Genomic DNA, 72,089 nt, shown 5'->3' on the forward strand with positions numbered 1-72,089 from the left:
TCCCACCTTGCCAGTAGTCCTCCTGCTACTGTTAAGTTCCTTCTTTTCTCATTGTCTGTTTCTAAATTGCACAGCAGTCCAGCTGTGCCAGATTGTGTCAAGGTGCTGAGGGCACCAGCAGGATCTGCAGCCTCATCACCTTCCTGGCAGCTGGTCAGCTTAATTGTAAGAGCTCTGACAGGTTCTTCTGTGGCCTCCCTGTCCTGGGAGCTGCTCTGATCCTTCCCTTTACTGTCTGGCAGACTTCCCCTTGCTGACATGGCCCAGGACATGCCTGGAGATCTGGGCTGTTCCTGGGGTGGGCAGAACCAGACCTGCTCTTCTTTTCTTGCTGGGGTATCTTGGAGCTGCATCCCATCCCATCCAGACAAAGGCACTGCCTTGCCAGCTATGCTCCCAGCTTCCCAAACCCTGCACTATCTATCAATCTCCTACTCTAAATCTTGGGGCCAGGGAGCTGATGTGCCACACTTACAGGGTCTCTAGGTTTGTTTCCTCTTTTCTCACTTTCCCCACACCTCTGATGCAAAGGACAAAGGCTGCTGGACCTGCATCATTTTTAACATGCTCATACTACCAAATGGCCTTGTCATACACAAATCAGACATTTTAAAAATGGAAGCATTTCAAGTGAACCAGATTATTTTGGAAGTATATAATGAAATTGAAGATTATTTTACCTGTTTTCACATTTGTTTAGTATTTACTGTGATAAAGATTTGTTTTATTTAGGTGCTTAATATCTATAATAGTAATCTACTGTGCTCTGGCTAAAAAAAAAGTTTCCTTTTTTTTGTTTTGGGGTTTTTTTGTTTGTGTTTTTTCTGTTTGTTTTTTGGTCTGGTTTTTTTGCTTTGTTTATTTTGTTGGTTTGGGTTTTTTTTATGCCCTCTCCTTTGTAACTTCAGCATTCAAACCACTTTGCTATTGTAAACTTTTTATCAGGGAAAGAATCAGAATTTATTGACAAATATGTATAAATTTTTTCCTGGCTAAATAGTTGGAAAATCTAGACACAAGCATTGGTAAGCATTACTAAGGGAGTATGAAATAAAAAAATTCTCTTTTGACAACTTGGCATATCACTTAGCTTCCTTTGGCTTGAATATCTAATGCTGTTGCACAGTGATAAAAACTTGTTTAACAAAACATAGCCACTGCTATCTTTCTTTGATTTGGAAAAAAAGTTTGTATAATCATTTTCTATTTACACAAAAAAAACCCAACCCAAAACACTTCCACATCAGGTGGAGCTTTTAACAGAGAATTGAAATCAGAGGATAATATGATATTTCTAAACTGTGAGTAAGAGCTTCTAAAATGGCATACAATTTCATCAATGCAATATAAATGATCCTGGCCTAAAACAGGCTGGCATCATAACAGGAAGCTGCTTTTTGCACCAGCAGGTCTGAGTTTCACTGGAGAACTCCCAAAACACCGGCAAAGAGCCACTGTTTCGGTGACTTTGGTGGGGCCAGCATTGTACCATTTTATTTTGTCAGGATGCTTTATAATACAAAGAGCTTCCTACATTATAAGCAAGCAAGCTTCTTCTGCTTAGCTTTAGCAAAGCTTTATTAACATGTACTATTTCTCTCTTCATCTCTAGGAAACTTACCAGTGTGTTGACAAGGTTAATGTACTTTTTTCCACTGAAGCAGATTCAGGAATATGCTGCAGATGACATAAGGACAAAGGTGTGGAGTCTTGCACTGCATTTTTTTTTCAGTACATCAATCCTTACCTACCATTCCAGAAATACTCCCCCAGACTCATATTTCAAATGTCCAAATGTGAAAAAGTATTATTAGACTTATTTTGTTTCCCTGGTTGACATGACAGAAATCTTTGTTGTTAAAATCAGTGTAATTTCATATCTGCATTTAGAGAATTTTCCTAAATTTTAGCCAAATTGTATACATAAGGGTATCTAATTAAAGAGAAATATTTATTCTAGCTTTGGCTATTGTCCCTTCCCACTGAATATTTAGCAAATGTTTTCTGAAAATTATCTCACAGATTATATCCAAACGAAAACAGTATCTGGATAGGCTTTAGATAGAGATTTGACATGTTTTCATATTGGTTCAAGTTGTTCTTTAGCTAAAGTAGAAGACAATTCGGATGTAACTGGGATTCTTATTGATCTTATTAAAAGGTCTTATTAAATCATTACTCTCTTTTTGTTACACCTTCTGAAGCTTCAGAGATTTTCACTGAAAAAATTGGCCAAGTTTTCCCAATGGTGACTACCATTTTTCCAGAAATATAGAGCTTGTGTCAGAATTTTTTAAGTTAGGAATAACACATTCTCATTTTAGTTTAGGCTACCTAAATACATTCAGAGCTTGACTGGATATATATATGAGAACTGCAACTTTATATGGTCACATATAACTAAGTATTCTCCAAAGAGTAATCACATCTGAAGCAGTGAAGGACACCTCTGCAGCATTAAATGCAGAAAACCATTCCAGTAACAACAGTTCATTCCTAAAACTTTGTGGGCAATCCTGGAGTACAAATAGATGAAGTGACCAGTTACATAGCTCAGGTACAAGAAAAGAGCTCTCTCCTATTTTCAGTATAAAAGATAATGGCACAATTAAGTAAAAACCAAACAAACTTCTGATAAAATTGCCAAAAAAAAAAAAAAGTTTTAGCTTGTTACATTTGTTAAGAGTTATGTTTGAAGAATACTGTTTGTTTTCTGGCTGGATTTTTTACCAAAAAATCAATTTCAAATTAGGAATCATTTAAATTAAACACATTTTTCAATGACTGCTAGCTCTTATTTCCAAATGTCACATTCAAAATCCAAAGTTGAGGACAGAAGACTCTTGCCTACAGAATGATTTTTCATGTGTATTTCCAATTAAATTTAAGAGAAACCACTGAACATGTAGATTGTTTAGAGATTGACAAAAATAGACATGTTGTTCACACTTGAGTACTCAAACTATTTCTTCTAAATATCAAAAGAATTATGCATTTATTTATTTTGCTTATAAACAATGTTTAATTCTCAGTTGCAGTTGAAAGGGAAATTAAAATGTAAGGTATACGTGTACTGCTGCCAGCAGATTTCTGAATCTGGTGAAATGGATTGCTTCTGCTAACAGTCAGTTAAAAGGAACATAAATCTAAATTTACAGTGGCTGACACCTCAGTCTTGGTGAGAGATTCAATTTATATATACTCACCATACATTTTATTACCATAAACTCCCTTTTAAAAAGACCTCACCAAGCAAAAGGCAATACTTTCTCTCTGACTTAGTAAAAAGCCACACCAAACTCCTCGTTTCACTAGCACTGGCCAGGCCCATGGAAATTGTTATTTTCAATGTAATCATTGGCTCATGTTAAAAATCCATGCTTCTTTGTGATAATGCTTCTTGCAATTAAGCCATGCAATATGACAGGATGTGTGTCATCTTGCCTCAGGTGGCCTATTAGGTTTAGAGCTGAAGGCCAAGTGACACAGCCATCTGTGCATTGGTACTGTTTCTGTCTGATACCTTCCCTCAAGCCTCTACTCCAAGGACTTATCTTGGTTACCAAATGTCCTTGAATAATAGATATATAATTAAAAATAAAATGGAGAGTGATGTATTAAACTTACTAAAGCAGCGCTCAGTTTTAACAGACCTGATGCCTATGCACAAACATGCAGTCTTCTTCAATTATGTGGATTTTTAAGGCCTTCAGACCCTAAATGCAAACTTTAACATTTAATACATAGATAATACAAACTGTAGCATCGGATTAATCATTTCCATAATATGCTCAATAGCAGCAAAGGATAATTACAAATATCATTGTGTTTTTTCACACATTGCAGGTGTTTTCTGCATATATAAGTATAGTTCTGCTTTTTTGAGAAGAGGATAGATGATAGAGGATAGATGGATAAGACAAAAACCAAAATACTCCTAGTTACTCCTTTTACCCATAATTACACATTCTTATTTGCAAAATAAACCACAAGCACAGAGTACATCAAAAGCAGGGACAAATAAAGAAAATTCATCAGGGGCAAGCATAAACTTCCTGTGATTGAACCCCAATAATTTTCCTCCTACTAAAAATATGTCATGCATGCAACATGATGTGTATCATTACTCCAAGCAAGAATAAAAACCTACAAGAAGCATCCATCCACCCATTGGATTTACATTTAATATATAGCCTGATGTCTAAAAAAGTCAAGCAAATGCTTTTTCAAATCTCTTTGGGAGAATGAGAGAAATGAAAGTGAATCTTCTACAGATCATACTGATCACAGGGCTACTGTACAAAGAAACAGAGAACTGTCTGCTTCAGTTCTGAAACTTGAAACTACATCTTGGTCTTTCACAAGTACAAGTTGAAAAGTTGAAGTTCCCCTGATCCAGACATTGGGGAAATGTCAAAACTTTTTTTTGTCATACTTATCTTGAGCTGTGTCATCCTCTGAGGTAAAACTAAAATCCTACTCATCACACCATGATCTTGTTCCTGTGTCTACTTAGTCTATGAAAAATCTGTGTATTTGCCTTGTACCTAGTAAGGGGAAAAATAACCCAACTTTACTGTGCAGGTGAACATGTTAAAAGCACTTAATCAGCTTTCCATGGTACATCAGTTATTATTAGGGTAAGTGAGGCCACTTAATTTTGGCCAGCCAGGTTTCAAGATTAGTACAATGAGCACAGGACAATCTTTTCGGGATTTTTGGCCCTTACAGCACAAGGGGAGCTGCAAAGTCTGGGACACTTCCTACTTAGCAGTCCTTTGAGTGGTCACACTTTTCCTTTTTAACTTTGATTATTTAGACTTAATTACTTAGTTTAGACTAAAAGTAATTTATCAGGACTTTTTTATAAAAATTGTGCTTCTTAGTACAGGATATACATTTAATTTGAAGACCAGATGTCTTTTTATGTTGAGGCAGTTTTTTTTTTTTTTACTACTTTCAGTCTTTATCTCTAGCTCTTTGTCCATCGTGTTCTCTATGGAAAATGTAGTTAGAATTAAAAAAGAAAAAAAAAAAAGTTTTTAAAAGTATATGGTGCAATGCTTATTTTTAAAAATTTTAGTAATCTCAGTAGTCTGTTGGGATTCTGTGCACTTCAGTCATAAGCATTGACAAGAACAGTATTTAAATATCCCTTAGAACAGAGAGCTGCTCCCATGGATGCTTCCCTAACATATTTCTTTTTTTTCCTGGTAGAAATGGCACTCAATCTTAAGTCAAATATAATGACAAAATGTCATACATGAAGCTGTAAAAACTTAGCCAAAGGGACATTTTTCTTTGAAAAATGTCAGAAATGAAACACTATAGCCTCAAACCTGATTTTCCATTCAGACCACCTGTCTTGTTCCACTGACAAAAAGTTCCCTAGCTAACAGAAACACCATGAAACTTTTTTTGTGTGTGTGGTTTTGGAATAAACGACTGGTAAAGACAGATAGAAAGAGCTAATATCTTCAACATTTTATTCAGGACTCCAAGGAATAGTTTCTGAACCCCTTGCTGTTTTGTTTGTTGGAGAGAAATGGAGTAAGGTGCAAAATGTTACCTGCTAAGGTTCCTTCCTTGTGGCAGATCTCCCCAGGTATCAGAGAACCTGTGCTGAGAAGAACAAATCCTAAGCTTTGGTGTTTGCCACCAGGAAGAATAGTGCTGCAAATGACAGACACAGTGTCTTTTCTCTGCCTTGACCACATACCTCAAAGAAGGAACCTGAAAAAGAACTGGAATGCTTGTTTTGAAGAGATCTACCTTAAGAAATAGTCTGTAAAAAGAAACAGTAAGTCTCCCAAAAGACAGAAGCAGTAAATGAATACATCAGAAGTGAGAACTGTTTGAAATGAACACACTAAGAAAACCTGCACTCCCACAGCAGAAGTGGCACAGACCCCCCAATACCACTCTAAAGAGAACAGAATTTCAGCAATCATAAAAGAACAATTTAGGGAACAAAATAAATAAGGCCTTATTGATGTCATAAAAGGTAACAAAAGTTGTAGGTTGCAGGAAGGCAATACCATGTAGACATAAATAATTTTATTTGAGTAGGTTATACATCCATCTTGCAGAAGAAGTAAGATAAATTTTGGAATACCTGTTTTTTTATCCACTCACTGCATTCATATTGTGGATGTAGTCTGCACATTTAGTTTTTGTATTTTACTCTTTCCAGACCACTCATGTCATAGCCTCATGTCATATTCTCAGTTCCCACTGCTACATAACTTCATAGCTACATTGTCAGGTGATGTAAAGACCTTCATAGCTACATCTGCAGATATAGGGGGAAGTCTCCTATTCTTTGCCTCTTTCCCCATACTCCTTTTTTTCTAAATAATATTTCCTTGGTCTTCAGTGGAAAAATCTTTCTGACTTTCCATACTTCTGCCTCTTTGGAAAACATAGTGTGAGCATTTTTATAGACCTGATATTATTTCTATTCTAATACATCTTTTCCTCTTGGGGAAAATAGAAAATGGTCTGAGCAGCTTCAGAAAATCAGTTGAAAATTTTGGAGAAAAATAATCCATATCTTTTCTTCATGAATAGTGTTCGAAGGAATATCTGTCAATTGAGTTTTCAAAACAGACGTCATAAGATCTACAGAGAAAAAACTCATGAGATCAGTCACCACAGTATTATAATTTGCACTTTGCAAAAGTCCATTACAATCAAATCAGGAAACAATTCAGTTCTGCCTTTCAGTGGCCCTCAATGGTATTTCTCCACTGACCTTTAGGGAGGCATTCATCTCACTTAAATTTAGCTATGTTAATGTTTTAAGCATTTAAAATGTTTTAAACATCTCTCTTTATTGTGTATTTTAAACTAGGTGTGGATTATTTGTATCATCTTCTGATGTTTGATACTTCCAGTCAGCCAAAAATAATAATTGCACACAGAAAAATAGAAATGGAGACTTTCTGATGGCTTAATTTAGGATAAAAGCTGATAGTTTTTCATGGATAGGGTAGGAAGTGTCATGGGCATGTGAATCATGGACAATGTATGATTGAGGAGAGCTTTCTGAGTCACAGGTAAATGCAACATGGAGGTGTTTGTAGGATTACTGTTGACATGTGGGTAGATCTCTAAGGATTACTTCAAAATTAATTCTAATGGTCTGTCCCGTGATGTCTCAAGAGGACTAAAAGAAAATGACAACAGGGTAACTCCAAAGATTTGTAGTGCAATTGTAGTGTAATCTATATTACATTCATTTCCCCTTTCTCAGTGAATGAGAAGATTGGAAAATGGGGAAATAGTTCAAAATAAGTTTGCTTTTGGAGACCAAAATAAGCTCTAACGCTTCACAGTGTGATGATAAAAAATATCACCAGCAACTTATCCCTACAATACATCTGTATCTTGATTCACTAAGGAACATTACATTACAAAGTTTTACTTTATCAGATCTTAATTTTGATATCCAAACAATATTATTTGTGTACCTTGCTAGTCCACCTTTGGTCTTTGCTTTCTGCGTTACTTACAACTCAAGCAGCAAAACTAAAAATAATGTATTTCGAAAAATTGGATCTCTGAGTCACTCAAGATACCAAAGAAAATTAAATGAAAATTGGAAGAGCTAGTTTTTTTTTTTCACATGAGTGAATAGTTTCTTACAGAATAAATACAAGGTTGTTTGAGTGGAAAAAAATGCTGATTGCCAAAAGACAGGAGGAAAGCTGTTCTATTTTACATATAAATGAAACAAAGTAAATTTGGAAAAAAACCCTAAAAAAACCCCAAAAACCAAAATAACAAAAAACATGTATTTAAATCACAGAGACACATTGAACTTTGGTTTTCAAAAATACAAACATACCCACTAAAAGCCTTAAAAGCAAGTTCTGGTCTAATTAACCTCTCTCCTGTTCAGTTTGTTACAGCGAAGGATTCAGTAAAAAGGCAATTTACTGGGACTCTGATCTAATGTCCTCTGAAATCAATGGAAAGTTTCCCGGTTTCTCTTGTTTTGTGGCTAAGCTTTTTTCTTGTTTGGCAGAGGCCTTATTCAAACTTTGCTAAAGAGAGTAAAAATCTGCTTTATATGCCTAATTTTTTAAATCACATTTTCCAAAATACTGAGGGGATCTAAAACAAATAGGAAAAGTTACATTTCTGAATGTCATCTTATGTGTTTTATCTATGATATATAGTTCAGTCCTACCTGAATGCTTTTTTTTTTTTTTTTTTTTTTTGCTTTTTTTTTTTTTTATGATTGAGATCTTATGTTCACAATGTTTTATAAGTTTTCATGCTTTGAGCCCCCAACCTTATCAAACAGTTGTACCTAATCTGTTACATCATGCTGCCATTTTCCCAAGACCTGTGCATTTGTCTCATGGCTTCTTTGCTACAGCTCTGTGTTTCTTTTGATCCATAACAGCAGTGTTAGGAACATTCAGGTATGTGACTGTATTTGTGTAGATCAGTGTTGTGAAACTGTTGTGAAACAGAGCTAGGTGCCTCTCTTTTACATTCCTATCTTTTTTTGTGTTAATGTCATGCTGACTTTTTGTGATTATCATTATGCTATCAGTATAGTGTAATTCTTCAGTGATTTAAAAAGTTAGAAATGAAGAAATTCATTTAGAAAGAAAAAGAAGAAGGTGGTCTATTACCCCCCAGACAGAGCAGTAGTTCTAGTGTTTTGGGTTTTTTTTCCTTTCCAAATTTCTACCATGCTTTCTTCCATATCCTTTTACATTTTGTTTTGTTGAATTATGCTACACATATACCAAGTCATATCACATAAAATACAAGCTAATGTGACAAGAAGTTGGATAGAAGGATGAAACTTGCCCAAGTTCTAAATGATTTTTCTTCTACTTCTGTGCTTTTGCAAAACAAAGTTTTGTTGAAACCACCTTGCAATAGTCTGGGTCTGATTAAAATTTAAACTTTTCACAAAAATGGCAAAGTTGCCTTTACCAACTCTTATTAGATTCCCCATTAGAATTTTATACTCTTTCAGAGGCTGAGGAATTTGTAAGATATTTACCTTTCATTCAAAAGTATAAATTGAAGATGTAATCTCCCAGTTTTAAAGCTACACTGCAGAAGCCATTTCCTCATTCTGCCTCTTAGTGCTGTCTATCAGAACTTGTATTTTGATTCAACAACCAGTGAAATTAATCCAGAACTCAAATCTCTGATTTCAGAGATGCTGAACACACTCACCATCTCTAAAGAGCATTTCTTATTTTAGCTTCTATGATTTGTGGGGACAAGTTTTCATTTCATCTATCCTTTCTTTTAGAAGTGTCTTTGGGTTTTACAAGCAAATGATATGGAGAAGTTCTGGTATCAGAAATTTATTTCCGTCTTCATAACCGGCACGGAGAATATTTGCATTTTAGTGAGCCTGTAGCCATCAATATGAGTGCATAGTGGAAGGGAATATTTCATCTACCCTTAAGGGTAGTGTACAGAACTGTAGGGTCTTAAGTTCATGAAGTGACATGAAGCCTCCAAATTTTAAATCTTTTTGCTTAGGCTTTCAATCTTGGAAAAAAATTACAGCATTCTGTAACTCATTGTAGCCAGGCAGGTAAACCAAACCCTTTCATGCAGCTGTGTTGTCAAAAGGCACAAACGCATTTAATTCAGGGATACTGAAATCATGGAATTATAGAATCGTAGTATGATTTGGGTTGGAAGGCACCTTAACCACCATCTAGTACCACCTGTCCCGCATGGGAAGGAGATGGAGGAGAGCAACCTGTGATCGAAATGTAAATACATTTCACTCCAACCTCACAGAGGGTCCAAAATGCTTTGGCATCTCCTAAATTCCTACAGAGAAAGTTTTTTTATGTAACAACTATAGATTTGTCTCACTTCTCAGCTAGAAGGTAGTATTTTTTTTTTCCTGGAATAGCTGATATACTGTTCTTCCTGGACATACAAATTCCTGCTCAGATAACTTTGGTTATAATTACCAAGAATATAGCAGCCAAAATAAATTAAAGAGACCTAACCTGATTTATTGCATTTTTAAAAACCTGTAAAGATGGGGAAAGGTTTATGACAAAAATGAAAGCTAAAGTGCTGCTTGAAGCATAATGAATGAGAACAAATTGGAAGTCTGTTGTTCCTCAGGCTTGTTCAGATAAGGTGTCTGAAATTTCTTTCACAACCCAATATATTTTAGGAGGGATAGAATGGTACAGATTTTATGCAGATCATTTATGATTGTAAATTTACGTTTGCCAAAATATTCTAGTCGATATTTTTACTATCAGTAGCTCCTCTCAATTCAGATCATACCCAGTCCAAAATGAGATAATAATGGCAACAGCAAAATCAGTAGAGCCTCAATTCATAGAATCACAGAATGGTTTAGGCTGGAAGGAACCTTAAAGATCATCTAGTTACAACCCCCTTGACATGGGCATGACCTCACAATTGGCCTTACTGAACTTCATGCAGTTTTTATGAGCCCACTTCTCAAGCTTGCCAAGATCCTTCTGGATGAACTCCCTTCCCTCTATTTTGTCAACCAGACCACAAAGCTTGGTGTCATCAGCAAGCTTCATAAGGGTGCACTAAATACCATTGTCCATGAATGTGACCATTCAGCCAATTTGTTATTAATAGAGTGGTCAATACTATTGAATCCATGTCTCTCCAGTTTAGAGACCAAGCTGTTGTGTGGGATAGTTTTGAATTTGCAAGATTCCAGACAGATGACATCAGTTGCTCTTGCCTTATCCACTGATGCTTTAGCTCGACCATAAGAGGCCACCAAATTTGGAGTGGGCATGATGTGCACTTGGTGAAGCCATGCTGGTAGGGACCAATCACCTCCATATTTTCCATGTGCCTTAGAAGAGCTTTCAGGAGAATCTACTAGATGATGTTGCAGGGCACAGAGATTGACTGACTTGTAGTTCCCTGGGTCTTCCTTTTTTTCTCTTTTTGGGAGTTACATTTGTCCTTTACCAGTCAGTAGGAACTTCAACAGATTCTCACAACTTTTCAGTTATGATGCAAACAGTTTTGCAACTTCATCCACCAGTTCCCTCAGGACCTGGAGATGAATCTCATTAGGTCTCATTGACTTATGAACTTTCAGCTTCTTTAGATAGTCTTGAACCTACTCTTCTCCTGCAGTGGACAGATCTTACCTCTACCAGCCCCTGCCTTTGAATTCTACATCCTGGATGTTGTGGCCAGAGCTCTTGGCAGTGAAGAGTGAGACAAAACAGTCATTGAGTACCTCAGCCTTATCCATATCCTGTGTGATCATGTCTCCTGCTTCCTTCTAGATGTACCTGTAGAAGCTTTTTCTTGTTAACCCTGATATCCCTGGCCAGATTTAATTCTATCTGAGCTTTAGCTTTCCTAGCCTGATCCCTGGATGCTCAGGTGATTTCTTTGTACTCTTCCCAGGCTACCTGTCCCTGCTTCCAGACTCTGTAGACTTTCTTCTTACATCTAAGTGTGTCCAGGAGCTCCTTGTTCATCCATGAAGGCCTCTTGGCATTCTTATCTTCCTTCCTCTCTGTTGGGATGCATTGCTCTTGGGCTTGGAGGACATGATCCTTGGAAAATGAACACCCTTTTGGACTTCCCTTCCCTCCAGGGCTTTATCCCATGGTGTCCTACCAAGCAGATCCCTGAAGAGGTCAAAGTTTGCTCTCCTGAAGTCCACAGTAGTGAATTTGCTTTGCACCTTCTTTGTTGTCCTAAGGATCTTGATTTCCACAGTTCTGTGGTTACTGCAGCCAAAACTAACCTTTAGTTTCAATTCCCTTCAGTTAATCAGAACAGTAAATATCAGTGGATTGTCAACATACTCAAAATATTTGTCAATCACTAAAAATAAGAGCAAAAAAAACCCCCAGAGCTTGCATTCCCCCTTATTTTAGATTCTTCAGTGAGCTACATTACACTATGTTCAAAATAAAGTCCAGATGTCTCCATGCTGCTGGTGCTTGAGTTATACAGTCTTCAAAGCTCCTTTCCTGTGAGATCAAACATGCTTGTTTTTCATTCCTAAAAAGACATAGAGCTGAAACCTATTGCATTTTGAAACAACAGAAAATAATTCAGTTTCTGTCTAAAGTGGTTTGATTAACTGTAGCAATGGATAGGAAGAAGGGAGTCTGGGTGAGGTGATAAAGATGGCTAAGCAGGGACAGGTTGGGCTCTTGGACCATAAACCTTGAAAAAATCCAATTTTTCAGTTCACGTATTCCCCATTATTCAAAGGTCTCCAAACTTTGCCATCTCTTTGGTTCATAGTCCAGTGAGACCATCTTAAACTAAAAAATGCATAAACCGGAACCCAAGACAGGAGTTACAGAAATGGTTTATGAAAGAGTTTAAAAGGATCCTGTGTTCTCAGACATTGATTTGGATTGCACTCCTCTTCAGTAGTTTTAGTCTGTAATCTGCAGGGACATATTAGGTCATATTAGTGAAAATACCATATTGAAATACATCGTGTATCTTCATATGGTTCTGAAGCCAACCGTTACAAACGCATGTATTAGGTTTCTTTTCCCTGTTTTTCAAGCATGAATGTAGGAACATGCAATACAGCAAAGTTAAGAAAACCCAGGGTTGGTTATGTAAATTAATAAGTGCCCCAGGTTTAGTTACTGGTATTGCTCCCTGCATAGCTGTTTTTCCAGTATGATATTGAGACCAAACCTGCTTTAAAACGCTCCCATAAATAGGTGAAAAAGACAGACAGAAAAGCCTCCATAATTGAATTACAGGTGGGATATTGCTGCACAGAGTTGACTCTTCACAGCATACAGATGCTTGTATAAATTTTCTGATTAGGGTCTTTAATATGCTATGAGACCTGATTGCTCTGCATTGAAATCAGCTGAAATATTACTAATGATTCCACTGGAGAGGGGTCAAGCTCATGCATAGTTCGTGCTCCAAATCCTAGAGAAGTGGCAGTTAGCAGCAAGAGAGGACAAGAAGATTTTCAGAGCTTACAGATAGAGATCAAATGGGTTTGCCCCAGTAACATTATATTTTCTACAAGTGAATTATTCTAAATATCTGACATTCAGCTCTAGGGTAAATAATAGTACCTTCTTAACTTTCTAATAATAATGAATTTTCGAATAATGGCAATATTGCCTGTGATATGTGCTCACAATTAGTGTTCTCTTTTCTTTGGCAAGAAAAAACAATTCTTCAATATACTTCGATTTAACCTTACTGACTTGCTTAGTTTTAGTGAGATTTTAAAACTCTATAGAATTTAAGGAGTAAGGCTATTAGTGACTTCTAAAGGTATTTACAGGCCTATATAAATTGTTTGTTTGTTTGTTTGTTTTTTAAAAAGTTTCTCTTTAGATTTCTGTATTCCACTTCCAGGAAGTGATGGTAATCCCATGAGCTCAAACAAGAGTAATGATGCTCTTCGAAAAAATTTCAGAAGTTCTTTCTGTGACATAAATATTTTCAGATTAATAAACTGTCTGCTTTAACTGGGATTTGCAAGGGATATGTAAATGTCTTGAGAAGCCTTGATCTTAGCACTATCATGATTACTAGGCTTGCAGGTGACCTCTCTGTTAGCGTGTGTGTAGCTTTAAGTGCACAGGGGTAATTTAAGAGGCAAAGAATTTTAAAATGTGAGTTCTTATCAAGTGGGCTGGCAGAGCTGCTCCATTAGCACATCTGGTAGAGATGCTGCTTTGAGATGTGACATGGAGATGGATGAGCTCCAGGGTAACCACACTTCCCACAGGCTGTAGAAGCCAGCAGGACTGCCTGCCAAGCCCACTAGGTTCATTAAGCTCAGTAGAACCCTGCAGGAAACAAACAATTTTTAAAATAGCTTTGAAAGGCTCCCTGGGTTTAAAAGTTCTGGATTCTTTTCCACCCTACCATGCGGAGAAATCTTTACTTCTAAAGCACTGTTTACGTTCCCTGAATAAAGAGAGAGAGAAAGAAAAATCTTTTTGGCCTGCTTGATGCACATGCATTAGCAAATTTTTTTTTTTTTTTTTTGGAAGTATTTTATCATAATAATCAGCTTTGCTCATCTAATTTTTGAGTCACTTATAAGTGACCAAAAGGTAGTCACTTTGCTGAAAAAATCTGCTTCTCTCTGCCCCTTCAGAAGTGCTTAAAACCACATCTTGAAGTGCTAGGCTGGATTTCCAGGTTCTTATTTTTTCAACACCATGTTTTTTGGAGATGTTGAGAGCTCAGGCTTTTACTGGTTTTGCTGTTGTTGGGGTGGGGAGTGGAAAGGGGTTATCAGCCTGTTGCCAGTGCAGGAACTAGAGGAAAATAATCTCTTCAAATTCACAAAATGTGGCATCTGAGGTACATACACCTTTTCTCTATTTTTACTATATTATTAATATTAGCTACTATTTCTTTTCTTTCTCCTACTGCATTAAGATGTGGTAAATATTTAGACATTTCATAGACTGAGTATAAGTATGGATGTGATCTTTTTGTGTTGACTACCCTTTTAGTTTTTCTTGAAAGGATGATACAGCTCTATAAATTGCCCAGCTCCTTCACAGCAAAGAAAAATTTCATTGCACACCTCAGGTAATGAAAGATTAAAATCTTATTAATAGTTCTAGACCTCACACTCAATTCTACAGTGATAATCTTTGTGCCATATGAATTGTTCATGTGTATCAGACAGACTATGGCTGAAATTTTTCAAATGTACAGGCACTGATAAAATTCAGTCACTGGAACACCAGCTGCCTTATGCATGAAAAGTTTAATACTGGGGGTGTTGCATAGAGGCACTGTATAGTAGCTAGAATTTTCACAGCTGTTACAAATTCCTCTATTTCCAAGATGCAAGATATTTCCTTTTACTTATGTCTCTTTTGACTCCATTTCATTCTATCATGGTCTCCTGATGATACTGGTAGCCCAAGCCAGTTGACAAAACCTTAACCCATCTAATACTATCTATATGTTGGGATTTAAACATGGCAAAAGAGGAAGACCTGCCTATGCCCTTTGGAGACTTTCAAGTTGTTATCCACAACCAAAATACATGCTTTTTAATGAATTTTGGTGAAAAAATATATGCCTGCCAAATGAAACAAACATCACATATCTGACTTTGATAGGTGTTTTTGCTAGTTTGTTTGTTTGTTTGTAGAAGAAATATTTTATATGAAATAAACCTTCCAAGAAATGGAAATGTCAGATTGAGATGACCTGTTGTACAGCTCTTGTATGAAATCATACCTGGTGATCCTTAGATTGTTAAATAAAAGTCCTCTGTGGCAATATTGAACCTTACCACCAGACAGGAGACCTTGGGTTTATTGACCTTAAGAGTAGCAAAAAACAGTTGTTTACCAGAAGTACCATACACAGAGCTTTGAAAATTACACACTTTTTATGACCAGCCATGAACAACTGTGAGTGAAGAGCTTGGTGTCCTTAAAGTAAATTTGGTTGTAGAAGAAAGAAGAAAAAGAAAACAAAAAAGAAAGAAAACAAAAGCATAATGAACTGCTTTTAGACAAGTAAAAATCCATTAAAAGCCTTAAGTTATAGAGAAAAAAGCAGGAGCATAATTAAAACAACTCACTCATGGAAACTCTGACTCTCAAAATTTAAAGCACTACTGGAAGACGCTGAGATGTTATAATGATGACAGTGCCACAGTGAAACTGTAGAGCACGGAACAGGATGAATCTTCAAATCTGTGTGAGGGAAATGAGTCACATGATGCCCATTAGTGTCACTGAGAATTTTTCAGTGAAAATCCCATGCATTTTTGAAAGTATACTTTTAAATGTTTAATACAACATGTACAAGAAAAAATTAGCACAGGCACAGGGAATCTATGCTAATTCTTTCCATCATCACTTTCTTTATTATGCGTTTTTTTTTTTTGTAGGCTGAGGCCTCTGTACCAGGCCAGACCTTTTGTCTCACCATGCTTGGTTTAGTTTGATGGATTTTTAATATAGCATATATGGGTTGAATGACAGAACAAGTGTGTGCTAGCAAAGATACCATTTAAGCTTCTGCTTAAATATTTAATTTTTAAAAAACATTCCTGTCTCATGAAAAAATTTGACAGCTGTCAGGTCAGACACTGAGTGTGAGGAGTGAAACCGAAGACATCTTCCTGCTCTTCCTTTCTCCGCAGTTTTTGTCTGGGTAAATACTCTACTCTACACACAAGAAGGTACTAGCGTAGCACGTATTTTTAGCCAAACTAAGAGAAAGAAAAATTAGATCTTCAAAATTCTCAGTTTTGTGCTATAAGTAAAATCCCACTTCTTAGCTCAGTGTGATGTGAAGGATAATGTAATCTTAACTAAGTGTATACAGCACAAGTCTTCACAAAGCTCCGTGCAAGCTGGTGCTTCTGTCTGTGAGACTTTGGATTCAGCCTTCCTTCTTAAGGATGACTTGATTTTCTCTTATGCTGCAACTTGCAGGATTAGAGTCTGTTTATGGGTAAAAGATACAGAATGGGATATATTCCTCTTTATTGATAGGAAAGCAAGTGCTTAAGCAGACTGGTATGATTAGCATGTAGGTGGCTCACAATGGTTGAATTAATTTACTTGTCTTACCTAGAAATTATAAAGGAGAAAAAAATAGACACAAACATCAGAAAGAAATTTCAAAAGATGTGAGAGAATGGGCTACCTCCCAGATTTGGAGAATGGGGGTGATGTAGGAAGAAAAGAAATCGTCAAGGGCCTATCATGAAATAGGTAAACGCAACATTGACTCGGTTGTAAAGACCAAGGAAGATAAAAGACTAAAGGACTGAAATTCTGTTAAAGGAATTAATATTATGATTTCTCACGTGAGATTCCCTGGGGCTGCCAGCAACATGCCTGGGAGAAGATACTGGTGACAAGTAATACATTTTCCACTGTCTGCCAAAGCAGACAGGCAAGGGAAAATACTTCCACTTGTGGAACTGTAGAGGAAATTTGGGTATTTATGTGAAGCAGCTTTGATGAGAACTAGTGATGAACAGATGGAAAACTCTATGATTCTACACTAGACAGCGGAAGAAGAAAGAATATTTCTGTCAGATTCCTTGGCTCTGAGCAAAAGATTGGAGTGATTACAATCTTACTGACTGTACTTAAATATTCAATAAAAAAACAATTTATTTTTTACCTGCCAGTAGTGGATAACAGGATATATATATTTTTTTTAAAAAAAAGATGTTCATGCTTTTTTTAGAGCCATGATGTTTTGGTTGGAAGAGTATGGCAGTTTGAATAATTTTAATTCAAGTCAGTCAGAAAGGTAAAATACTAAAAAATTATAAAATGTATGAAAAAATTAACACTGTCCATGGAGGTATAGTCAGAAACTAAATATAATGATGACTGTAAGCAGAAAAGCATGCAGTTACAATAATCAGAAAATTTATTGATGAATAGGAAAGTTTGATCAGTCTTTATATTTGTAAAAGCAGTTTTAAAATCTTGAAAGATTAAGAATACCAAAAATTATGCCCAATAATCATTGTCATCCCAGACTACATCCAACAGGAAGTTGGAAAGATGAAGACCTTAAAATTAATAGAACATCATTAATCTATTGAGCAAAAAAGACCACCAGTTTTCTGTCTGCCCAGATGTAGGCAGAAGAATTAATGAAAACAGGCAGGAGTCTTGCATTGTGCATGTCACTGACAACTGAAAGGAACTGAAACAGCCAGGCAAGAGCAGCTCAGAGCCTGAACCACTGTCAGATACCACACGTAATTCCTGTACTGTGTCCATCCACAAAAGAGAAGTGTATGCTTGGCATTTGGAAAAAAAAAAAAAAAAATAAAAAAGAAATAAAGGCTGCAAGAAGCTCCAGGAAGACCGAGTAGGAATTTTCACATGGCAGAAGACTGTGCACAGTATGGAGAAAGGGTTGGTAACAATATGATTAGCACAGGGACATTTTCATGGTATCAGTTGAAAGCTCTACAGAAAAAAAGATGAATGGGCTATTACTCTGGAAACAAATGGAGCATTTATTAATTAAGCAGGAAACAGGTGCAGTGGAAACTATGGTATTCAAAAGCATTATTAGCACTGGCAGAATGGACAGGGAAAATATTTAAGGTACATGGATGGAAGAATGGGTTGCAAGTAGTAAGCTTCTGCCCTAAAAGTAAGCTTATCAGCCAAATGTGATAGTAGTTAATAAATTGGGAAGGAAAGAGGTATGTAAGAGAGGAAATAACTTTCACATGTATTAGAAGGATGAAAAAACCCAAAAATTAATCAAAATGGGCCCGGTCTCTGGACTCATCAGTAAGGGCACTTCAATGAAAGACTGCAGAAAATGTTAGGGGATCTATTCTAGAGGAAAGTCAGGTTCCTGAAAGAGCAGAGAATAGAGCTGAAGAAAACAGTTACTCCAAATTACTCATTTCCTTGGCATTATAGTATAGGAAAAACAGAGATAACAGAAAATGAGCACATGTAATGGCTGGGAGAAAGAAGACATTCGGCCAATGAACCCTCAATATCATTTTCTTTTAGGAAAAAAGGAAGGAGATCAAACTTGTTTATATCACAGAAAAACAGTAAAAAGACATGACCAGAAAATCCAAGCAGTTCTGAGAAGAGCCAGAGATCAAACCCAAAAGTTACAGAAGCTAAAGGAATTGTTTCTGTGTTATCTCAGGAAAACAGGGAGACCACAGAGAATGCAGGGAGTAAGGAATAAAAATATCCATAGAGTGTAGGGTTTTCTGTGGCAACTGATGTCCATCCAAACTGAGGATCTAAATACCTAAATATGCTTCCTAAGAAAACATATGTTTCAAATCTTATTAGAGGCTTTAAAGAACTTCTCTCTTAAAGTAGTTCGTTAAAGAACTTCTCAAGAAACACAGTAGGACTCAAGGACTTCTTGCTGTCTGACAACTGTCCATTCTGAAAACTCCAACACTATTCTAGCTGTTGTTCCTTAAAAGAAACCTATTTTTATCTGGATTATTTCTAAGCACCTGACCTATTACACTACTTTTGATATGGCAGTAGCTTCCATTTAACACATTAGCGATCAAATCCAAATTAAAATTTATATTTTAGTACTACACAGTTTATATTTCTAGTAATGTTCACTCAGAATGGCCCTCGAGATGTGTCAGTAAGCACCTTTTTTCAAAGACAAAATTTTGTATTATTGATTTTTTTAAAATGTGGATATATATTTGTATGTTTGTATAATTATTAAATTGGAAATGAAGAAAAGCTCTATTTGCAGTCAGGTCATAAGACAACTCTGGCAAAATTTGAAAAAGCAGGGAATCTAATGTCATAAAACTGATTTTTAAACTATCATTAAATGAAAGTTTAAACATATCATGATATTTCAGCACATATGTTCTCAAGATTATTTTTATTTGACTTTTTTCATCATTAAGCCCTCTGATTGAGGGGTTATAATTAAGTTTTTTCCACAGAATTAATTAATAGAAATACATTAAAATTATAATATATATTAAATTTTGATATAAAATATATTTTTCATAGTCCGAATCATCCATCCTGAGTCTTCATGATTGGGTCAAAAATTTTTTCTGACAATTTGCAAAGCTGGTTTGATGTTCCTACAAAAAGGAATACCAAGGAATGTGTTAACATCTAGTACAACTCTAAGCATATCTATTGTGAGACTAGATGCTTCCATAAGCTTCAGCAAACTGAAACAGTTGACTTTTGCTGTTTATGTAGTCAACAGAGAGCTTTATTCCCTTCCCTCCTGCCAAACTTGACTGCTAATTGCTTTTTGAACATTTACACATTGTCAGAAGTTCTATCAGACTGAAGATGGAGCAATTATTTTCTGCTGGTTATTTTTAAGGAAACCTTACACAGGAAATGTCATCCATTAAAGCAGCATGGAATTTTTTCCTAGTGCCACAGGGACTGCTAAAATAACACCTGAAGTGCACAAAGTGATGCTTCTCCACATGTCTGGCCCAGGTGCACTCAAGGTTTTGGATAATTTTTATGATGAAACAAAGAAGAAAAATAAAAGACTTTTGATACATTTTGCCCACACAATGGTGAGATAGAGTTACCACAGAAAATGCTGTTTATAAAAGTGTTTGCCATTTCATGAATGAGCTGAGAAAACTGTGTTAAGTTTCAGTAATATGAATATGTAATGAAGTTCCAATAAAGAGTCAATTGCTGTTTTAACAATAATTTATTGTGGCCTCATAATCCATCCTTAATATATTTTGAGCCAGTTAAAATAGCTACCAAAACCTGAACAAGAAAGCATTGGTAGGGATTCATGGGTCAGGAATTCTGAGCCTACACAAGTCACTGCAGTTCCATAATGTGGAGTTCTACAGTCCCCACAATGCACTGGAGGCATTTGCAGGGACAGTTCAGAATAGACTCCATGCAATGTAGTCTGGAAGAAAAACAAGCCCACAGGGTCGAATGAAACACACCTTCAGAACTGTTCTGGAGGAGAAAAACCATTTACCCATATAAAAAGTAGAAATCCAAATAGCTCTACTGTTCCAGGGAACATAGAAAAATTCTCTTTATAGAGAAACCTTTACATAGTCGAAAAGAAAAAGTGGTAATTTTGAGCTAAGCATATTTTTCTGTATATTATTGAGCTATTTATCACATAAAAATCAAATTTTTACTTGTATTTAAAATGAAGACCAGGGACTTGCTTAGATTCTTTTCCAAGAATCTCTTCATATGTAGTATCCAGTCTGCATTTACATCTGAGCCACAACTGTAAAATAAAAGAGCATTCGTGTGCACTTTGTGCATGTATTTTCAAAGGCAATTTCAGTGCTTTATGTGGAAAAGAACTTCTGCAGTTTCACTGGCTTCTTACATTGTGAGCAGAGCAAAATATATTCAAAAGAGATGTGAATCATAACCCCCTGGTGAGTGACATTCAAACACGAGCACCATTTATGAAATGATGACTGTAAGTTTCAATAACTTTTTGACCACAGGTCCCTGGCCTTTATCACTTTTATACCTGTGTCCTACATCCTTACCATTAATACTTCACAGAGAGATTTTTCACTCAAACATATTCATTCTGATTTTGAAGGAAGACAAGTGTTTAAAATTTCAGGCAGTGAAATGAAGCTTAAAATATTTAATCAATCGATCACAAACATTCATTGCTGTGTTTTCAGAATTCTATGACAATTCATTCAGGGAAGAAATTCATGACCTTTCCTTATGATAATGTTTCCAATAGCTGAAAGCATCTTTCATCTTCACTTAGACATTAATTGAAAAAATTGATGGTTCAAGTACAGATGGGCTAGGGAAAGAGGGGCTCAGGATATGAATGAAGAGCATTTATGTGAGGAATTAAAACTAATGGAAAACAACAGAACAGGAAATTGTGTTTTGCATTTCACATCAGCTTACACACTTCACACATGAAGATAATAGATTTTACTTCTGAAAGTTGTTTGGCAGCATGCATCAACTTTACTGGTGGTTCTACTCTCTTTCCTTTGGGGAGTAGCTGCAGCCTACATTAAGAGCATGCACAGACTAGTACTGCTCTGGAAAATCTTGCCCAAAAGTCACAGATAACAAGGAACATTCTTTTTTCAGTTCATAAGGCTGGGACGTGATAGCATATGTCTGGAAGAAGAATGAAGGGGGTTGATGGTGATGCTATTAAGAGAACTGGTGCTCTGTCTCTTTTGTCTTGTCATTTGTAAAATCATGAAGCTTAGCACTATAATAAACAACTTTTCACTTGTCCCAGCTTCACTCTGAAAGATCTGTGGTGGACAGTATTTATACACTAATCTCTTTAAATTTAAATGTCAGTTAAGAGGCTGATGGGATACCAAAATCCTTTTGAACCTGAACAGGAGTTAGATAACTAGCTACCAATGGTTTGGTTTCCAAAGCCCCTTTCTAGAATTCTCTCAAACAATTCCCTTTCTCTAGGTGCTAGTGAGGCTACAGAGGTGTAAATAAAGGTAAAAGAGACAAGAGTTGGTTCACTTCACTATAAATTATGGTGCAGCCTAGCAAGATAATGAAAATGTTATTGTTTCATGAATAACAACCAAATATCCATGATTTAAGGGATGGAGCTGGTTGGGGAAAAGTAGCTTTTTATAATATTAAACTCACGAGAGTTTTTTTCTTGTAAAAGTCATTTCTTCATTAAAACTGTAATTGAAAAGGGACATACTGTTCAACAAGTTCAGTGTTTTATATATGACATAGAAATCCCACGACGTGTCTAAAAATGAAATTCATATTAATCACTGACGTCCTAATCCTCCTGATATAAGATCTATATTCAGGGATATGTTCTCTTCTGAAAAAACAGAATCAAGTCTGAAAATGAGATTTTAGATTAGCTCTTTAGATAGTCTTCTTATAGTCTCATCCATATGACATTTGCTATGTGCTTTCACAGCATCTGGGGATAAAGAGCTTCTCACAGTGCTCGCATTTGTCATACATGGTTAGAAAACTAAGGTACCATTCATACACTTCACTTTGTAGTTCTTCTGAAAACATCAATCACAATCTGCTACTCTTTCCTCCAGTGATTGGACAAGCCACTGTTCTGAACACAGCATAAACCTCAAGGTCATTTTTCCCTAATTATTTTGGTCTACTCTAAAAACTTCATAAAAAGTTGTAAAAAACGCAGGCTTTTGGAGAGAGACATTTTACTATCTGGCATCTTTCCTTTCTCTGCATTGCTCTTTATTTGTTCTTCCAAATGCATTTTGCAGCAAACTGCAGATACCAGTTATAAATCTGCATTAAAATTCCATCAAAGCTGTCATGGATATGTGTTTCACTATAAGCAGTAAAGGTACCAAAGCCTACTTTATTTTCTAACTCCTTTTTCTTTCACTCTACATTTTTTGAAAGGAATGCTTGGTTCAGAATTTCTGCTAACATTTCACAGTGACAATTCAGGTAATAATGTGTAATATAGGAAAAGGCCTTCCACAAAGTAATCTGATGCTGAGGGAACACTTCAAATATACGCAAGAGCCAGTCAAATCAATGAATTGGGTTTCTTTTCCGAAGAACAAGTTAGGCTAGCAAAACATTAATCTTTCAATCCATAAAAAAGAATGAGGTATACTGTATTGGACAGAAAATTCATAGCTTTTGAAACTTCTTAAATTCATGTCAAAATAATTCTATCCAAGATTCACAAAGCAAAAATAGATTAAACATCAAGAGCATTATTTTAGTTTGTTATTTCCATAATAAGTAAATGCTTTTGCACTTTTTGCAAGCAGAGCAGAAACATGAATAATATAATGCAAATGTTCTTCCAAGATATTTTAGCACCTTCAGTATTACATTTGTAAAATCTGTATTGTCTTAATCACTTTATTAGCAGGCTTGCCAAAAGTACAAAGCTCTGTGCTTTCCACAGCTGTAAAAATAGTAATAATATACAAAACCAAACTATGCACTGTAGTGTAACAAGGCAACCAGGTGCCCCTAATTGCCAGGGAGTGGGCATGAGCTTGTGTTAAGCCTACCTGTGCATGAGCAGGACCAGGAGGCCAATAAAAGGTGAGGCCTGAGACACAAGCTCAGCTCAGTCCCAAGCTAGCCAGCAGAGAGGCCAGTTGCTCTTGGAGCACTGTATTACCTTCATTGCGTCATTAGCGCTCATTGCCGTCAGGGTGAGGCTCTGAGGAGTCTCAAACCCGTGGCCTTGGCATTGCAGTACTGTCTTAGCAAGCTGCGCCACCAAAGCCTCACCTTGAGGGCAATGAGCGCTAGTGGCGCAATGAAGGTAATACAGTGCTCCAAGAGCAACTGGCCTCTCTGCTGGCTAGCTCGGGACTGAGCTGAGCTTGTGTCTCAGGCCTCACCTTTTATTGGCCTCCTGGTCCTGCTCATGCACAGGTAGGCTTAACACAAGCTCATGCCCACTCCCTGGCAATTAGGGGCACCTGGTTGCCTTATTACACTACAGTGCACTGTGTGGACACTATCTCGTCTGTAGTTTAAAAGATTAACATTAATAAATTTCAGCCCCCTTTTGGCAGGACTTAGAAGCTAAGTCGCATACACCTTCTTAGAAACTTAATAGTATGTTGCTTTACGGATGTTCAAGGTGAACTGCCAGCACCTAAGAACAAAAAGATTTTTCTTCATTAGATATTATAGAGACCATGTGCAATCCCAAAGTGTTAGAAGTTAAACACATGAGGTAGAAGCCCAGCTTGGCTGAGCAGGGATCTGCTCCTACAAATCAGGTAAAAAAAAGAAAGTGTATGCCCACTGGAAGCTAAGCCAGGTGACATGGGAAAAATACAGCAACTCTGCTGAATACTGTAGGGAGCAAATTTGAGCAGCCAAAGTTCAACTGGCACTGAAGCTGTCCAGAACTGTAGGGGACAATAAGAAAAGTTTTTTCAAATACATTAATGGCAAAAGGGAGTGTAGAAACAACATTGGTCCCTTACAGGAAACAGATGGTCACCTCACCAACAGGAATATAGACAAAGTAGAAGTATTTAATGCATTCTTTGCCTCTGTCTTCAACACTGATGATGGATCAAGGGGGACTCAATACCCAGAACTGGAGGACCATGACTGCAGTGAGGATCAACCTTTAGCTGACTCTGAACTTGTATGGGATCTGCTGCTGCAGTTAGATCCCTGCAAGTCCATGGGGCCTGATGGCATTCATCCAAGAATCCTCAAAGGGCTGTCTGATGTCATCACTAGGCCTCTCTTGATTATTTTTGGGAGGTTCTGGCAATCTGGAAAGATCCCAGTCAACTAGAAGATGACTCATGTTGTACCAACATTCAAAAAAGGATAGAAGGAGGACCCTGGAAACTACAGGCCAGTTAGTCTAACATCAGTGCCTGGTAAAATTATGGAAGAGATTACTCTGAGAGGTATAGAAAAATGCCATGAAGACAACACAATCATTGGCCACAGCCAGCACAGCTTCATGAGGGGAAAGTTCTGCTTGTGAAAAAATATCCTTTTATAACAGGGTAACCTGAAAGCAAAGGGATATACTAATTCTGGATTCCAGGAAAGCTTTTAATACTGTCTCTCACAGTGTCCTCCTGGATAAAATGTCCAGCACACAGCTTGACAACTGTGATATATAATGGGTGAGCAACTGGCTCACAGGTGAAGCACAGTGGTGCTTCAGTGAATGGGGTAACATCAGGCTGGTAACTGGTCACTATTGGTGTCCTATCCTTGGCCCAGTACTCTTCAACATCTTTATCAATTATTTGGATGCAGGATTAGAAGCACTTTTAAATAAGTCTGCAGATAACACAAAACTGGGAGGAGCAGTCTACCTTGTCACAGGCAGGTCCTGGAGAGAAACCTGGACAGGTTAGAGAGATGGGAAATCACCAACCCCATGAAGTTTAACAAGGGCAAGTGCAGAATTCTGCACTTGGGACAGGACAACCCTGGTGGCAAATGGGAATGAGTGGGGATGGAGAGCAGTGAGGCAGAAAGGGACCTGGGGGTACTGGTTGATGGCAAACTGAATATGAGCCAGCAGTGTGACCTGGCAGCCAGGAGGGACAAATGTATCCTGGGGTGCATCAAGCACAGTGTCATCAGCCATCTAAGAGAAGTGATTGCCTTTCTCTGCTCTTCACTGGTACAGCCTCACCTTGAGTACTATGTGCAGTTTTGGGCACTTTAGTATAGAAAAGGCATTAAGCTGTTGGAGAGCATCCAGAGAGTAACAAGGATGCTGAAGGGTCTGGAAGACCTACGAGAAACAGCTGAGGTCACTTGGATTGTTCAGTTTGGGGAAAAGGAGGCTGAGGGGTGACCTGATAACATTTTACAGATTCCTCAGGAGGGGAATAGATAGGACTCTCCTACAATGGTCACTCCTGTGACTGAAGAGAAGACTTGGGGAAATGGTAGGAAGCTGAATCAGGGGAGGCTTAGATTAGATATTAGGAAAAGTGGTCAGGACACCAAGCCTGCCTGAGTTCAAGAAGCATCTGGATGGCACTTCAGGCCATCAGGTATGATCCTGGGGGTGCCCTACACAGGGACAGGAGTTGGACTCGATCCTGATGGGTCCTTTCTAACTCGGCATATTCTATGATTCTGTAAGTGTAGGTAATTTGCCTCTTTCCAGAGAAAGAAATTCACCTATTGCATAAACCTGAGAATCTAGTAAGTTGAAAATACTTTTAATTCTCCAGTTGCCTTTAGTTTATTACAAAATTATAATTATTACTATGATGCCTTTATGAATAGTATGAAATCTTGAACTGAATCTATATAGGCATAAAGAACTGGTACCTCATATAGTTTGCATTGCTGAAAACAAAACAAACCACAAAAACAAACAAAAAACACCCGCACACAAAAAATCCCCAAACACACAAGAAAACAAGGTCTTTATTTTTGTTTAACTACTTTTCCTTTTCCTTTCCTGAAAATAATGAACACTGTCCCAATTTTTTACATAATTTCTCAGAAAAAGCAGCCTTACTGATCCTAAATCCCAGACTGAATGAATAATGCTAAACTACCACAATTCCCCAAGACAATAAAACATATGCAAGAACCTGATCCAATGACCCTAACAGTCTCAGAGCAATATCTTCTCAGACTTCTTCAGACTCTCTCTGTGTTATGCCAGAGAAGGCAGACCATTGCTTACAGAGTTCTGTGATTTGAAGGATCGTTCCTCTCTGCACTTCACCTTGGAAACCAGATTTGAAAGCCAGCCCTAACCCTTAGATACTTAGTTCACTTCTGCCATGAATTTTCTTCTATTGCCACCCTAGCCAAAAAAGCTGATTTTCTATGGGCTCTAGCTAACGTTTTTCCCATGATGTTGCCACTGAACAGGAAAATTCCCAAGTGAGCATCCCTTTGGTTGTTCATCATGTAGGATATACAGGACACAAGCTCTAAATGAAACAACTGGTTACATATACATCCAGATAGATTCAGCTGTCTCTAAAGAGCACTGCTGAAAGAGGATCAAAAGGGTAAATTTAGAGTTTAAGCTTGTGTGTGTTAAAACCAACCTTTTAAAATTATATAGGGCTTGGAAAGAGAATAGAAATTTCCAGGAGATACATTTGTATGCATAATAGGTAGTACACGTTAAACAGTGTCTCATTCATATTCCTACCACCAAGGAAGGTTTTCTTTTGTGTTTTCACAGTCATATATTATTATTCCTGGGTGGGTGGGTTTTCTAGAATGAGAACTGCAAAACATGCAAAAAAAAAAAATAAATAGTGAACTATTAATCTCCAAGGTGAATTTAGAGGCTCCACTGCAGGGGGTCACAGGACATAGAAGCAGAGGAAGCAAAGGAAGATATGCAAAGAAGAAAGGAATTGAGTTAAAAAGGAGCACAGAGCTTTATCAAGGGACTAGCAATCCATCTTGCTTCGCAGACCACAGCCAGGGGTAGATATTTTTCTTTTTGGAATGACACGTGTTATGTATTTGAAATAACTTATTCAAAAGCTGATTCTCTGGAACTAATCTCAGCTAAAGAAGGGCATTGTTCAGCCTGCTGTTGCCTAAAACACACCAACAAAATCCCTCTTGATTCAGGATAATCACTGCCTTTGCCATCTCTTGGCCTAGGATGGCTGTATTTCAGATTTTGTCTATGGAAGAATATTCCTACAAAAAATGCATTCAAGCTCATACGTAAGTTTTTGCACACTTTTAAACCATAATGGGGGAGCTTAAAATTAAGCTCTAAAGGTCACATTTTCAAAGGAATCAATATGAGTTAGGCATCTTACCTTATTAAGCATTATTTGAAAATTTCATTTGTGCATTTTGGCAGCTAATTTTTTATCTGTGAGGATCTAGACCTAATTACTTTCCTGCTTATGAATGACCTCAAAAAGTCTAGTGGTTAATTGTTTTCCTGATTTAGGGCATGAGCATTGTGACCTCTGTATGATACTGAAACATTCTGGCAAAGTTAAGGACACTTTTGTGGATTTATGATGTTTAAAATGTAAATGTCAATTTTATTACAGAGGTCTGGGGCTGGCAAAGGAGGTAAATAGCTCCTTAAGTTGTGGTAGAAATGCATCGATTTTAATGAGTTGAAAGTATGCCTCAAACCCTTTAAAGCTGAATAAATTATCAATGCATTTGCTAGATGTGAGAATGTCACACAACTGGCTAAGCAACTGCAGCACATCTCAACATTTAGATTTCACAAGAAGCGTTGCTGTTAGAAAATACAAATGCATGGTAAACCTGATTCCTTGCTGACAGGCTCATGTGAAATAAGACATTCCAAAGGCAAGGGGAGGAGCATGAGGGAAATCAGCAATTGTAATTTCACCAGGAAGAGAAGCAATTGAGTTAAAATAGCTTAATAGCTAATGATTAATAGTTAAACATTATAGTTAATGGTTAATTATTATTAATTAAAGATCTGGGTTGTTAATTTTAATCTTACCACACAAGAAATATTGTATGATGGCTTTGCACACATATAGAATTGTAGAAAGGTCCCCAGGCTTCTGTCTGTAGCCTAAAATTCCATCTGAAGTGGTTGGTTTGTTTGTGAGCTGTGACTCTGTCCTCTCCTCACAGTTGCCCCATTAGGAAAAACAGTCTGGGCTTCCATGGTGCTAATATACCTGCACAGCTTGAGTGGGACCTGGTTCTTTAAACTGATGAGCATGTGAGGAGCTGAGATAATACAGTAATTTATGCAGTAGTCAGAAGGCTTTCCAAAAAATAAAGGAAAATATGTTATCCTACATGGTGTAAATGAATGTACATCCCCGGGGTTCTATGAATTTTGGTCCAATGGATCAGAAGCCTTTGTGCTGAACATGTGGGAAAAAAATAAATAAAATAAATGCATTTACTTGTCAACTGAAGATATTGAACATTACACAAGATGGCTGAATCCCTAAATGATGTACAGCTCTTAGTTTTGTACCACCTGTAACTCATCCTCAGTAAATTAAATAGGAGATCATGGGAGTGGAGAGGGACCATCAGGAACAGTCTCTCCTGGTAGAGCCCTGGCCCAGTGATGTAAAACCACCCTTTAAAGATCCCTTCCTGTTCCTAGGTGGGCCCTGAGAAACCTCTGTGGTAAGCTGTTTTGTACTGCAATGCTGAGCCAGCCCTTCATTTGCTCCATCTGGGCTGGTTCAAACCCAGACATGGCCATTCTAGGAGGCAGAGTAAGTTCATAGGTGATACCCCTTGGCAGTATGCACCTCCACAGGAACTGGGAATTTCTAAGTGTACATGATGCTGACAACTGATGTTTACCTGCCTCAGATAGTCATACATGAGCACTCAAAGTAGCTACTTTTAAAAACCCTGTTAAGATTTTTAGTCTGTTCTCTCATCAGCCTGCTATCATAAGAGAATTAAAATTAAAAGAGCAAATTTATTTTTCTCTTCTTATTAAAACAGCAGTGACTAGCACAACTGAACACTTCTCCATGTCCTTTAAAATGAAAATTACTCAAAATCTCCCATTTTATTTTAAAAATGTTGCCACAAAAAGCCTCAAAACATGAGTTACAAACCAGGAGGCAACAGAAGCTTCTCCAAAACCACTGTTAAATATGGAGGATGTTTGAGACTTCTATAACCTTCTATAACCTTCCAGCTAGGGGAGAGAAGAGAATTTATTCATCATTTCTACAGGTTTTGCAGCTAGCAATGCTGCTAAAGCCATCAAAGTAGCAAAGAAAATGCATCCAGTATTGCAAATCTTTAATAGAAGCACTTGCACTTCCTCCTGATCTTTGTTTAGAAAGATCACATGAATGTGGGTAGGGAGAAAAAGATTCAGGCAGCTGAATCTGCTGGTCTGGTCCCATGGCTCACTCTCAGCCCTTATGTGCATGTGCATTCCAGCACAAATTATAGCAGCTCTACTGCCACTCAGAGCAGAAAACCAGATCTGGAACAGGTAAAGTCTGATGAAAAAAATACTGTGCTGAGCTTTACAGCTTAAGCTCTTTCCTGTGCTGCTCGACCTGTCTGGAGTTTCCTGCATCCCAATGTATTTTAACACAAATTCAAGGACTTAAAACATTGCTGGAAGAGTAAATAGAAAGGATAAATAAAAATAATAGGGGGGAGGAGGATTGTGTCATACAATGGTATGTGGGACTACTTGAGTGAAGGTAGGCTGCTCTACCTTTAGCCAGCAGGTTTTATTGTATTTATTCAAGCAAAGTCCTCATTTTTAGTCAAGTGCAGTCTCCAGCACCATACCCTTGAACTAAAGAACTATGTGTTTTTCCTTTCCAGCTGCATAAAAAGTAATCTTCACAAACTGTGATTAGTTTGTTAACTCAGAATGTAGCTGAAAAATATCAACAGGAAAAAAAAAACAAACCAAAGCAAAGAAAATTCAAGTATGGAGGAGGTCAGGTGTTTGTTGTTGCTTGTTTTCTGTTAGCTCTTTTGCATGTGATTGCAGTTTCTCCCTTATTCACAACAAGTATATATATTAAGAAAGGTACAATTTAATAGATTGTATTCAACATTATTCCTTCTTCAATAAGCCTAGGACCTTAATATGTGATGAAAATTATGTTTTCTTCATGTTGCACTCACTAGTACCAAGTAAGGATCCAGACAGAAAGGCTATATAATAAGCAAATAATCTGGATTTCTGACATGTTTGTTCTACATTTTTGCTTTTTCTGAGTGCTTTTCTCATCACTATGTAGATAGTTATTATATTTCTTTGAATGAATCTTTAAGGCATACAAAGTTAAATAGATCAGTGTTGTCTGTTTGTGGTATTATTATTTTTTTACTTGGATTTTCTGTATGCTGATGTTTAGAGCCAATATGAATGCTAAGGGAAAGTTTTTAGAATAGATATTAATTAAATATTATTGTTTAAAGCCTACTAGTGTTAAAATAACTTATTAATCGTGTAGGAATATTATTATAATAGCAGGAATGCTGTAGTAGCAATACTACAGAAACAGAAAGGAGAAATGCCATTTTTTGGTTGTGCTGGCATTTTTATGAATCAGGTGAGTTTCATGACACAGCTTTATGATGTGAAAAAAAAAAAAAAAGAGAGAGAGAGAAAAATATCTTCAGCATATCAGAAGGTAACTTAGTACTTATTAATTTTTCACTGATTTTTTTGTTGTGGTTTTTTTTTTTTTTAGTACTGTGCAGCAGGCCCATTAAAACTCTTTGCCTCAAATTCTGGCTCAGTTCCAGTTAAAGGAAGCGTTATCATTGGCTTTCAAGAGGCGAGGATTTTGTGTGAATAATTATTCACAAAGCCATTCTGATATGAATGCTAAACATTTTTATGGCTATTCTAGGCATTAACATTTTAAGGTTGTTTTTTCCCCAATAAAGTATTTGTTAATTACTTCCCTGACAAGTCTTTTGATGATCAGATAATGGTGATTGTCTGGTTACAATGCAGTAAGACATTGTCAGTCTCCATTGTTAAGGGCTAGGACTTGTGGGTCATTTTTTTTCTTATTTCCCTTTCTCTGTGTGCAGCCTAGAGTTGGAACATACTCAGCTGGGGAAAGTTTGTCTTTTCCTGAGTTGCATAAGCAGCACTGCTATTAGCATAATGGGTCTGGCTCAGTGCTTTGGAATAAGAATGAGCTATGTTTCATTTCTGAAAGCATGCAAGAAATGTACTAATAATGCCCTTCAGAAACATCTAATGTGATTTTTATGAATCACACCTAGCAACTTATAGTGAGTTTATGCCAGATGGATTTCTGATTAGGGTCAGCTAATTTAGGAGCCTCTGCACTATGAGATGACCATTTAAAGCCTGATGAAAAATACACAGAATGATCAAGTGCCAGGTGATGCCAAAAAGAGTTGTTTCAGAAGACTCAGGAGCAAGACCTTTACAGCAAGTAGATCTCTTCTGGTCAAGTAATTTTACTCCACTTTTCTCTTTTACAAGTTTCCCTGCTGGTTGCATAGGTAATAATCTGTAAGTTTCTAAGGTGTTTCCTTAGAGGTGTCTGATGTCCTCCTCACAGAAGAAAAAAATCTTTTCAGCAATGGGACTCAGGACAGAGTTGCAAATGGATAAACAACATCATGCTTATTCCAAAAAATATTGATGATGTATGATAAAATGAAATAACTCATCCTTTTCAGCTTATTGATGTCTTTTCGAGGTACAGGACCAAAAATTTAAAAATTACTGCAAGGGTAAGTTTCCAGGAGCATTTCCCAGTTTCTAATTGTAGCCATTTTAGCAGCCTTTTTGTATTCTTCCCTCACACCAGAAAAATAACTTCTATTTTTAACTCTGGATAATTTCTTTTCTAGTCTGACACGCACACCTATTTTAATCTTATTGCTCTGATACTTTCTAAATTACTATTAAATCCCAATATGCATTTCATATACTTCTAAGTAAATTACTTACCTTAAAAATACTAATTTCCCTTGATATTTTGGTACAGGAGCATCTCAAATGTGTAAAGATGACAAAGAACTCTAGTGCATAAATTATGAAGCTACAGGTGATATGCACAACAATAGAAACATAGCATATGTAGTTGCATTTTATTTTGAATAGGGAATAAAAAGTGGCTGGCATCATCAAGCCCAAGAGTTATTGGGAGCATGAAGTGAGTTTTGAAACCTCGTGATAGAGTGTAACCACAATTCCATTAAAGTAGAGAACTGAGTCAAAGATGTTTCCATTACTACTGCACTGATGCAACAAAATGAAATATGGAGATATTTCCACACATCTCTCCCATGATAAATGACAATATACATGTAGATGTACCCAGAAAAAAAAAAATCATTTAATTTTCATGCCATATAGAAGTTATGGGAAAATGCTGATTCCTTTAGACCAGAAGTTTAAAAAATAAGAAAGAAGGAAATTAACATTCACCAGAATGTTCTTAATAGAATCCAAATGATGGTAAGTTTAAGTTGAAGTTGTGCATTGTTCTGCAAAGATTCAGAATACAGACACAGAAGTCTTGGGAAAATTACTGCTGTTGACTTACCTACATCACTATGCAGTGGCATTACTTAACCATTTCAGTTTCCAATTGGAACTGGTTTAGCATTCTCAATATACTAAATAGTGCTCTACTTAGATATTAAAGTTATTCAGGGGAAATGGTTATGCAAATTAATGTTGATTGGTCTAAGAACAGGGAAAATAGCACAAAACCTCAAGTTAATTTAATGCTAAACCTGCAAAATTGAGCTCTCTGCAGAAAATGAGCATTTAAAGAAAGAGGCTTCTCCTCAGGCATTAGCTTGGCCATATTGCAAACATCACATATTAAGATTGTATTTATGATATGAAAAAAAATCTAATCATATCTGAATTTAATTGGAAACATAAGGAAGAAAGCCCATCACATTACTATTCATTGATTCATTGATTGTAATGCTTGAAGAAACCATTACAATCATTTGTAATATCATCACAGGACACAGGACTATTCTCAGTAATTTCTGCCTCAAGTTCACAATTTATAATTGAGTATTATAGGTACTATTCTGTATAAATCTGTGCTATTTTGTGTCTTCTAACAAGACCTCTAAATGAGCTTATTCTGATGAAGCTATATTCCAAATTATTAATGTGATCCTATTATTACTATTCATGCAGCATTCAGAGGCCTGGCCTGAACTTGTAGCTTGACTAGGCTTGGCACAGTACAAGTATGCTTCAAAAAACCCAATCTTTTTCACAAAGATTGGCATCAAGCAGCAGATAAAATAGAGGCATACAAATTGTCTGAAGGTCAGAGGCTGATCTGGAAATAAGGATTTTTGCTTGTCCCCCAGCTACAGAATTAAATTTCCATGAAACAGAAGCATCTTCTCTCAAATGTTATCTAGGGGTCTTGCAATTTATTGACCCTTTACTGTTTTGTTTTGGTTTTTTTTCCATGCACTGAATGTTTATTAATATTCATCTTTCCCTCTCCCCAAAATTAAGTGCTTGTAGTTCTGTTTTGAAAAAGAACAACAAAAATATCAGAAATCTGTAGTCTTGGTAATCTGAAATGACAGGTTGGAGGTAAATTTACTAGAGGTCCAACCTCCACTGTCAACATTGCTTGGTGAACTCTTTGCCAACGATGACAGAGAAATGCAATGTGGCAATTTTTGCCTCCATCAGATTTGTGGCTGCATCAGGACCTGGATGTAGTTGACAAATTAGCTATACTGGTTCTCTTCCTGCTCCCAGTGTCACTGATGTGACTATTCTACTCTATCCTTCAATGAAACAGTGAAAAACTTGCTTATCACAGTTCCACTGCATATATCAGTCACACTGAGCCAGCCCATAACAGTTGTTCCAACAAGAAATAGTGCAGCCTAAATTGTATTTTTATAACAAAAAAATCATTAATAAATCATCATATACCCTGTGCAAAAAAAAAAAAAAAAAAAAAAAAAAAAAAAGAAGATAAGAATAATCACATTTGTTTCAATTATTCATATTTGCATGACACAAAAATATTGTGCACTGTTGAAACATAATAAGGCCTGACAAAGAGCAGCCTAGGGCACAGGCAGCAGGTTTCCAGCATGGAAAGTGCATTCAGGTCTCCCTGTTGGGCAGTTCTTTCTGGGGTATTTATACGATGACTACCAATGTTTGTGGTAGATGTATGTCTTATGTGGTCCTTCCTAGAATCACCTGTCTGAGGACATGTGATAACTTTCAAAATCAGAAACACTACACATATTACTGGGGGAAGAGAGGCAGAAAGTGGAATTTTATTGCAACCCAGCCTCCACCAAATGGCAATGCCAATTTTGGGGGTTTTTTTAATTTTTTTTTTTTTTTTTTTTTTGTAGAGAGATTTGTAGGTCTGAAGACTTGAGCAGTTTTTTGGTAGGTTGGTTTGGTTTTAATTTTATCTGGTTTACTCTTGTGGAAAACAATGCTGATATAATTTTCCCCCAAAAATAAAATAAAATAAAATAAGGAAAAAAAAAAAAAGGCAGGTGCCGCAGCTTCTTACACTGGAAAAAAGGTGAAAAAAAAAAGCCTAAAATTGCAGCAGAATTGTAACATTTCCAAGGGGCATTAGTAAAAGGCTATTGTAATGGGCTGGAATAATTATTTTAATGAAAATTTGAATTAATAATCACAAATGAATTTGGAATTAATTTTTTATGTTTCAGATTGTTAAATATGTGAACATGCCAGAGTAAAACTAAGCAATATGTCACACCGAACTGTTTTGTTATTGTTATACTATAAGATAAATATATTATTACCTAAAATAGACTCAGTGAATATTTAAGGCATATGTAAATTAATTTAAAAGACCTAGAGTCTAATAAGTAAGTAAAAGAATATGCATTAATTGTGCATTTTGTCAAAAACAGGCAATAAAAAATGCTAAGAAAAATACAGGGCAAATCAATCATGTGATTCAGAATAATATTTCATGTAGTATACTTGTATAACTATGTCTGTTCTCACATAAATCTCTGTGCATGTATGTCTCTACAACATCCACTAAAAAAAAAAAAAAAAAAAGATAATTTCTTCAGTTTCTGGCACATTGAAATTCTGAGCTTCAGACTTCCATAATACCTAAATCCAGACGGAAAATGGATGTTCAGTTTTGGGATAAAGACAAAGCTGTTGAATTCAGTGGGCCCAAGACTTCATAACCTGTTTTCAGGTCTATATCAGGATGGTATTTTATAGTAGTTATTATCTGAGTTGACTGAATTGAAAAATAATTCTACTTGAAAATATAATTCATGTGGGATTTTATACACATCCATTTTTAGCACAAGAAACCAACACCTTAGTATCTTATTATTTTGTAAAGTATAGCATGTATTAGGAGAGGACCTAAACAGATTCTCAGTACTTCAGATGGAAAAAAGTATGATAGTTAGCAAGAGATTTCAAAACTTTCCCATTACTTTCCATTATAATCCAGTTAAAATAAATTGAGCTGACGTTTATGGTAAGTGTCTATGAACAGCATACGTTCCTTAACTCTTTAGAATATTGACAGATTTATTTTGATTTTCCTTCCAATTAAATGTAAGAAATATGCACTTGCTTTTAGTTTCTGATCAGCTTTCTAGGACATAGTGATGTAATGAAAACCCATGTGGTCCCTTGCTTTCCTATATGGAAAGTGAATGCTTATTGATGAGACAGCAGCTGCAGAGGAAATGGACTGGGTCTGCAGGAAGTGTAAATCAGGTATAAATCAATTTAAATCAATAAAGTTTTGGCAATCTATACCGTCTTAAAAACACTACTGTAGTTTTAAAATTATTACAAATAAATCAGAAGTTATTGATCAAAAAAATTGATAAATAATAACAGTGTGCTCATAATCTAATTCATGTCAAAATCTGACTTGCAAATTAACTTAGTCAATGGTTTTCTTTGATATTACGTGTTCTGGGATATACCAGCTCTATTCTCTTTATCCAAAGTTGCCAGCCAGGCTACAAGAAAACCTCTGCATAAAATGACTGCAGGCTACATAGTTAAAAATGTTTTTCTCTAACTATTTTATATGTATTTTATATTGAAAATGTAATGTTATGGCATTTTAAATATTTAAAATTTTCTCTAAAGTGCAAAGTCTAACTTGACTGGTATCACAAAGCTGAGGAGTCTGAAAATAATGTTGAGAGAAGGTTTGAGGATATAACCTGAAAATTATGTTGACATCATATTTCCCATTAATAGAAATGACAGAAACCTTTTGCTTTATACTGAAATGCTACTTCTAAAATTAATTGTTAATATAGTACCAAAGAAAATGTGGATTTTTCCCTTCTTTTTTCTAGTTTTACAGGCTGAAGTCTCTTCCAGGTAACCGCAGCTACTTTTACAATGGTTCTTTATTCTGTATCACTATAAATCAATAACACTCTTAATAATGAACAGTGCATTTCAGATATGTTGTTCATTATAAAACTGATGAAAGTATATGTTACTCAGGAAGCAAGAACATAATAAAATACTTGTCAAATATAAAACCCTACACATTTTTTTCTGGGCAAGCATGTAAAGGACTGTCAGAATGTCAGAACTCTTAGCTGTAGGCAAACCAAGTAGTTCATTCTGGTGTAACAGCAGTGGTATACACTGCCTAGGCAATCAATTATAATTGACATTTTGTTAGAATAGGAGTATCCATAGCTTAGAGGATGAGCACTTTCCATTGTAAGTTGCTAATCAACTCCATCTATAAGTCTAACTCAGAGATTTCCTTTCTAACTTCCTTTTACATGCAAACATCCAGCTATAGTAGAATAAAGCACCAATGCTGCTGATTATTGTTTCCCATTATTAATGCAGTGGAGTTACTTGGTTCTCTTTCATGTCAATGGCCGTTCATCATATGATAAAAGTCTAGACTTTTACAAGCATATAAAAACTTTCAGAATTTGACTAAGTAACGACATGATACAGATTCTATAAATGACAAAAAAAAAATCAAAGTTTTTCACCTGTGCTTCAGATCAACAGTGTCAGTTGGAATAAGTCACACAGAGAAAAATATTCGGACTTAAATGTCAATGAATTAATGCTAGCAAATGCTGTGACTTTTTGTTAGGTATTTTAATGCTTGCATTTAGACACTCAAGTTTGAAAATGTTGTCTTTAACCTCCAGCTATTGTAAATTCACGTTTCAGCTGAGTTTGGCTCCACAGAAGTAAATAAGAATGGTTCTGTTGTCATAAGAGCATTAAGAAAAGTTCATACATAAGACACAATTCATAACAGGTTTTTTGGAGGTTTTTTGCTTCAGTTCTCCAATTAATAATAATACTAGAATCAGATGGGTACATTGCTTCTGCTCTTGAAAACAAGATATGTTTGCTGACAGAGCAAATTGAAAAGAGTATAACAGATCTAGTAATAATAAAACTTCTGTGCTATGAACCTTGGTTGTAGTCTTAATCAACTTAATCAACGTTGGCCTTAAAACAAATGAAAAGTTTTGTCCACATCGTTTTGATAAGTATTCTAATGGAGTACAGTTCCAGCACCCTACACTGTCTGTTAGATAGTTTCTTCCTGCTTGCAGAAACTTCACCACCCAACAACCTTTTCTCCCTCACTGGGGTTGATCATCATTATGCCTGCTCAAGTTTCATTTTGTTCCTTTCCGTTCCTCCATGAGACTGGCTTTCCTTCTTTTATTCCCCTCAACATTTTTTGAAATGTTTTTATTTTGAGTTTCCTTTTCTTGAATATGGGTCTTCAAAATTATGCACAAGATTGCCAAAGAAATCTTAGCAGACTTTTGCATAAAGCAGGATGCCTGTTGTATTACAAACATGGATAGAAATATCACAGGATTGCATTTGTCTGTTTCACTTTTGGATTACTTGAATAGTTTTCCTTTACCAATTGACATGATGTCCTTTTCATCAGGAAAACAAAAATGAAATTATTTGATGATACATAAATATTTGGATAAGTTATATTGCTGAAGAAAAAAAGAAGTTAAATCATTATAGGCTGGTCTCTTCAGGAATATCACATATGCTACACCACTACATTTTCAAGCCACAAAACAGCCCTTTTTATTAATCTCACTCTAAAGACTAAGATCCTTTTCAGTAACGGGTTTCTCATATTAACCAGCCAACAAAAAAAACAGAGTTTTAAAAGAAAACAAACCAGGTTATTCTTTTCTAAAAGTCCCCGTTTCTGTCATAAAAATCCAGAAATGAGTTCAACAGGTGGGTGCTGTAGCATGGCTGGAAGATGAATCTACTTCAGTGAACAGAGGAAAATAGAGAAACTCATTTTCAGACCAATTTGTTGGCAGCCCTTCCCTTCCACAAAAGGGCAGAACTAGCCTGTAGTGCTGCAGAACTCCAAACCCTATGGTGCAGGCGAAATAGTTTGATATGAGGTAGAGACTGAACCATTTACCAAAAAATAATGTTCTCCAGTCATTTAAAACTGGCAATCAGTGTAAAAGAGGAGGGTAGTAGCAATGACTCTTCTTAGTAATAAGTCTAAAGCAGTGTAGAGAGATAAATAGTCCATGCTTACCTCTGGCTCTTTCGTTAAATCCTCTGAACAGATTGTCAATGCACTGTAATAAACAAATTCGAAAGATAGGGAAGACATAGGTCACAGAAGTCAAATCCTAGAGGAAAAGCTGCAATTTGTTTGCAGATAACAAAAAACTGGGCTACTACCTTGAGGGCAGGCAGGCCCTGGAGAGAAACCTGGACAGGTTAGAGAGAAGGGAAATCATCAACCACATGAAGTTTAACAAGGGCAAGTACAGAATTCTGCACCTGGGATGGGGCAACCCTGGTGACAAGTACAGACTGGGGAATGAGTGGATGGAGAGCAGTGAGGCAGAGAGGGAACTAGGGCTCCTGGTTGATGGCAAACTGAACATGAGCCAGAAGTGAGACCTGGCAGCCAGGAGGGACAACTGTGTCATGAGTGGATCAAGCACAGTGTCATCAGCCAGTCAAAGGAGGTGATTGCCCCTCTCTGCTCTGCACTGGTACAATCTCACCTTGAGTACTGTGTGCAGTTTCAAGCACCACAGTATAGAAAAGGCATCAAGCTGTTGGAGAGCATCCAAAGGAGAACAATAAGGATGGTGAAGGGTCTGGAAGGGATGACTTAGGAGAAACAGCTGAGGTCACTTGGATTGTTCAGTTTTGGGGAAAAGGAGGTTGAGAGGTGACCTCATAGCAGTTTATGGCTTCCTCATGAGATAGGACTGGCAACAATTTCTTCACTCCTGTGACCAAAGAAATGGTAGTGAGATGAATCAGAGGTTTAAGTTAGATATTAGGAAAAGGATTTTCACCCAGAGGCCAACTAAGCACTGGAACAAGCTCCCCAGGGAAGTGATCAGGACACCAAGCCTGCCTGAGTTCAAGAAGCATTTGGATGGCACTCTCAGGCACATGGTGTGATTCTGGGGATGCCCTATGCAGGGACAGGAGTTGGACTCGATGATCCTGATGGATCCCTTCCAACTCAGTGTATCCTATGTTCTTACGAATTTCTTGCATTGCCTACCACACATGACACTTGAAACAATTGAAAGCTTAATTTGAAATTAGTTTTATTTGCACACAATTTTATGGGAAAATAAGAGAGCTGCGGAACACAGAGAAAATTATTCCCAGGATTCCACAAATCCAGCATAATTATTTTCTACACTTCCCAAGATAAGCCATCAGTCAACTAACTTATACATATGGTCTGTGCAGAATGAGACATCATGATGTGCTTTTCACTGTTAAAATATAAAGACGTGTGTCATCAGCACACTAGAATCCTTCCAACTTACAAACAGTCACACTCCTGGTTGCTTCATATACCTCTTTGAATAAGGGGTCTGATGGATCAGATTCTCAGCATGCATCAGGAATATGATTGTGAGGACAGAAAGTGGTTTGGTATTGCTTTCTCCCTCTTCTAGAAAACTGTGAGCCTGGCTTTGAGATGGAAGACTGTGAAGCATGAAGGTAATTGGAGGTAATAAGTAAAGGTTGCTGTATGATTAAAATATTTAGTGAATGTGTTTATTTTTAGCCCTGGACACATAGGCTGTGACAAGAGTAGTAAATTAAACATGCTTGGGATCATTTCCTGGCACTGAAGCCAGCTGGCATGGAATGGCCCCTCTCTATACTATTAAATTCTCTTTTGCCCACCATAACTGACTTTTAGGCCTGTGTTAATTTCTCAGCCATACTCAGAGTTTTTCTGGAGGGTGTTAGCTGGCCCAGAACAGAACCATGCAAGGGATTATTCCAACAGTTTAACAGTATAGACAATGAAGTTCCAGTGTCCCAGAAATATTCACTTTCTTAGCACTTTAGCATATGGATTTGATTACGTATGGTTATTCTAAAGGGTCTCATCCTCTGTTCTGTTTCTGCTCTGCATATGAGATAAGAACAGGAGTTAACAATTTATCTTTTTTCTTCTTTTTTTTTTTTTTTTTGTGTGGTTTGGTTTGGTTTGTTTGTTTGTTTGTTTCTAGGTCAGGAAAAATATTTGTTTTTCCAGGTTTTTGGTAGGGTGACTGAGGGATGGTTACACAAACGTAGGAATTTAGGCTACTTCTTTCAGATTCAAGTGAAACTAAGGGCGTGGAAAACTTGTTGGTGAGCCCAAAATTTGATATAGTTCAGTATCCTCCCTCTGACAGTGAATAATTGCTGATACTTAAGGAACAGTATGAAAAGAAATAGTAGCAGTTATTTATGATAGTGTTATACTCTGCTACCAAATAGTCAGATACAGTGTGGGGAGTAAAAAGGCTGTTCCCTGAACAGTACAATTAAGGAAACTTTGGGGGTTTTATGAATGTTGTACAATATGCTCCTATTTGTATATCCCAATCTATGGAAGAGCTAAGACTCATATGGAAGTTGTGTCCCCAGCGTAAGAAAGACATAGAGCTCCTTGAGCATGTCCAGAGGAGAGCCACGAAAATGATCACAAGGCTGGAGCACCTCCCCTATGAAGGCAGATTAAAGAGGTTGGGGTTGTTCAGCCTAGAGAAAAGAAGGCTCCGAGGTGACCTTATAGTGGCCTTGACAAACCTGATCTAATGGGAGATGCCACCACCCATGCCAGGGGGCTTGGAACCAGATGATCTTTAAGGTGCCTTCCAACCCTAAGCATTCTATGATTTTATGATTCTAAGTTATATATGTTTCACAGCTGCCCCAAAACATTTTCCTTAGTATTTTTCTAAGCTATGTGTTTCTTAGCTGATCAGCAAGATTTGCAGAGATAGACGTTCTGTCTACTGTCAATGAAGATGCTGATTTCTTCCAAATACTGCTTTTTACAATATTTTTAATTTGCTTGACTCCTCTGATAAATTATTTTGTGTTTTAATTCTAAATTCAAAAGGTCTCAGAAAGAGATTGACTGGCAGAGGAGCAGATGGACTATAATTCAGACAAAAAATATCATCTTAGAGCTAATTAAAATATTACCAGCAAGCTTACTATTTAAATATAGTCATCACCCTTTTCCTTAATACACACATATCCAGAAATTGCTTTATAGGTGCTTCTGTTTGCACACAATGCATCAGGCATAGTATGTCAGATGAGGAATCTTCACAGATTTAAAAATATGTGTGACTTCAAGCCAATAATCGATTTAACATAAACCTAAAATAGAAAGAAGAGACAGCTATTATTTTCACTGTGCCTGACAGGCTGAAAGCTGGGTTAGTAGGCTGCCATTTATGGTATTTGGGAGAGGCAGTAATAGGGTCACATATGGCTTGTCAAGTAAGTTTTCTTGCAGTTGAAATGGATATTGCAAGTAATCTCAGTAAATGAAAGCAACTGTCATTCCCCTGATACCATCTTCAGTATTGCTGAAGAGAATGGTAATACTCCTACTGACTTCCAAACCGTCTGATTTTTGGTGTATTTTCACAGCTGTTGTTTTTCAACAAACAATGAAGTTGTAGAATAAAGCAAGCACTTACCTCTACTGAGGAATTAACACTCAAGTCCAGCTCCTTCAGTGGGATTCCTGGTCCCAGAAATGTGTAAACCCTCCTTCCACACATTTCTGTTGGAAGGAAACACAAATGTAAATGATGGGAGGATGCTGTGGTATGCTCAATGAGTCTGAATGACCAAAGGACAAGGACAACAAATGCACTGTGGAAAACAGGGAAAAGCTAGCTGCTATAGACACAGCCTGGGCACACGCTTTCTACTTGTTTACTCTTTGAAGCACATCCTTGACTGCTGCAGTAAGGAAGACTCCAAAGGATTCACTTATTAAAAATATCATTTACTTTACCTGTTTCTTTTTTTTCAAAGCATTTCTATATCCATATGTAAATAATGCATTAAGACCTCTAAGTCACCACACAACAGCTGACTCACTTAAATGTATTTCAAATCAACATCTGCACTTACTGTTTTATGTCTAAAACCAAAATAACCAAAGTACCTGATGCACAATCAGCAAATTCAAGCCTAATAATATATTACATTTTTTCCCACCTAATGAAACAATATTATAGTGACTATGGATTTACCATACAAAAATGGTGAATCTTTGACTCTAATATCGACATAGTCACAGCTCATTTATTCAGCAAATTTCTCAGGCCTAATTATTCCATGCTTGGATTTCTGTAGAGCTAAACACCTTAATTTACTCAACACAATGGATTTTTGGGGAAAGGAGGATTACACTGAAGAAAAGAAACTAGTCATGTTCACATGGGAAAGCAGTATAAAATGCAACCACCTTTGTATTCCTTCAGACAAATATGTTTAGTACATAATCAAAAAGGTAAGACTTTATAACATGAGGCATTACAAGCATAAATACATGAGACTGAAAATCCTTAGTAGGAAGACCTTACATACTACAAATATTTTACATTAGCTGCACAATTATTTTTTTCCACCTTGACAAACTCACATTAACAGACTGCAGAGTTCCCACCTCATTTACTTATCCACTCAACTGCAGTGAAGAAGAAAAATAATTTAAAGGCCAGTAAACTTTAGGAATAAGCTTTATTGAATTTATTGTTGTTTTAAATAGAAAGAAATTAAAGAAACAGCATATGTCCTGGCTTGATTTCTATTCACCATTACAGCATTCGTATGAGTACAGGCAGAACTTTTCCTGCCAGAAGTGTTATCATGAGGACACTACATTGCCTATTTTTCAGTCCTCATGGAAATAAATCATCAGAATCAGGTACCTCTACATTACTGCTTACTGTGTCCTGAGAAGCAGATGCAGTAAATTCTACCTCTGTGACCTTTTCAGTATTCTGTGTTTTGACTGAGTGTCCATTCTAGTCACAGGTTGCTGAGGTTACAAACAGAAGACAATAGGAATGGCAAGCGAATCAAATTACAGAATACTAAAAAGGTCAGAGTAGTACCTTTTATATTACCCTTCACAGAACAGATGAGGCAGAAAAAGTTATACTTCTGTCTCATGACAAAAATTGTAATGATTCAGTAAACAGCACCAGTGACAAAATCACACTTGTGCCAAATGGTTGCACTATAAAGAAATAACTGTAATATCCAGTGTTCACATCTGAGATAGGGTTCCTGTTAAACTTAAAAATGAAGTCTCTTGGAAGCTATGTTGCTTTGCAGTAGTATCATTCATTTCTGAAATAAATTTGAGTAAAATCTTTCTGAAATTAATTACAAAATTATGTTCAACTAAAACCAATAAATTGACATGTCTCTATCCATGACTTTTTCTACTGTATTTTATTTGCATTGCAGTAGTATGAACTATTTTCCTTAAAATCTTGCTTTTTTAAATTAAAATTCACAGGTGGCCAATGATCCTCCTTAGTATTTAAAGAAAATCACTGCAAACACTAAATTTTTCTAGTGTAGTGTTGGATTAATGTCTGTCAGCACATGTAATTAGGATTTAGTATTTGGTTGGCAAGTCCTTATTCAGACTTGCACTCTTTTACATCAATGTAATTTTGGAGCCAATTTCCTAAATGTTTATATAGTCCATTATTATTACTAAAGTGTTTCCAAAATTCTCTAAGAGATGCAATGTTGTGGAAGGATTCTTATGTTTGTTGTGGGACATACTTACCCCAAAATTATTTTCTTCTATAATGCCTAATATCATAGAAGCAAAAACCAGTTTCCAAATCTTTTTTGTTTCCCAGAAGATTTTTCTTTTTATCAAAGTGGTTACCATGTAATATGAGTAGAGTAGCTGCTCACACAAAATTATTCTTCTAATAAAAATGATGACCAGACATCTGTGAAACTGAAGTCTGTTATGACTGAAAACAGACCAGTTCTCAGCAGCAAAGATCTAGCAATGGTAATGGAAGATTTTTCACTGAGAGGGTATAGTTCATAATAAAGCAGAGCAATCAATCTACCTAATCAACCCCAATCAACCTCTAGGTCAATCTACCTAGTTTTCAGAAAATCTAGATAGAGATCTCTGATCCAGCATCATATTTAACATAGCTAGGTTACTTGTTGGCTTTTGATAATACATCTGTGACAATGGTTTCTTAACAAGAGGCAAGGGAACTCGTTTTGGCCAGTTTTCTCCTGGTCATTATTTAAACAATAATCTACTTACCATCTACATGGGGTGTGTGATGTATGGATATAATCAGAACTGGTAATAGGTCAGCAGCCATTCTCATTTTATAAAGTGTCAGGAGCAGGAGGCACTACTATCTGTATTTAATTCAGAAATTTCCTTGTTTCTGAACAAAAGATTGCAGCGTTTGCAAATCCTTCCAATCTGGCAATATATCTGTAGTATTATTTAGCATGATAGGGATGTCAAAGAAAGCTGGTACCAGCCTGCAACAGCAGAAGATGGCCTGCAACATCAGTCAGTTCCAGAAAATAGTCTTAGTCGTCTAACATAAAAGTGCTTTCTACAGGACAGTGACATGCACATGTATTTCTTAGAAATTGTATTTTATATAGCCAGATTCTCACATGTACTCCAGAGGCAGGTACTGGGGATGCAGGCAATACAAAGAGTCTGTCCTAGCACGGGCTCAGAGTTTATCTGATATCCTTATTCCCATTAACTCATCCCTGTGCAGAGTTTATCTGCTGGGACTGAGCAGGGAAATGGTTCACGTTCCTTCCTTTCAGGACAGATAATGGTGGGGGTACCACCTTCAGCACAGCCCTGCAGAGCACAGCATGAGGTGGAAAAGTAAGGCCCTGGCAGCAGACTTCTTCTTTCTAAAATTTTTATATGCTTCTGCCAGACATGCGCTTAGAGGTGCCACCTCATACAGGTGACGCTGGTGGTCGCCGCTCCACATCATCTGTGTTTTAGATGATCTTTTGTAGCAAGACGAACCTCTTTTAGGGTACGGCGCTTCAAGGTCCAACAGGTGTTTCAGCAGAGACTCACGAAGAGTGCTCCGAGCCTATAGCCCACAGGGTTGACTAGCCTAGATCGGTGCTGTTGCTCTGAGAGCGACTGATCCCTCTGCTGGCTAGCTCAGGAGTGAGCCCCACCTGTGTCTTAGGCCTCACCTTTTATTGGCCCCCTGGTCCTGCTCATGCGCAGTGGGGGCCCACCCTAATTGAGCACAGGTGGGCTTGACACAAGCTCATGCTCACTCCCTGGCAATTAGTGGCACCTGGTTGCCTCGTTACACTACAATCTTTCCTCGGTTTTTTTGCTCAGCTGCCCTCTTATGCACTCCTACCCACTTCCATGCATTATTCACTTGTCTGGTCCTTCTGGTCCCAATTCAGAAAGGCATCTCTGCATGAGCCTAAGGAAGACAGAGGAAAAAATAGCTTAACACAACACTCAAGCGCTGTGGAAAGATTGAGCAACCCTTCTTGAAATGGGATTTTAGCTCATAGGGACTCTCTCAGTCAGGCTGGGTTTTCTCAGAGGAGATCAGGGACCTGTTTCCAACAGAGACTTGTAAAAGCTAGATGCTCAGTTTTCTTGGCTTCCTTTAAAAAATGCCTTCAGCAAGGACTTTCCACAGCATTCAGTGTAGCAGCAGTCCACTGAAGTCAGCAGAGTCCAGTATTGAGGGGGTAAAAAACCTGTAGACAATATTTGAAAACATTTGGCTTAAAAGTGAAAACAGGAACAAGTCACCTAAATGTTGACTGTACCTGAATTTTTAAGTGTCACAGTCCAGCAGTTTTAACATGCATAAAACAAAGTTAATCTGGGGAGATGATATTTTCTCTTGATTATCATGCAATCCTCTTTAACTCAAATCCCCTTTCAGGTAAAATGTCATTGGAAGTAATTTCATTATAGCAAGAATTATAACTTTGAAGGAAAGCCTCTGATTTTACACAAATTAGTTTTAATAAAATTAAACTATTGCTAAGGTCACAGCAAGTAAATACCTGTGCTGGTATGGAAGCAAGGGAAAATAGATGAGCATGATCCAAAACCACTGATGTGACAGTTAGACTGTGCAAGAAAACTAAGGTTAGAAATCTTTTGGTCTACATTTCATGCATACTTGAGAAAACTAAGGTTAGGAATCTACACCTATCTCTTTTGGTCTACATTTGACGTATCCTTGAAACTCCCACTCAGCTCAGCTGAAATTCATATGTTGCAGATTTTCACCACCACATACCAAGCACCTGCACTTCTGGGCTACATTTCTACATACCAGTTCCATTTTTCACCCTGATATAACCCAGGTACATCCACTCTGATATAAATGTCATCTCCAGACATCATACACCATGATTTTACATGGCCAGCTTCCCAAGTTGCTACAAGTAGAGAAGCAAATGGCACTGTGGCCCCATGTTCCTCTCAGGGGTGACATGTCTTGAGTAATGTGCAGTTTTTACAAACAAATACCAGCCTTCTAGCTCTGGAGAAATAAAGATATAGAGATTTGACATTACTAGCTGGGGACCTGAAGTTAACTACAAAATCATGCAAAATTCCTCTAAAGGATGCAAAGCAAAGCGGCATGCTCAGAGAACAGGGCATGATCTTCCCCATTTAACCTGTATCAAAGCAGGTAGACCATTCTTGCTCTTTATTAGGGTATTTCTCTATCTCTACAGTAATCCATGTAGAGACATAAAACTGACTCCTATTAAAGAGTGCAATATGGAAAGTCAAGGTATTAATTTGCCAGAGGAATACAAACCAATATTTTATTTCGTTGAAGGATTTACTTAGGCAGGATTTTTAAGGTGGCATTTTTTGTATGGAGGGAATGCCTGAGATTTAGACTTTGACATCCATGCTGCCCTGTTATGCTATCATTGTATTTAAGACTCTTGTTAAAATCCAGTGAGGATGGAAATTGAGAGAAATAAAAGAAAATGACTGTACAATTCCTTGCTGATTTCAGAGGCCATTTGAAGTTATTTTGTGCAGTTTGTATGTATATTTAAAAGCCCCACAGCAATTTCTTAAAATAAAATATGCAGTAAAAGGGGGAGAAAAGGAAGAGAAAATACAGCTTTTTAAAGCTTCTGTTTTATACATTCATATAAGCCTACTCATTTAAGGAAAACATAACAAGTTATGCTCCTGTCTCACATTTTAGTATTTGCAGGTTCATCTGACTTTCTGCAAATGAACAGTATAGGATTTCCTGATGTTTTGTCTTCACTGTTTTCCCTTTACTCTTGACATTGAGTATTCAATTCCTCTTAGCTTTCTCTGTAGTCTTGCTAGTGACCATTGCCTGTCTATAACAGAATGAATTATAGACTGTCACTACCATTGGGCAAGAACAGTACATCACTGTGCAGTGGAATGCCAGAATATGGTCTTTTAAGCCCTCTTTGAGCCTTTCTGTGTATATTCATTTTTATCTCACTAGGAGTACTTTTCCCCCACAACAACATTAACCATGTTGGCCTGCTTTCTGGGAAGAGTGGGAGGCAAAGATCTATTCCCTCATTCCTGAACACTTAACTGGTAAATGTATGGAAATAGCAGCTGGGCAGGACCAGCTGGTCTCCATATGACAGATTTCCCACACACCCATGTAAAGAGGCACAAAAGAAAACCTCTTCTTTTCTTCTTTCTTCTGCCTGCTTTACTTTTATCCCAGTCCTTATTTTTTCTCTCTCTTTATTTTTGTTCTTGTTCTAGCATTCTTTCTCTATTTTAAAATGTCTGTTCTTCCTTCTTTTGTTTCTATTTCTCTTGCCATACTTTAATTCCTAGTTCCCCATTTCTGTCCCGCATCTTTTTCTACTTCTTTTGCTCTTGCTACCTACCATTTTGTCTTCTTAATTGCTTTTATTTAATTTAAGATTTCTTTTGAAACATTATTTTTTCATTTTTCCAAGAAACTCTATTCACAGTTTTAAATGGTCCCGTAAAATAATACTGTTTCATAGTATCTTTGCCATGGGTTCCAATTTAAATTTGCTTCTCCCACAACTTATAAAAAATAAATTATTTATTAATTTTTCAATTTTAATTACTTGTTTCCTAAGCACAATATTAATAGGAAATACTATCATTAGTTATTTAAACTTCCTGATTTCTTGACATGGATGATAAAATTTTGAAAAAATCCCTTCAGATTTTAGCTGGTCTCTTATACCAGCTACTATTTTTTCCCACAGAGATCAAACTCTCACCCCTTTGATTTTTAACAGGGCTCTAGGATGTTAGCTAGTCTGAGACCTTGTTGGGTTTTTTGGTTTGGTTTGGTTTTGAGTTTTGTTGGTTTGTTTGTTTTGGGTTTTTTGTTTCTTTTTGTTTTTTTCCACAAACACCAGAACCCAGTAATCTGTATTCTGTTGGATAAAAATAAATAATGACTTCATATACATTAGGTGATCTTGTCTTCTACAGTGTCATATCAGACTCTCTATGCAAGTGTTTTAATTCCTTAAGAATTTGTAGTAAAATATCACCCTGGAATTGGTATTCAAAACCACTTGCATAAAGGTTCAGATCTATGGGAAATTCATGACTAGCACACTGTTATTTTTCTTCCAGTTCCAATATAGTATAGACAGCTTTTACGACATAAACCATAGCACACGTAAGAGGAGATAGGACTGCATAATGATTAAAAAAATGACTGGAGCATGGACAGTGTGGAAACTTTCCATCCTTCTTGAATGTCAAAAATGTGCTGAAGTCATGTTCAGTACCACAACATATTATAGCAATCTACAATATATATTGCCTTTTCCTAACAATGTAAAATGTGCATGAGAGATCAGAAAAAGTTGCAGAGTCTCTAGGTGCAGACTATAGTGAAGATAAATCTGGAGGGATTTGTAAATTGGAAAATAAAAAACCCAGTTCCACTCCTTGCCCTTAAAAATAACATGGGGTTATTTTCAGTTATTTTCAGGAAAAGATCAGCTAGAGTACAGGAAAATCCTGATTCTCTAGAATCTAATTAAAGAAAACCAAAAAAAAAAAAACCTCAAGAAAACTCTTTTGCTTACAATCACACTGGGAGTAGGTTATGTATTATCTAATGTTCTAATTTAATTGTGTTTTTTCTGCACGAAACCCAAGTTACATGGAGATGAAAAGCCATTTCAGGTATTGGGTATATCATACAATAAAATTTAATATAGTTTGCATACACTAATGTAAAAGGCAAACCTTGTGTTTTAAAACATGGCAAAAAGGGTTTAATCCTCCCGTTTTTTTTCACTGGTACATGCTGTGAGCAGTTGTACAAATTTATGACCCCCTGGCACATTTTATTTCTGTAAAAGCTGACAGCAAAAGCTTAGTCATAAGGGCCAAAGAACCCTGATTTAGCTCTCTTGACAACAGGGAGCTTGCACCGAGGAAGAATTTGGTCATTGAAGTTAATAAGAGCTACATGCACATATCAAAGACAGAACCCCTTAAGCATACTGCTAAGGCAGATGTGTGCTCAACTATAATGGCATTATAAAACTAAGCCATAAAAACAGTCACTCTGCTGACTAACATGAAATATTAGGTTGGTGGGATAAATCACATCTTATGTTTAATTCACTGGTAAATTGCATTAGAGTTGTACAGTGTGGGAGCAGAGAATGCACACTGAGTAAAAAGCCTTGCTCTATCAGTTAATTTCCTGGAATACTGAAATCAGTTCTTTGAAATTTGCTGGTGTGTGAAATCCTCATACCTACATGGTACTATGGGCCATTACAAAAAGACCACCTCATTATCACATTGCAAAGTATCCTACAGCAGAAGAAAACTATCATCCTCTCTCCTTTCACACAGCCACTTCATTTGTTTAGACATATTCATTGCCAACAATTCTGAGTCAATGTCTGGAAATGTTTCTATACGAATGACCACCAATTTTGCACGAAAGGGCTGTGAGAGGGCAGCCACACTGGGATAAAAAGAAAGTGTTTTGAACAGTGTTCAGAAATCTGTCAAGCTAGAATGTTCGGCTTAGCCAAGGTCAGTTGTCTTTGCCTCCTTTTCAACAACTTTCTTTCCTCCATTCCATTATTTTATCATCTCTCACTGATAAGGTCTGACTATTCTGGCAAGGGTTCAGAAACCAAAACTGAGGGCCCCACCATATCTGCTGCTGGAGTGAAATAAATAGCTCTAAGTGGCTTTCAATTCTACCCATGATGAAAGTCCACGCTATCTAATGGGCATTTTATCTGGAGTAGTTCTAAAAATAGTAAAAAGTGAGTTATGTGCAGGGTAGATTAGGTCCTAAAATGTAAGTTGTAAACCCCACAGTTTAAGAATGTAAGTAGGAAGACAAGACAGATAACTGTGACCCTGAAGATCACCAGCATGCACATTAAAACGCTAATGCTGCCATTAAAATTCCAGGTTCCTTCTATGCCTTCCTTTTTTATTTCTTTCTTTTCTGTTGCTACAGCTCTTTGTTTTCTGCTTCTTGCAGTAGACACCAGGACCAGAATCAGCCACATGTGATACTTCAACATCTGCTCTGTAATATTTCATGCTCTGCACAGGACAATGACTAAAGCTGACAAATATTTTCCAAGTTGTCACATACAATCACCCAGCTTCATACACTGTTTTTGTTTTTTTTTTTCTAAGGACTGTGGAAACAGATGTTAACGTGGTGTAAATGGACACATCAATTCTCTCACACCTGTGATGACAAGTGTTAGGGAAGTTTACTTGAGTTCAACGTGCTGCCTGACCTCTACCTTTCTCCCTCTGTTACATCAAGTCATTGTACTTCCATATCAAGGTTCTGAGATTCTATTATAGGGTAACATATGGTAAATTTCTTGATAAAGATTAAAAAAATATCTTTTTCATGTTTAGCTTTATCTTAATACTACAAATTCTGTTTTTTGCTAGTACTTAACATACAGTGTTTCAAGGGCAAGAAAAGTGTAAGCTTTCAACTGGCTTACCTTAAGTATCATTTGCATAAAATCTATTTTAAAGCAATGACTCAATGTTGTTGAAACATCAATCTCACAACTAGAATACTAGCTAAGTCAGCAGACAGTGCTTAAATTGACTATTGTGGATTTAACATGCTGGCTTCTAAGCATCCGAGCACAACTTCAACAGTGATCTATAACACTCCTCCCTGTTGTGTGATACATCACCACTGCAGAAATTGAATTGATGACAACAGTGATGTTTAATGCCATCAAAAATCATATTTCAGTACAGTGGGCTTGCTGTTTTGTTTTTTTTTCCCCAATCTTTTCTTCACTGACCTGATCTGGGCAGTTGGAGTCTCTTCAGAGGGGTAATGGTTTCTGTGTGCATCTTGGTAAACTAAAACAGAGAGGGCAACCATGGACATGTTTCACAGCACCAGCTTGTTGGGCTTGATGGGCAAATAATTCAGAAGCTCTTCATATTTCCCCAAAGTTAAAGCACAGAAACATTAAAAGATTAATAGAAGAAGAGGAAAAAGATAGCTGAGAAACTAGTATACTCATTTAGATGTTGCTACTGAAATTTTGAAAACTTTACTTATTAGATCTTTTAATAAACTGTGATCTCAGTTGCATAGTCTACATTTCAAAACAAATTACTAATGTATCAAAAACACAGCAGGTTAGGAGAAGCAGTAGCACAGTTCATTCTCTCCTGGAGCTTAAAAACTACATATGTTTTCTTTTTTCCTCTCCTTCAGGAACAGTTAATTTCTTTTTTTTTTTTTTTTTTCTCTTCTCTTATCTTCTTCTCTTCTCTTTTCTTCTCTATTCTTTTCTTTTTATTCAGAACAAATTTTCTTTTGGATAAGTGCTACATAATAGTTACATAATAAAAGTGCTACTTTTGTCTGTGAACTGTTGTCATCAGTGATGCCAGTAACTACTCCAGCTATGCACATAGGGATTAAAAGAAGCGTTCAGCTGCCTAGCAGGCATTTAGGGACCACTTTCCTGTGGGTCATTTACATCTACATGGGAATGAGTATTGTATATTTTCTGTATTCAGAAGATACTTTGGGGCCTAATTTCTGAATTAATGCCATAAATGTTAATTATGAAAGTTGGAAACCAACTGCGATAGAGGGAAGCACTTAAGCACAACAACATGCAATCTGAGATTGATGATGTAGTAATCCAGCAGTATAAATTAGGGGTTCAGGTACAAGTAGCAGTATGAAATTTTGTTAGCACAAAGTTTTTTCAATGAGTAGCTCTCAGAAGTTTCCATGACTGTGGGCACCCACGTGTAGCTGTATGATTTTATGGTTATACTTCTGCTACTACCTAAAGTAGTTGATTTAAACTATCTCAGGTATGTCTATATTTGAATAAGTAAAATTTAGTCACAGTCATATAAAAGCATACCTTGCAGCACTTATGTGACCATCATTATTGACTCCCAGCTGCCAGTGTGTGCTTTTCCTCATAATACTTTGTGCAACAGAAAAATATACCTTTTGTATGACTGACTCAGAGCTTGACCACATGGGTAAAGTATTGCAGATATCAGTATGAAAGCAGATTTGTTTATTAGAAACCTGAAATGCTGTACCATATTGCGTCTCCATCATCTACATTTTGAGATTCTGTGCCATGTTTTTAGAAAGATGGATTACTAAATATGCACATAGACTATTTGTGCCCTTGTTTTTCTTCCACTACTTTCTACTTCCAATGGTTCTTGGGACTGTTGGCCCCTATCAATCACATTTGGAAGTATAGAAGTCTCAATAGCAGTCACTTACTTCATGTTTTTTAAAATGTAAAGAAGGGATGGTAGGCAGTATGAATCTTCAGCTCAGCAGCAGTTTGGCCTATCACTTAGATGCAGAAATCCACTATGTCCACAGTTGGAAGACAGATTCTTTTCTTAAGAATGAGCCAGCAAAGTGTAGATATCAGGACTACATAATTCAGTCGCTGCCTTAGGAATAAATAATGAACATCTACTCAAGAATAAAAGCCATAGTGTAAATGTTGTCAGGTTTTTGAAATATACTGATCTCAGCACGACTTCCATACATGAAGCAGCTTTGTTGATCCACTACAATACAGCTGCACTACTTTATTCCATGAGTATTTTGGAAATGCATGTTACTCTCCACTCTGATTTTTACAGCTGTCTGGACTGGACTGACAGGATGGTCTGAGTTTATAAAACACTACGAATGTTTTGTTTTGATTAGATCCCATAATTTGGAGTCTCTCAATACAATCAGACATGGTGCTGTATTGAGTAAAATACAGTGATCATTCCTACACTCAGAAGACTCTATACTGTTGTTAGGGTTAGAGTTATCAAAGAGTACAGGACACAGTGAGCAATTAGAAGACCCACTTCTCCACCATTTGGGCAATTATCCTGTCAACTAAGTAAAGCTTTCCAAAGACACTGCAGTACCAATAAACTTACTGAAAAAAAAACATTTGTTCCCAGATTCTGGATGAAAGTCTTAGTATTCCAAAATTTTTTTTTTTTTCTTTTTTTTCTCATACTCCTAGAACCAATGTGCTGTTTGAAGGAAAAAAAAAGGAATAGTAATATAAAATAGAGTTCTATTCAGGATCTCCCATTGAGCCTGACACCTTAGTCGCATAACACCTCCTTGAAGTACATCAAGTAATTGGACTGGTAGTCTTATACCTATGTCTCATTTGCGATTCTTTTAAATGCTAGGTAGGTGATTTACTTTTCCTCTGCTGAATCTTTTGTTTGAATCTGTTGTTGTTATCTAGCTCATTCTGTCTTCTGTTTAGAGGATTTTGCCTTCTGCTTAGTTTTGCATCTAAATTTCACTTCTAATTTACTTCCATATGGCTCTAGCTCTGTAGCGTTGCCTGAGGACACTGAAAGATGATAAAGTGCCATTAGTGTATTAATGTATAATAACACTGAGCTTACAGTATCAAAGTAATCCTCATTGATTGGTGTCTCCTAAGACATGAGACAGAGAATAACAATATTAAGCAGCACAGTTTCCCTCCAGCAGGAGCTTTAGCCATTATTACACTTCCAGGGACCACCTCAGTAGCTGTATTTTGGAGACTGAGGAAATCAGTAGACTCCTTAAGCAGAGAAATGTTACTTTGATGCCTGCATAGGTGTCCCCCATTGTGACAGCCCACAGCTTGTATATATTACATTAAATGCTATGGAACACCCCAGCAAGAAGAACAGAGCAGGTCCAGGGATGTCCAGCCACAGCCCAGTGATTGCTGTTCTAAGGTAAAGCCATAAAGTCAAGTCAGAAAGTAAAGATCAGCAAGGTACATGGTAAGTATAACTACAACAGCCCTCTGGCAGGGACTGAGGGAAGCTCTCAAACAGAGGGGGTTCCAGCAAGGCTTTTCCCAGCTCATCTTGCAGTGATGTCTCACAGCTGCCTGAACCCACAACATTTATACGCTGTCCCCATTGCTACAACTGATATGTTTGCACTCACAGCTTCCATTTTGGTTAATGAGTCAATTAACTATCAGTGAGTTATGCAGACATATATAAAAACTGGGTATAGACTGTATAATTTCATATAATGAAAGTTTTAAAATCAAATTACAGTATAATATTAAGTCAAATATGTTTATCAATATGTCTATAACAGCCAGACGTGTAATCTTGTCAACAGGGAAGGAATTTATCTGCAAAACATACATTTCTTGAAAGCACGTGGCATAAAAATTATATTTTTAAATTCTAATTATTTTATTTTATTCTTTTATGTGATAACTAAACATTTTATTTTATGGAAATAGTTCTACTTCATTGAGATCTATATTTTGAGAAGTTTCCTTTACCATCTTCTTCTTCAAGCACATTTATCAACTCTGAGTGCTACGACTATATGACAAATTCAGTGAATTGCATCCTCTACATAAAACCAATACTCTATATCCAATACTCAGATCTCTTAGAAACTTTAACCTATACATTCTTTTAAGAATCATCATCATCTAAAGAATCCTTCGTTCCCCTTTTACTCACAGCCTACCTTGAAGCATGGTTTGTGCTGCAGTGGCCTGAGCCCTCTTTTTTCAGACCTACTGAAGATAAACCAGCATACTTCTGTGGTTACAAAGGTCTGTCCCTTCTCCCTTCAAGTTTTCAGAATTTCATATGGCTTCTGGAGCTTAACATGGTTATCACTATGCTTGCTAGGCCAGATCACAATTCTGTGTATCTACCATGTCACTGCCTGAAGATGACTGCCTGCACCATCCTAATTATATGTCATCCAATGACTCTTCTTGAGAGTCTTCTTGAGAGTTTTCTCCATGACAAGTGAGCAGCACTTCAAAAACTTGAACAAAGCCCTGCTGTGATAAAGGAAAGCAGAATACAGGTTAATGCTTTTTTCCTTTGTGTAGCTTTGTTTGACATCTGTTATCTCAGGTCATCTGATAACCCTGATATTCTGAATAATTCTGGGACATATCTTTTATTCTGTTGCTCTGCACCCAATACTGTCAAGAAATGTATGTGTCTGCCTTTTGCCTGAATTGGTGCTGGATGGTTCATCTTTCATCTCCATCCATTCCAAGCTATTTGTCTTCATGACTGAGGGGCTGAGAGGTGATTCAGAACTGACAGGTAGCTGGGTTTCCCAGTGAAGGATTGGCTCTTACTTCAGAGTCTGACTGTCTCCCTTCATACTGATCTTGAGATAGTATGTCCAAAAGACAAAACTGTTCATGAGTTAGGCAACATATTATTGAGAAGTAAATAAACCAACTCTAAAATAACTAGCCTAATAAATAAACACATTACTACTGCCATTCCAATCTGGCATTCTATGATTCTGTAATTTCTTCCATTTCTGAACTCACCTTTTTGCCTCCTTCACATTTCCACTTCTATGTCAAAACTCCTCACAGGCAGCAATCCCCTACTTGCCTTTTTACTTCATTAGTTCCAATTCCGCTATACCTGTAATCCTCTATTTAGTTCCAACTGACATATTTTCTTTTGTACAGATAGTCTGCAAAGCAGAGAAATAGAGCAGGATGTTTTTCAAACTCTTTTGTGCTCATACAGCAACCTTTCCCTTTAATTGCTTTAATGACTCTCCTGATTCCCTGCAGAGGCCTTAGGTAGCTATGATGCCTGGTGCTCCACAGAGACCTCTTGCTCACAGCAGTGCTGAGCCACTGGCCCAGATTTCAGGTAACCACAGCAACTCACACAAAGATCATTCTGAAAGTCTGTGGTTTGCCATCTTAACCATCACACCCTTCAGAATATTGTCTCAGTGTCCTCCTTATATGAAGACCTTGTATACCTGCTTGAATTGCTGAACCTAAGAAGTCTACTGAGTGCCCCCCATTGCCTTCAGAGGAGCCATTGTCACCTTTGGGATTTCAGCAGCTTCCCTTTGCTTCTGCTCAACAACTTTGATCTGTTCTCTGATAGAAGTCTGAACTTCTCAGGCATGGTGTGGAGGGGAAGTGGCTATTTGGATAAAGTTGCTTTCATTTTATCAGTCAGCTAGTGTCAGATGTATCAAGAGCAGTTTTATCTGAAAGCTTTCTTATTCCATCACTAATCTCAGTCTTTGTTTGCTGCTCTTGGAAAAGTACTGACTTAAAGCAATCCACCTATCAGTTGCCTCAGGCAAATCTTACCAGTCTTTCCTAAGACTTCTATTTACATTTTCCCTCTCATTCACACTGTCCTGAAAGATTGTTTCCTTCCCACTTTCCTCCATGAATTTTCATCCTTAGGAGGTGGGTCACAATTCAGCTGCTCCCTAACTGCTGCCTTGATGAACCACACAGCTTTGCTAGCCCAACCAACAAGGCAGTTCTGAGATTTCCTTCCAGAGAACCTCACCTCATAAAAAAACCACAACAAAGCACAAAAAACCCCAACATGAAATGAGGAACCTAAAAAATGGTTATGACAATTTAATGATAATTTACATTAATATTTTGGCACTGAAACATTCACTTCTTTTCAGTTATCGACCACAGTTTTCTGACAGTATTTTATAGAAGAAAAATCTAACCTCACTTACATAAGTATCAGAAAATGGAAAAATAGAGACATGCAAGAGGGGTTTTTGAAAGCCTAAGCCTTGGAGACAGAAGATGCCATTACAGAATCTACTAAATAACATCCCATATAAATTGTACTGAACCATGAACAGCTTTAATACATGTTCCAGGACCTCTACATCCTTCTTAAACTGAGAGGCCCAGAACTGGACACAGTACTCGAGGTGTGGCCTAACCAGTGCTGAGTACAGGGGAAGAATCACCTCCCTGGACCTGCTGGTGACGCTGTTTTTGATACAGGCCAGGATGCCATTGGCCTTCTTGGCCACCTGGGCACACTGCTGGCTCATGTTCATACATGTACATACATTCTTAACTGTCGCCATATTGTTTTATTTATCTTTAGTAGCTGGTTGCCAAACCGTTAACTCAAATCTATTCAAGACACTATACTATGTCTGAATAACAGTAATTATATCAATTTTCTTGTCTGAAACACCTCAGGGATATATGTTATTCCCCAGAAGCACCTGTGGTCAAAGCTGTCCTTCACATCCATCTTTCAAAATGGCTTCCACTTGAGTTAAGAACAAGATGAAAATGTTTTGGAGATTTATTGATTATTCTCAGTTGACTCAGTTCCTACTTTTCTCACACAGTTCTATCACATAATACTTGTTTAGCTTCTTTAGAATCAATTAGGTTTTCTCATCTTACCAGTTCTATGGAGAGGGGGATTTCAACCATCAGTACTTCTTGTGACATGACAAGTCTTCCTATTTTTTGTTCCAGGTCTACTCAACTCAGAACGTTACTTTGTGCAAAACAATATTTTGTCACCTTGGCATGGAGATGCTGCTAAATATTTGTGTGAGATGAGGGTTTTTTGGTAAGAAGTGTCTGTGTTCTTTCATTCAAAGAATAGTATGTACAATCAGCTCTAGCAATGCTATATATAAGCAATTCTTACGTTGTTGCCACTGGACTTTTGGCTGCATAAAAAGGTGGGATAAAAAATAATGTGGTCAGAATTAAACCTGCATAGCATTAATCAGAGGTAAGTAATGTTAACACTCTGTAATTATGTGTAGACAGCATGGGATCTTATATAATGCAGTGTATTGTTCAAAAATATGAAAAATACACACCCCAAAACCTAATAAATTGATGTTTAATACTGCATATCATTACACTTCTACATAAGTGTTCACAAAATTGAACAATGAACAATTTCCATAATAAAATCAATTGTGTGTACATCAATAATTTATAGGAAATCTTGCCTGTTCTGTAATATTTTATGCCCATGGAGATCTTACTAAAATCAGCATGCCATTTTACACCAGATGGGCAGGCCTGAATGCATGTAGAATCGGAAACAACAGGCCTAACAGGCCAATGACACTGTGTTATATCCCTCTGTAGCAGAAATAATTAATAAGCATCTATGGAATTGAACTTGGGGAATTTCAAAGCTACATACAGGAACTAAGGTGAATTTAGTGAAAATTGTCCAAGAAACAATATTAAAAAAAAAAAACAAAACTATAGAAACCACTGTATGCTTACATTATTAGTTCTGTAGAGGAAAGAAAGGAACCTGAGAAGGTTGACAAACCTTATTTTTCCAGCATATTTTACTTCTGAATGTTTACACAAATCTGAATAAAAGTGATTTTTTTCCTTGAGGGATGATTTTCTGTGTGATCACAAATTCTCTGTGCTGATTTACAGGACAGAATGTGTCAATCCAATCAGCAAGTCACTTTTGTGTGTGCATGCTGTACAAGCTGTCTGTGAAGTTCTGCCTGTGCCATTGGATTTCAAAAGCAGAGCAGCTTCAGGAGTTTTTATCTCTGCATGACTGCTGGCTAGGGATTTGAAGAGAAAAGAAAACTGCAAGAGGAAATTGGTTTGGACAAGAAAAGCTTCTGTACATAATTCTTATTAATTTGAAGACGAAATGCAGTCTCTTAGAAACAAAAAAAGATACTGTGTGATGGCTTACTCAGTATGGTTATTGATATGAGATTCAACCCCATTTTCTAAGGATTAGAACTACCTTCCCAGCACTACCTATTTACTGGGGAAAGAATTACTCAAATTCTTTCCCTTGAAGATGGGATGTGTAAAGAACAAAACGAACCAGAGAAGAGTGAAGCTCTTTGGTTTCAAATATGAAGGGGAAATACATGGCAGCCTCAAGGATGAAAAGATAATTATTTTTTATCTGAGTTCTTTGGTTTTTGCTATGGATGAGGTTTTGGCCAGGAAAGCTAAAATTGATACTGAAGGAAAGAAAGTGCAAGGTGTTGATATTTGTATTTAGTATGGTATACGATTTGACTTGAGCATAAATACCTGATAAAACAGCCAAAACCAATTTATTCTCTGGGGCAGTGTTCAAAAATGTTGTCCTCTTCCTCTTCTGAGTTAATAAATCACAGTACACATTTGACTTCATATCTCAATGAAAGCAGGTTTCTGAAATGGTGGAGAAAAGCCCCATTGCCAATTCTGAGGAAGAAGAAAGCAAAAAAAAAATTATTTGTCAGAGAATTTTGGGGAGAACATCTCTTTACTGTTTATGTATATTTGCTCTTGATTTGTTTGGCTCAACACATCAGTAGCTTCAGCAGGTGCCTGTATAAGTATAGTTTCCAAACAGTAGCAGAAACTGATTCTATAATTTAATGCTAGAGATGGTATTCTTCTCTTAAAGGTGAAAATTTCCTTTCTCCTGCTTTTCTTTTGCTTTCTTTTAGTCAGTAATTTAAAGCATTTTTATGAGTATCAGAACCTATCGCAATACTCTTATGTACTCTCATTCTCTGGTCATGAAGGTATAAATTTTGGAATAAAATATCTCCTTCTGCTTAGTATAGTGTTCATTTTATTATCTGATGCGTGATTTACTGTCTCCAAGTGCAGCTGACTATTAGTCAAATCAAAGATCATAAAAAGGAAGAGTGGAAGCATAACTGCAGGGGAAAATATAGAAAACAATAAGAATCCCTTTTTTGGGCCTGGCAGGTACCTAACTGTAAATTTGCATGGCTTCAAAACCAGGAAAATCATAAAATATAGTCCTATTTAGTACAAAAAATTACTTATCTTAATAGTGTTTTCTGAAGCTTTTGCAGAAAAAAGACTTTCCAGAACAGTAATTTAGATGAAATAACTTACAAAATGAAAGAGGAAAAAAAAAGAAATGTTGTCTTTAAGATGTCATTTAAGGGATATATAAACCTGAAAATTGCAGAAATAGCTAAATAGACTCATCTATCTGCATCATACTGGCTGCATGAAATTTGGGCCATAGGTGGGTGCAGCTTCTCAGGATAAATGACATGGATTCCTTTAAATATAGTTAGCATATTGTGTTGTCCAGAGAAATTGTACATTTCAAATGCTATTCCACTCAGAGGAAATGAGTCAGGGAAATTATTAAACAACTGAACAGTTATTTACAGTTAATTATCGATAATGACCTATTATCCTGCATATAACCTGATAGGTCGTATGACCCTATAAGATTACAACCTAATAACTATGGAGAATAAAATAAATATTAGGTAAAAATTATCCCTGAAAATTGGCTTTGCATTTTTAAATTATTGTTATGCGGTGTAACAAGGGACTAAATGAGTCAACAAGGGTGACTACATTAGAGATACTTCAAATTTACCTCTGCTGAATGTTTTGATTTTTTTCATAATAAATATGTTTGATGTTGATCTAAATTCACAGGAGTGCTAGGAAGCAAATTTGAAGAAGACAAAAAAATATTCTGAAGGAAAAAGAAACAATAGGTCCCATAAAGAAACCCATCTTAAATCAACATAAACAATATGAAAATACAATGCAAATTAATTTAAAAGTGTTTATGTAAAGCGCATTAAGAAGTAAAACTCCCTTTTTCATATAAAGGTTAGATTCTGAAAAACTGTGATGTACAATGAGATAGCATCTTCTCATTATAGCTGCATATGCTTAGAGTGCAAGTAAAAATAAAAAAGAGTAAAACAAAAGATTAAAATAAAAAAGAATTACTACTCTTAAGAAATACATGGTATTCAGCCCTCAAGTTCTGCAAGACAGCAGTGAGTCACAGTTTCATCATGGCTTTGTAGGTTTGCTTGTTGAGAAAGACCACCAAATAATTTAGAGAAAGATTCAGAACTCTGCAGTCCTCCCTGGGTATTTCCGTATCAGGTACTTTTGGAACTCTGTTTTCTCTATTACTTCTAGGAGGCTGATGGACCATTTCACTAGATAAGGCAATCCAAAGAGTATACAAACGTTTCAGTCAGATTTTTCAAGTATTCTCCAGGACATACTATTTTAAATTATTGATGATACAAAGGTTCAGAGTAATAAAAATCCTTCAAAAATATTTACCTAGTTTTATTACTTGGAAAAAAGCCTATCAGTCATTCCTGAGATTGAAGCTACCTCTTTTTTCTGTTTTTCTTTTTGTTTGGTTGGTTTGTTTTTAAACTCCATCTCTCTCTACACTAATTCTAGGACTAGCGTTATTTATACATACAGGCTTTTAATAAAACAGCAGGACCTTGGCAGGAGCTCTATCAGCTCTTGTCCAGATAGACTCAAAACATCAAAGTTTCGGGGAAGATTCAGGAAAATGCCCTATGCATAAGAATATGCTTTTTTTATCACCAAACAAATCCAACACTTGAACCTAAACTCAGCTTTCACCTACAACAACTGAAATACACAGTTATATTAAGACATACTGACTGTGACAGAAAGGATGCATCAGCCATTTAACATAACAACATATTTATATATCCACAAGGAAAAGGTTCTCTCAGAACAGAATATGATTACCATCTATCTGGAGGCTCAAGCCATGTAGCCAAATTAAGGCTTTAACATTCGAAATAGTGGCCAGCTTGTTACAAGTCACCTTCCATTTTTCTTCATATCTTAATTGGCCAGAGGCATTTCCTCATTGAAGGGACGAGAAAGGATGTCCATGAAGATTCATTTTATGTAAGTCTCTTGTTTTGTCCTACAGCAAAATTTCTTCATTACAAAGCATGCAGGCCACCTGCTAGGGTCAATGGTTGACCAACTTTCCTATTGGAAAACTCCCAAATTCCAATTCCAAAACTTCCAATTTCCAAATGCATTTGAAAAGAGTTTGATCATCAAAAAATCAGGGACGTATACACTTTCTGCCTAACATCATTCACATCATCTGTCTCTGAATGAAATTAATTTTCATGTGTCTGTACTACTTGAAAATCCAGCTTCAGCAGATGACAACACTCCAAGAGTGACTTTGGAATAGCTTCTTGGAAAGATACAGTCATCAGCAGACCTAAATGGGTGAGTAGCTGCACATTATGCTTTATTTATCACAGACATTCAACATAAAAGAGGCCTTTGAGAGAGATTGTGAAAAACCTTTTAGTAGGGCCTTTTGTGATAGGCTAAGGGGTTTAATCTACAAGAGGGTAGATTTAGATAAGATATTAGGAAGAAGTTCTTGACTTTCAGGGTGGTAAGACACTTGAGTGTCTTGAATGTAATTCTTGACACTTGAATGACACTTGAATAAAGCTGTGGATGCCCCCTCCCTGGACGTGTTCAAGGCCAGGCTGGATGAAATGTGGAGACTCCTGGCCTAGTGGGAGGTGTTCCTGCCCATGTTGGGAGATTTGAACTAAATGACCTTTGAAGGTACTCTCCAACCCAAACCATTCTATGATTTCATGATTCAAGATTGTCACTTGAAAGCTACTGTTTTCTTAGCATAATTTTTGGTATACAGGAGCATGGATCTCCCCACCTTTACTTTAAAAACTACAGTGATGTTTTTCACTGTTACAAGAGAAGAGATGCTGGGAGACAAAAGGTTAATATTAAGACATTGTGAAGGACCTCAGCCAGCTGCTTCTTCCTGGGTATTGTCTGTCTTTCTCAGTTGTTTCTCAGCAGGAAGCAATGCTTTTGAGCTTCTCTTCCCATTCACTAAATGGCTACAAGGTTTTTTTTTTATGTCTAGCTGAAAAATGTAGTGATTAGATTAAAAATGTAGTGATGAACATAAGCAGGAAGATAAAAAACAGGCAGGGCCTTCTGGAATAGTGAGGTGCAGTGCAAGACCCTGGTTTTAGTTTCTAGCTTTCCTTCTAGTAAACTCGTAAGTCTGAATATATAGAGAAACTATTGAATTCCTGTCAGGTTCACTATTCTTACCTGCAAATACCAGGATTACCCCTGCAGGAATTACATCTATTTGGAAACCTCTGCAGTAAAGGTTTGTATAGAAAAACTTGAAAACTTGACCCAAGTTTATCCTCAGAATCCATGCAGTAAAAAAAAAATGTCTGTAACTGAAAAGTACTTGTCAGTGTTTCATCTTGGTGATACAGTCATCTTTATTTAAGATTTGGAAGAAGGCTTTGCATGTATAAGAATTAAAAATATTGAGGAAATATGAGGGGAATATTGCTACTTAAAGCTGACATTGGCTCCTCACAAGTAATCTTGCTCATAGATTTAAGAACAAGGTTGTTACAATAGATATTATGAAAACACTCTGAAAGAGTTATGTTAATTGGCAAGCTTAACTTCTTTGTACAAAAATGAAGATATTTACTGAGGAGAAAAGATTTGTGGTTTATTGTTTTCCATAATTTTCCAGGTATTGCATTTCCTATTCCAAATAAAAAAATTGTTTCTAAATAAAGTTAATATAAGAAATACCATAGTTGCATCCTGTTGTTTCATGTTGATGATGCCAAAACAAATTCTTTCCAGTGACAAGTTATTAATATTTTAAAAATTAAATAAATAATAATAATTAATAACTAATAATAAATAAGTAAACTACTACTACTAATAAATGAATTTTAAAATAAGAGAAAATATGTGCTCTAAAATGTCAAACACAAAATACTTTCCATAGTTTTAAATATAATTTGCATTAAAATGACACATTTTCACAGATATCTCTGAGTTAAATAATCTTTTTTAAGAAATGATCCACTGGAAAATCCATGTCTGAACACATCCAGAGAGAAGGATATGTAATGAAAGTAAATTAAAAGTAACAGTTTGCAACAGCCTAAAAATCTAACTTAAAAATTTCTCTAAGTAGTATAGTTGCATTGTTATGAACCCCCTCTTCAGTGGATTGTATAGACTGCAGAACTATTTAAATAAAAAAAAGTGATTTGTTCCATCAAGATCATGTTTAATATAATTTTCATTAATTACCCAGGAAAGAGAATAGGTATTACATTTCTAGATGAAACGACCATATAACAAAATGTGTTCCTATTTCAATTTCCTTATATATAGACCTTTCCCACATCCATTACAAATAATTATGAGGTCTTTTGTATTATAATATTTAACAGCTTCAAAACCTCAGATACATAACAATCAGGAAACTCTTGTGAAATGGTAAAGTTTTATGATTTGTCTTCCAAAAAGTGTATATTCCTTTGGGCAAATTCTTATTTAATGATGTTTGAGCATAAATGTGTGCAAGTGTATCTTCAGGAGACTGAACTCTTGAAGTTAGAACTCTTCTTTATTCAACACCATCAGAAACAATGGCAACTGATAACAGTAATAGTAGTCCAAGCAGTCCAATTCTAGAAAAGCACTCACCATACCCTTCACACAACTGGAACTACCTGTTTTTAAGACATTATTCTTTTTAATGCTGCCAAATAGGAAAGTCCAATCTTCCAGCAGACAGCCACTGTGCATAAAGATTTGCAAGGAGGAGTTTGCTGCCTCCCAGCAGTCTCAGAGTTGATGTTCAATGCAGGGACTTCAGATCAAGCAGGCAACCCTCAGCTAGCTTCTAGACTAACTAGCAAGTGCTCTGGCTGCTAGCACATCACTGTTGCTTATCAGAGATGAATGCAGGCTAAGCTCTGTGTTGCTATGGTTACACTGATAGCAGTACCCAACCTAGTTAGCTTAAACCTAGCATATGTCTCCTGCTGCTAGAGAGAGCCTTGGTGACTGCCCCAAAGCTGTGCCTGGATACTCACTCTGTAAGGATTCAACTTTGCAGAGCCATTGCAATACAACTCAGAATCATCAGTCCCACAGGCACTTCAAGGAGTCCTACTCCCTGCCTTCATTAGGGCAACATGCAGGTATATGGCAGGCTGAATACATTGAAGGTGTTTTATCAGCAGTTTACTAAAAAGAAGATTCTTTATGACTATTGTGCTGTGGTTGGCCATTCTGAGCCTTAGAGTGTAACTGATTAATAGATATGCCACCCAGTATCCTGATTTCAGATACAGTAATGAAACTGCAAAGTACTTTTCAAGGCTCTCCATACCTGCAGGGGGAATCAAGGATGTTAACTGCCATTTTCCAGCCAGATGAGTAAAAAGTTATTTAGTAGGAGAGGAAAAGCCTGGGGCAATATCCTGCTTCCTATCTTTCTCAAAGGGAAAATTATGTTTTGTGCAATATTTCATTTACTTCATTGCAAAAGCTTAGAAAAGTTGTCTCATCCACAGCTTTTAACTGTTAATTGTAAAGGTCTTAACAAGGGTGAACCATCCATTTGAAAAGACATGCACTGTGTAGAAAATTAAAACTGCCTGAGAGATGCAAATGTGGAAATCTTTGGGCCAAGCCCTACACTTGCCAAGCCTCATGGTAAGATCACCTTCTGTGACTAATGAACTATTACAGATGGTTTGAGTACACTAAAATATATTTTTAAAATCCTTTCTCTTATATTAAGACTGCAAATCCATGGTTAACAAACTGGGAAACTGAACAATCAAGTACTATTCATCAATAAATAGCAGTGGAAAAACTAGAGTTAAGTGTTTTCTTCTATTTTGCATTTGTTTTATGTGTTAATTTGTTAAATTTCTTTTGCAAAATAACCAAGTCACAGTATTTTTTCTATTTAGATTCCTCCATCCTGACGTCAGTTTGCAAGCACTAATTTAAATGTGTAGAAATTACATTTTATAGAGTCCTGTCTACTTTTTTCAATACAAGACAAAGATAATTTGCAACGTACAATATTAAGACACATATTTAACTTATTTCTTCTTATCTCCATAAAGACTTCTAGAAAAGAAGCATCAATTTAATAGTCTTTCTCACAGTGTTAAAGCATGATAATTGCTGTTCTTCTAATAAAAAAGAACATAAATTAGTTGGAGATTTCTGAAACAGTCATAGCTTTTTCAGTCCAAGTTCCTTGAACACAGAACAAGAAATAGATTACCCAAAAGGAAGAAGAAATATGTTTTTAATAGCGTTTATTTAGATTTTGTGGTTAAAAAAAAAAGAGAAAGAGAGAGAGAGAACCCCCACAAGGGTATAGGTTTTTAAGCCTGTCAAAGCCTAAGTCTTTTGAATTATTTCAAAATAACTTCTGAATGAAGAGGTTCTAAAGCTGTGAAATGAAGAGTGCTTAGGATTGGTTTAAGCTAAGAATATTAAAAGTTATTAACAGCAATAATAAGGACTGTTGTGATCTGAGGGAGCAACTCACTACCTTGGAGAAGACAAACATGGTGTTTCATGTGGAAAGTGACTTCAGTGATCTGGATGAAGGGTGAACTATTTTTACGTTAATTGTACTGGAGTATTTTCTTAATCTTTTTTATCTTCGAAGTGAGGCTGAATACATCTTCTGACTAAAAATCCCACCAACAAATAAAACATTTTTCAGAGGAAAACTAAAATGAGGATTATCACATTAGAGAAGCACTGTCATTTGAAGTTGAAAACCAGTGGGGAATCAATGAACATCTGAAACAGCAATTCCAGAATGCTTCAGAAAGAACCTGTTGCTCAACCTTCAAGAGTTGTAACACAATTACTGGTACTGCCAAGAAAGACCTTGAAAAACTTGAGGCCATCTCTAAGAATATGTCCCATAATGTGTTGTTTGTAGATTTCGGAATACATAACACAATAACAGTTATAGTAAATCCCAGGAAGAAAAATTCAGACTAAATTTTGTGGAACAGGCTTTATAGGAAGAGTAACAGTAAAAAATATTTTTAATAAGCTACTCAGAAATCTCATCTCCAAAAAACTGCAGATTAAATGAGTTTAAAAATCCAAAACACCCAAGAATCAATACTCTTCTTTCTTCAGTTTCATTTCCTGGCCAATATTAATTACTAGAATTCCCAGTAGTGTTGTTTTGTTGATATCTTAAGCATGCTTATAATTAAATTATTTTTCCTAATTTATTTTCAGTTTTTAGATATAAATTTTTGTCCTATGGGTGATTGATCACTGGGACAGATAGCCCAGGGAATCACAGAATAGTTCATGCTTGGAAAAAGCCTCTAAAATCACGGAGTCCAACAATCAGCCCAGAAAAAAAAATACCATAGGACAGTGGACAACACGCAGATTAATATAATTGAAGTATTGCTGTTTATTGGGAGCAGCAGTAGCCCTTTCATAAACAGTCAGGCTGATAATATAAGCATATTGCTGACTGGTACAACACATTTTTCATATGTGTTTTCACATGCCACGGTGCACTATCTAATGGGTTAAATACAACTCTTTATGTGTTGTCTATGAGATGATTTCCCAGCCTGTTATTCTTCTTTTCTGCTACCTACTCCCTTATCTTTTGCCCGTAGCTGATCTTCCAGTAACCTTGCAGCTGGGCCTCAAGGCCCTTAGCTCACTCTGGTTAAAGCTGAATAGTCAGGATTACTCACATGTCCTTTTTCTTCCAAAAAGTCTCCAACACATACCCACTAGAGCATATCCTGAAGAGGCATATCTACACATTTTTTTAATGCTTTCAGGGATGGTGACTCCACCACCTCCCTGGGCAGCCTTTTCCTGTGCTCCACTCCTTTTTCAGTAAAGAAATTTTTCCTAGTATTTAGTCTGAATCTCCCTTGGTGCAACTTCAGGCCATTTTCTTTTTCCCTCTAGTCCTCTTGATATTTACTTAGGAGAAGAGGCCAACACCCACCTCACTACACTCCCTCTTCTCCAGACTGAACAATCCCTCTTCCCTCAGCGTCTCCTCATAGGACTTGTACTCCAGACTCTTGGTTCCCCTCCTCTGGACACACTTCGGTAACTCAATGTTCTTCCTGTAGTGAGAGGCCCAAAACTGAACCCAGTTTAGTGCGTCTGCAGTGCCAAGCAGAGGGACACGATCACTTGCTTAGTCCTGCTGCTCACACTATTTCTGACACACGTTAGAATGCCTTTGGCCTTCTTGGCCACTTAGGCACAGTCCTGGCTCATGTTCTTCCCTGGGAGTGTTCAAGGACTTATTCTCTTTATCTTTATTTTCAGTTTGGACTAACTGACATATTAACTTAGTATGAGGACAATATTACTCTTGCTTTCTAGAACCTAAAACTTGTCTAGACCATTCTTTGTATCATTTTTTGAACTGTCTCATTTCAAAACTTTATTGTACTTCGATACTTTTCTCAGTTTACCTTTTCTACTAATACTGAGAATTACACATGGTCTGTCCAGTTTTTTAGTATATCTTTAATGCCAAAATAGCACCAGCAGAGGGGTTTTTTTAGGTATTTTGGTTCTATTTATTTTTATATAGGCTTCTTTTAAAGGGTGTTGAACATGACACAGATAAAGAAAAGCTTTAGAAAATTCAAATTTATTCAAAATTCAAATTCACCACAAACAATAGTATTATGCTTTGGTCTTGGCATCAGAATGTGACAAAAGGCTGCTTATAAGAACAGCAGGAATACACTATCTGTAAGCTGTCACTAATTACCACACATGGGCAGCAGAACTGAAATGTAATGCAAGCAAAAAAAGTACTGTAAGGGAGATTATACTGTACTGGCAGAGTTACACTACAGTTACTTTTAGTTTTAGAGTGATGCATTACTGGAAGTTTTATGTTGGGGAAGAAAATGGCAAGTTACTTTGAAACTTTGGGACTAGGTTTCTCTCAACAAACACAGGCATACACTGACCTATTTTTTGACTCGAATACCACAAAGGAGTAAATAAGAAGTAATAAAAGAACCTGAATTATATTAGCAACAGTGACTGCAAGGAAGTGTCAAAGGGTCATGGGGATATGTTGGTCCCTTGATGAAAGTTTCTTAAACTTTCTTTTTACAACTAAAATAAAAAGGTATGCTGAAATGCTGAAGATGCTATGCCTTGTTGCCTGACTGTTGTGAAGCACAGCTGTAGCATCACAAACAAGTATTTATTTTCCAGAAAAAAAATCACTCCACTGAAGGTAGTAAGAGCCCAGCATCCAAACCAATATCTATGGGATATTTTACACTGTGTGGTTTCGGAAGATTGCTTGACACAATCTAGCTGTTCTAATAGGAAAAATATTCTGACCTAAATCAGACTGTACACCCAGATTTCAGAGAATGTTAGGATAAATAAGACTGTCAAGTACAGTCTTGTGAGATTTGGACTATATTTATTGCCCATTTACATTATATGATGCAAGCATGGAGATACTTCTGTCTGGATGAATGCTACAAAAGAAAGCAATACATCATTTTGATATAAATGTGACATTTTATTTTATTTTTTCATGAAACTGTGTTTATGCCTCTGTTCCTACAAATATAAATGCTCCAGAATCCTTAATCTCCCTTACTGGAGTAATGATTCTTGGTCTCACACAAATATTTTAAAGGAGACTCCTAAGTCTCCAAAAGTGGCAGAGAACATCAAGAACATCAACTTCAGATTCATCTAAGAACTGATTTTTTTCCCCTCAGAGTCTTGTACTTTCCCAGACCTGCTTTCTAGCTCCTGAAAGGTAGATTGCAGAGTATTAATTTGAGCAAATTAACATCAATTATAATTGCTTATTATTTCCAACATTTCTCATCAAGAATTGCTATTTCACTTGGTACACCTTTGAGTACCTTGACATATCATTTGAGATGCCTTGGTTTTAATATTTCCTGCCAAATACATGCACTTATTCATGCAAACTGAAGAATTCATGACCTCCAGATGCTTCTTTACTATCTGGGAGCTGTTATTAAAAGATATGGGGACTTGTATTCTCTCCTGCTTCTTAGAATGTAATGAGATTTCCATTTTGTCTTGCCCAGTCTTTTCTTTTCCCTGACCTGATTTCTGTTTAGGTAAACTTGTTTTCTCTTTTTTAATTCAGTAACAGTCTGGATTTGTTACTTCTGCATGCCTCATGATCGCTTTCACTTTTTACTTTTACATCATCCTTAGTACTTCAACTTATCTTTATTTCCTCTAAACAGAATGTTAGTTCTCAGATGATTTGTTACTGATTTAAAATCTTCTCTCAGATATGTTTTCCATCCTTAAGGGAAGCTATCCAAATACATGTGAAAGTGAAAGCAGCTAAGAATCCTTTCTTTCCCTCCTTTAGCTTCTTGTTCATTTATATTTCCACTTGTATTTTCATATTCCTGTGATGGGTTTCTATATGCTTATATATTCACAAACATTGTAATAAAATCTTCCCCCTCCCAAAAAGTGTATAAAAAACCCAAGTCTAATGTTCATCTTTATTGTGGTCCAATACATATTGACTTAAATACTCAGTTTGTTTTAACATTACATTTCACCTTATATATGACTATTGTTTTCCATTAGTTCATCCATCAGAGTTCTTTTACTCTCTAAAATATATTTTAATGCATTTCACCTCTCAGTTTAGCATTGTATGCACTGTATAGCATGAATAGCAAAACTTTTCTTCATTGTCGGGATGATTAAACACTAACTTATTTTCTTGCCCTTTCTTTTTATATTTCACTTTTAACTATGCTTTATTTCACTTCAGACAAAAGGTACTGATATTTACCCATCTGGAATACAGAGGTTTTTCATGGCATGTGTGAAGCATGTGATGTTCTAGGAGAAGAAAAATATAAGAATATGTGGAAGTACAGTGGATTGAATAATACTGCATCAACATTCCTTTTAATTAAATAACTCAATTAAGCCACCTAATTGAGTGTTCTTAGGAAAATAGTTTTAATATTGAAGAGATAGTATATAGGACTAAGACCTGTATTAAAAAGATATTACATACAGCCAACAAATAAAAGTATTTCGTTCATGTAGCATATTGGTCAAAAATATTTTTTGACTGTTGCTTAATAAAAGCTGAATAATCAACTAGAGAGGAAGTCTTCTAAATCCTGATTATTCTAAAACATTTTAAATACTGCAGTAACTTGAGAAATTTATGAAGAAATTAAAAC

This window comes from Calypte anna, chromosome 2 (genome assembly GCF_003957555.1).
Source record: "Calypte anna isolate BGI_N300 chromosome 2, bCalAnn1_v1.p, whole genome shotgun sequence".
Taxonomy (NCBI): domain Eukaryota; kingdom Metazoa; phylum Chordata; class Aves; order Apodiformes; family Trochilidae; genus Calypte; species Calypte anna.